Consider the following 51,411-nt stretch of genomic DNA (forward strand, 5'->3'; position numbering starts at 1 on the left):
GGATGGGATAATCTTGTGCTCTTTGATCCAGTCTTGCCGTCCTTGTCTTCATTCCAGAGACGAGGAGATGGGTGCGACACCCAGAACATGTTCCCCAAATTGTCTGTCTCCTATCACTCGGTCGATTTTCCTGGAGGATGACCATGGTCTTCTGAAGTGCCTCACTATCTGCAGAGAGATGGAAAATCAATTGAACCCGCATGGTAATATTAAGGCCTTGTTTAGTTCTCAAAAATTTTTAAGATTCTCTGTCACATCGAATCTTAGAGCACTTGCATGAAGCATTAAATATAAATAAAAAAGATAATTAATTACACAGTTTACCTATAATTTGCGAGACGAAACTTTTGAATCTAATTAGTCTATGATTGAATAATAATTGTCAAATAAAAACGAATGTGCTACAGTAGCGAAACCCAAAATTTTTCGCGAACTGAACAAGGCCTAACTTTGAATGATCCACTCTGAATGTTTGCAACTACATAGCGATATAATCAGTTAAAACATGCCTCTGTATCCATAGGTATCTGGTGATCCTTCCCATGGTTTTAGTCAATGGAATCGAAGGAAGTGGCAACAGATGGAGCACCTATGTCTCTGAGTATAATCCTAGGGACATCGTCGCTAACCTGAGAGGGTTGCTGAATGGTGAATTGATGAGTGTACTGAACCCTTGCACCCTTGGTACAGGGGTTTCAAGGTCAGTAAAATGAGTTCGCCTGCATAATTCTTTTTCATTATGGCGTGGGCCTTTTGGATAGGACAATTTATAGTTGTATTATGCAATGAAAATTTTCTTCCCCAAACAAATAGGTATCTATACCTGCAGAAAAAAGGCAGCTGGTGCCTTTAATTTCATGGCCTATACCAGCAGACCATTCTAGTAGTAACGATTACAATCTGTCAGTATAATGTCTTCCAAAAGAAAAAATTCCAGTCGTTCTCTTTCAAAAGTCACTGATGGTCTAACAACTTGCAGCCATGGAATCTGAAATTATAGAAGAACCGCCAGTGCTACGTGCACATGTTCGGTGCAGAATACCTGGCGTCGCGAAAGGCGTTCGTCAATTGAAGCCTTTGCAATGGCAAGCGCGTCTCAAATCTTTGAAATCTCTTTGCCACGGAGCATGAGGATCGTTGAAAGCAGAATGCGCCGTGGCCTAACAATTCACGTGTTCATTCCGATTTCACGGTAAACAGAATTAGTGTTTAGTCTGATTTCATTGGAACAGATGTTTCTGCTGCAATTGCAAGTTCGCATCGCACTAACACGATATTCACTCCTATGAACACGAATCCTGAGTTTGGACCAGAGACTAAACACCAAATCTAATTCATCACATGCTACTATTTTTTTTTGGTAAAACTAGACAAATTTTTTTAAGTGAGTGGAGACAGACAAACTTTGGAGAGAAAACAACCAAAGTTTCAGAAATAAACTTTGATATGAAAAGTATAGATATAGATAGTATTTTGCAGTAAGACGACAAATGGACGGAGTACATTTTAAGCTCAGATCGAGATTGTTGACCACATTTGTGCATAAAATTAACGATGAGGGTGGCTCTGAATGACTGCATGAGGTTTGGGTTGCAGGACACTACTCTGTTGCATGAACTGATTTGGAAATGATAGGTACTCAGCACTGTAGAAGAAATATTAAGTGAATCCAGTTGACAACAAACACACTTCTCTGCTGTTGCACGAATTGATATGATACTGCAGGATGACACTCAGGAATGCATCAACTGATGGAAATGAGGGATACTGGGGGGAAAGGATTAGAACCAACGGACACTGATGCAAACCAACAGGTAAGCCACTGCATGCAGAAACAAGCGATCACTACAGACGCTTTGACAAATCCAACTCGAAGATGCAAGATTTCTAAGGCATCTTTTCAAAATGTGAGCTAAAAGCTTGCCCACAGGCTTGAAGTTGTTCAGCGCATTGTTTAGCTGCATACGGTGTTTGTTTGGAGCAGGGAAAAAATCTCACCCCACATCCAGCATGGGCCTTGTGCAGTGCAGCTAATGAAAAACATTGTTTCTTTTTATATATGAAAAAGCATGCGTCCACCAGAAATTATATAACCAGCAAATCAACGATGTACTAATCACTAAACAAGCAAATCACCAACTGGCCATGCAATATATAACCAAAATTTAAACAATGCATGAAAATTTCCAACAAAACTGCATTGGTAACTTTGATTGTACCTAGGAATGTTCATAAAATTTGCCAGAAATAGTTTCAAAGACTTAAGCATGACAATGTTTCAAAGCAGAACTCTGTTGTGATAACGTCCACACCCAACCTCCACCCCACCACCTCAACTAAATAAGGGAAAAATCTAGGTAGTGAGAATTACTTCCTCGCCTCCAATCCTGCAAGGTTACAAAAGGAACTGTGTCAAGCTACTGAATATGAACATGGCATCTATAACTGAAACAGCACTCAGCGAGAGATAAAGCATAATTCATTCAGTACACTAGTAAACACAAAATCCTTCAACTTTGAAGATTGAACAGCAACTAACACCCTGGAACCACACTTATTAGGTATGTTGATCACATTTTAGCAATTCATGAAAAAGAGGATCAATGGAGCATCGCTTAAATGAAGGCAAATCCCATTAACAGAGTTCATAATATCATAAGCAGACGTTAACAAAGCACGGCACCAACTGTATTTGCTACAGCAATTACAAACGACAAAACAAAATGGTTCGTCAATATTACAATCAAACAACAGTAATTTGCTCATCATACCTTCTTAAGCGGACGGTATCTCCACCTCGCCGTCGTCAATCTCCTGCTGCAGGTCCTTGGGGTCCTTGCCGTCGACGGTGCATCCGACACTGACGCAGGTGCCGAGAATCTCCTTGACGGTGCCGGCCATTTCCTTGGCCATGGACCTGGGCCTCATGGTCTTGGCGATCTCGACGACGTCGTCGAGGCTGATGTTGCCGCTGTGCTTGATGTTCTTGACCTTCTTGCGGTCCCTCTCGGGCTCCTTGAGCGCCTTGATGACGAGCGCCGCGGCGGAGGGAACGACGGAGACCTTGGCCTGTCGGTTCTGGACGGTGAGCTTGACGGTGACGCGGAGGCCCTTCCAGTCCTTGGCCGTCTCCTTGGCGATGTCCTCTCCGATCTTCTTGGGGGAGAGACCGAGCGGGCCGATCTTGGGGGCCAGCGACGACGCCGCGCCGACCTCGCCGCCGGTCACGCGGACGAACACCTCCACCACCTGCGACGGGTCGAGCTTGGGCGGCATGGCTGCTGGCGTGGAGGTGGCGGCGGCGGCGGCAGCAGCAGTTAGTTGCGAGTGCTAGGGTTCGAGGGGCGTTGGCTTCGATCGAGTGGGGTGTTATATTACGGCCGTCCCGACAAGGCTGCAGTTGGGCTGACCTGAACTGGGCCGAGTCGCATCTGAACTCTCATTGCCCAAAGGCTTGTAATGGACTTTTTGCCAGTTGCCACCCAATTTAGGTCCCGTTTGGTGCTCGAAACAATTTTGGTGACACATTTTTTTCACCTGTACACTCCGTTCAAGTTCATAGATGACATACAAAACAGGTTCCTCGAAACAAAAAACGAACAGGCTATAAAATTCAGTCAATGCCAACTCATGACCATTTCCAGTTTGCATTGCCAATTTCGCCATAGCTCACACGGGAACGAGTACTGAAATAGCAGCACATGGAGCATGCTGAATGTCATCTGAACTCTGAAGCATTTCTATAACTTCCAAGGAACTTGTCATTCGTACTTCACTGCTGTGCGGGACTGGCACCATCAACAAGACATTAGTTTCGCTTGACATCGGGAGTGTACCAAGAATATCGGGCTGTGACAGTGCAACATCCGGCTGCAGGAACGAGAGTCATCCAGAAATTCGTTCGTTTTCTTCAGTAGATGTGCAGGATTAACCCATCTGTGGCAGCAGACATTCGTTTTTTTTTTCTTCACTAGATGTGCAGGATTAACCCATCTGTGGCAGCGCTGTGATGCTGCGACATGGGTTGCAGAAGTGTCAACCCAACATTTATTTTCTTCAGTATGTGTTGTTATTGCCATTTGAGTTTATACTGTAATGCCCTGTTTTTCTTTTGATTAAATTAAACACGTACCATTGATCTATGGTTCCTTGTGTCAAAGAACTATTCTATGGCACCCTTTCTTTTGGAAGATTTTGTACCTCATTTCTTATTTCGATGATAATTTATGAAGCAAGCCGTCAGTAGGAGCATTGGTTGGTTACATCACAGCTATTTTCTTCGGATATCCTCTCAGGTTCTACAGTCTTGTATAATTTGATCTGACAAAGATGAGCTGAGGACTGACATGCAACTCTTGAAATTACAGAAAATAAAGAAGGAATTAGCAGACAAGACAAAAAAGTGGGAGTGTGACAAGAAAAGTCGATGAAACTCTGCGATCATACAAAGTGAGAACAGTTCAGGGGCTACTCATGTTATACTAGCGTATATAGTAGAACCTAGTGTCTAATGTAGTTAATATTGGGGATCACCGGATAGAAAATAAATAAATAAGCATTTACATTTAATACATCATCAGTGAGCTTCATAAATTGATAGATAATCCTTTCTTGCTCTGAACCCTGAATTCAAATTTAAAGTGTGATAGTTAAACATGGACAAAAATTGGGGCACTCTCCTTCATATACATATTATTATTATAAGCGAAACATAGCATCATTCATCACCATACCACTGGATAATCCATGTTCTGTAACTGATATATAATAAAGAAAAAAAAAGGCAAAGCAACAGGAACTGCAAGTTTGTTGGCTGAAACCACGGTTTCAGCCCTGATCCCAATCTCTCCACACACACACGAAAACTTTTGGAAATGAACAATAAGGTAGCCTAGTTATCATTTCACAACCACAGCATTCCTCGATTCAATCCCGTTGTAGCAGATGCCATCACACGAAAATGTTGTGACCTGTCGCCTGCTTGTTCTGTTCAGTGGTTGATGCAGGCGTTCTCATCCACCTCCTCGAGAGGAAGCCTCTTCCCTTCGGTGACCTCCTCCTGCTTTCCTTCCTGCTACAGATTAAAAAAAAACAATGAGTAAAGAAAAGAGCCACTAACGACAATGCTAAATGAGTGCACATAGTATGAGCCGATTAGTTTTATACCTTTTGAGCAATAAGACATTTCTTGTACGTGCTTTTAAGCTTCCTTAGGCTCATGCTGTTATAATCCTGCGGCTGCTCCTTCTGCATCTCCTCTGATTCTCCCTCCTTGAAGGTGAACTCATCCAGGGACTTCACAATGTTGTCAACCTCAGGACCCTCCTGCTCTGAACTCATGGCAGAATCATCCAGAGACTTTGCAGTTTTGGTTGCAGATGCAACAGCAGCCTGGTTTTCCTCGAGCACTGGAGGAGCAATGTCACTCTCAGTTTCAGCATCACTGAATATCATGATATTGTCAAATTCTGGTGGTAGGTCACCACTGAAATCATCATCTTCAGTAGAGGCATCTTCGTTGGCCTCTTCAGTTATCCCAGTTCCCTGCAACATTTGGACTTCACTGCTCTCATCAGTATCTTCATCGCTCTCGTCAGTAGAGCCAATTTCCTCAGTGTTCTCATCATCATCTGAAGACCATTCCTCATCCTCATCGAGACCATCTTCTTCACTGATCTCATCTTCTGTCATTTCACCCTGCAGCATCTTAGCAGCAGCTCCTTCTCTCTCTTCACTCAGGTCATCTTCATCTTCTTCACTTGTTTCACTGTCTGCCAGCTCAGCCTGCAGCACCTCATCAGCAGCCCCTTGTTTCAATTCAGTGAGGTATTCTTCCTCATCTTCTTCACTGGTCTCACCAGCCTGTAACATCTCTTCAGCAGCACTTTCTTTGCCTTCAGTAAGTATGACTTCACCTTCCTCAATGGTCTTATCTTCTTCACCTTCCTCAATGGTCTCATCTTCTCCCGCAGCAGTCAGAATCTCCTCTGGGGTAGAATCAGTCTCAACAGTGTTAGCAAAACCATCTTCCTTGACGGCCTCCTCATTGATTGCCACTTCCTCTATGATGGCCACTTCCTTATATTCAGTAGCCTCCACACTGATGGCCACTCCATTATCTTCAGTAACAACCTCCTCACTGATGGCCACTTCCTTATCTTCAGTAACAGGAATGATCTCATCAGTCATCTCCCTTGCAGGTGATTCAGCCAAGTCCTTATCTTCAGTAACAGGAATGATCTCCCTTGCAGGTGATTCAGCCAAGTCCTCACAATCTTCAACCGAGGCACCCTGTTCCTTCTCAACAACACCTAAGATTGGTGAATCATCCATGACTGTCAAAAGAGCAGATGTCTCAACACTGATAGGTTCCAGCTCTTTCACAATTCCTGACAGTGACGCTCCAGAATCAGAATACACAAATAGTAAAAAAAGGTTCAACGAGCACACAGTTCAGAAACTCAGCAAAATAACGACTGAAAAAAAACAACAATTAAGGCCCTGTTTGGTTCCCCTTGCTAAATTTTAGCTAGCTATAGATCAAGGAACTTATGGCCAGATTAAGCATGCAGACAAAGAACAAATGGGTTGATTTTAAAATGTCCTGGTTCAGAGCCTCAACAAGACAACAACTACAGATAGATCAAGAAACTAATGGTTGGTCTCGAGTATGCAAACAAATATCATATGGATAAATTTCAAGACGACATTGTCAGAATCTCAATAACTGCAGACAACAATTCAAGGTACAAACAACAGTACTTCGGAATGCCTCTCACCTTCGTGGGGCTTTGCGGACTGTTCCTCCATGACAACCACCACTTCCTCCACCTTAGGATCATTGCAGCTCTTAACCAAAACAGCTGCAGACACTGTAGTTTCATCACAGGAATCAGCTGCACATTCAATTCAAGAAATAAGATCAATGACTGCTTAGGAACAATACTTAACCGTAAATTTCGAATTACAGAGCAAACAAGGAACTCTGAAACTTTCAGGAAGACAGAGTGCAAGTCGATCTGGGAAATGAAATCGTCTCACCTTTCGGTTCGTCGTTATGCACCTTCTCCTCCTTTGATGCGGCCGCCACGACCTCTGCTTCCTGATCCAAAGCTATCGTCATCTTCGATATCTTTTCCTCGGGTACATCATCGGCGGGTCGGTCCGCCTCCACTGCCTCCGCGGCCTTGCGAGACGCCGTCCTCTGGCTCCTCCGGGTGGCTGGGGTCGGCACCACCTCGCCCGTCTTACGAGCGGCGGTCCTCCTCGCTGTTGCGCGCGTACTGCACGCCGCCACCGGAGTAGGAAGCGGTGCGGGCGTTGCCCGAGTGCCGCGGCGTGTGCTGCGCAGAGCGACGCCGGGAGTTTTCACGATCTCCTTCACCTCGTCCTCTCCTCCTTCAACCTCCATCCGGATGGCCTCGGGTGATTTCACTGACACGCGGCGGCCGCGGGGGAGCGGGCTACCGTGCTGCTGCTCCTCGACGGCCACCATCTTCGCCGCCGACTTCATCGCCGACCTTCCTGGAGTCGGGAGACAGAGAGTCGTGCCGATCTCATCGATCCCGTCGACCTGATCGACAATCAAAACCCCCAACATCAACTACCATTTCCAAACCTAATAGGCCTCACGAACGCAGACGAGCGGAATCGAGAACGCTTCACGAACGAACACGAATGGAATCGAGAACGCTTCACGAACGCACACGAGTGGGATCGAGAACTCACCGAATCTAGGCCCTGGAGCGCATCGGCCATGGCGGAGTTGGTCATGTTGGCGCGGACGCCGTTGCGCTTGCACAGCGCCTGGAGCTCACGGCGCGAGAGCGAGTGGAAATCCATGGCCGTCGCCGCCTCCATCTCCCCCCTCGTCTGCTTACCTTCTCCTGATGCGATGGCGTGGGCGCGGTGGATCTGTGGACGGCGAATAAAGAGCAGAGATGGGATGCGGAGGAGGGAGGCGGCGGAGGGATTATTATATAGGAAATGGATCCGACCGTTGCAAGGGGGGCTCGTCTAGGGTTTTCCCCTCTCGTTTGGAAGTTTGAAAGTTTGAACGCTGCTCAGCTGTCAGCTCGGTTCATGGAGGCGGCTTCGCGAAGCTGTTCGATGGCGCTTAGTCACTGCAGGTGGGTCCGGGGGTGACTCACGAGTATACACGCCGTCCACGGCTCCTCCTCCGTTGATTAGCTTCGGTGTGCGAGTGTCGCTGCATGTGGGGCCCGGGAGTGATTAACGAGTACGAATAGTCGAAATCCGGAAGGAGTTTAATTGAGGGTGCGTGACAGGGTGTTTTCAAGCTTTCCTCTTTTAATTGCGTTCCGTATCGTTTCGATATTTTGTTGCTTGGTTTGGAAAATGGTTACCACGTTTAGGTGTGAACAGGTAATCACCTTCCATACCGTCGATCCGTTTAACTTGACGAAGATAGGTGTGAACAAGAAATCAGTCAAAATATTGATCGTTTCGATATTTGTGTTGCCCCGCTTAGCCTTAACTTTTTTTTTTTACGAAGATAGTGTAAACAAGAAATCAGTCAAAATATTGATCGTTTCTTTGTGTTTTCCTTCTTCTTTTTTTGCCGTGTAAAATCAGCGCACCGATACCATTAACCAGCATCGTAGAGTTATTTAACTTGCTGATTGATAGTCATCTCCCCAATTCACCAGAAAAAAGGACAGTCATCTCTCCAAAACTAGTTGCAAATGTTTTGGCATATCCTCCATGAATTTTCTAGCGACGGCTTGCCAAATTTTTGGGGGCATCGACACCTTTTTTTTTAGGGAATATGAGATATCTACTTTGGACATATATCAAAAAAAAGAAGAGAGAGAAAAAGAAGAAGCCCGCATCTCGCCCTTACGTTGCTTGTCTTATAAGTCGTATTTTTCTGTCAGCTAGCATTATTTTTTCTCACAATAAATCAGCGAACAGTACTTTCAACCATGACCGAACAGGCTCAAACACGTTGCAGTCCTACTGAAATGTGGATCCCTAACTAAAGACAACTACAGATTTACTTACAGAAATTTACATTACCACTGTAACTATGGATAAAGAGAAGCACAGCTGGACAGACAGCTTATACTTGCAGTTGCTTATGTACACAGTAAACTCTTGTATGATGACACAACACTTACTGCACCTAATCCTTCTTTCTTCGATTCATTTCGACAAATGGACTGTACAGTTGAGATTTGGGTTCCTATGTCTACAATCCTTCAGTCTGTTGCATTGCCAAGATCTGGCAAGAACTGAGGAACCAATATGATCAATAACCCCTGAGAAAGGTGTACTGGAAACTGGTACTTGCATCTATACCCTCACTTCAACTATATCCCCATCCTTGAGCTCTGTTTGGGGCAGAACTACTTGGCCATTAACCCAAAGCAGCTTCCCTTCAACGCCCATTCTTCTAGCAGCGTCAGCAGCTGTGCTACCAGTGCTCATTCTCATAATCTTGCCATTAGGCCAGAATATTATGGCCACCTCTCGCAGGATTGGTTTTGTGCAGGTGTTTACACCAAGACTTTTCTCTGCCAAAGATGCACCACGGCGAACTTGCTCCTCCCACTGAAGCATGGTTCTGAGCAAATGCACCTACAGGAGCACATTGCGGAAACAATGAGGATTCATGTTATTTTCTCCCTTCGGAATACGTCACAATTCCACGAGAAAAAAGAGAGGTAACAGAGAAGTGGATGTAGACACTGAATTGTGCAAGAACAACAGCTACAAAATGATTGTAAACAATCTTTCCTTTCTCATAGATGGCCGTACTATGCTAACCTTATTGTTGATGGGATCACTTAATGGAGTAGAACTTGGAGGTTCAGATGATGATTTATCAGCATAACTCGATTCAGATGGTAGACTGCAAGTTTCTTTGCCCTCGAATATGGCAGATACAACCATCCAATACTCTTCCTCTTCTTCTTCCGTCAAATCAATTATTTGAAGAAATGTAGGTAAAAGTCTCCCAAATTGGTCTTGCTGAAACAAGACATCATAGACAAACAAAATATAATCAAACCCATGACATAAATCACATAATAGGAGTTTGGGACACCAGCAGTAACTTGTATCTCTAAATTTTTCAGTTTGTGCAATGATTCCAAATGTGCATGCAAGATCAGTCTTGCATTCTCAGATAATCTAAAACAGAACAAAAGGCTAAGGAGAAGAAACACAAAGTGATGAAGAGCTAATAATGTTTCAGCTGTACAGACCTTATGAAATATTCCATCCTGGCATAGTGTGTACCTCTCCAGATTTGTTGACCAGTCACCATGTCCAGGTGCACACCACCACTTTTCAGAAACCTGAAATAAGAATCAGTATTACCGTTTCGACCGAAAGTAAATGATTTATCACAATAACCCCATTAAGAGTAAAACTGCTATCACATTGACCTTTTTATGAAGCCTAGCATAGGCTTCCCAACGCTTCAACTGAAAAGATGACCTTAGCTCAGCTACAGCTTCAGAAGCTTCAAGACTAAAACTTACAGCAACAATCAATTCCTTTCCTCCTTTATCTATACTGCAAATTGATTAAAACATATATCAGCTGAAATATTGGTCTTCCAGAACAAATAACAGTTTCTTTCTGAATGAAGCTATACCTGACTATGACAGCTGCTAGTAAGTCACAACCTTCAATTCTTAGCACTGGATGCCCCACTTTTATAGAACTGTACTTTGATGGGATATCATCCTGTATAGAACTTTCATCTTCTGAAGAACTAGATGAATATGATGTACTTTGTCTTATTCTCTTACTCATGCTACTTCTGTACTCAACTTTGCTCTCTTTATACAGCCAATGAGCAGCAAGTCCATGTTCTGCGTACTCATGCATTCGCTGTGAAGAGACCTTCATCAGCATCAACATGAACTATCAGAATTTATTCAAATAAGGGCAGAAAATTGTTTACCTGGGTTCTAATCTGGACCTCCAGTGGTGAGCTATCAGATGCCTGAACTGCTGTGTGGAGTGACTATAAAGGGAAAAACGACAGCAAATTAATAAGCAAATAAGGGAAAGCAGACTATGAACTCAGCAATCTACTATTTCCTCTCACAAATAATAAGTCCATCTAAATCAAACGTTAGTAACTTTGACTACTAATATCTATAAAAATATATTATCCTAAATTAAAGTAATTATATTTGAAAGTATTTTTCGTGTTTAATGCTAACCTTGTGTTGCCAATTCTATATATAATTTTAGGTATTGATCATCCAAATTCAAGATTGACTTAGGAGTTAGGACAAACATAGATGGACTTATATTTAAAATTGGAGGAAGTAATTTATAAGAAAATCAATTCAACTCTAGCCAGTTCATGATAGAACTGGTATATAAAACTAAGCCCCGGTCACTATTCCAAAACTCAGAAGTTTTTGAAAAATTCATCCTGACTAGAATATAATACTGTGCTAGTGGCTACTGGCTGCAGAGGGTACTGCCTAACAATGGATATTATGTTTAGATGATTCTTACTCGGTAACCGCTACCCTTAGGATTGATAATGTAATCATCAAACTCCCCATCAATTGGAGTCCATAGCCTGCAGGTGGAGCAGACAATTTACAAAGTTTGGAAGTGAATAAGTAAAAAAAAAAGTTTTAAACTGAAATGAGAAAAAAATTTAAACTGAAATAAGTGTTGTGTAGTGAATTGTGGACTAAACAAATCAAACATAAACAAAGATCTCAAATTAGCCACAACGAACATTCACAATACACACATGGTAAGACCTACTTCATATGTACTATAACGAAGTTCACCCAGCTACAATGTCTCAAAATAACGGTTCTTTCTTTTTTATCGAGAAGCACATTAGTATCTGTAGTCTTATTGATATGAGTAATTCCAGCAATAGATCCTTATGTCACCTGTGTACTATATCAAGGATGCTGTAACAACTCCGCACAGCAGGTCCATGCATGGCACCATTTTTGTCTCCGACAATCACCCTCAATGCACGAGCATCATACACTTGCCTAAGTCCTTTATCTTTTCTTTTCATCTGTGGAGACAGAATGTGTTAAGACTAAAAATGAAAGCAGCACAAAAGGGGGGAAAATAATAATTTGGTTAGTCTAAAAAAATCCAGCATAATGTCATATCCAGCCCATTAGGGTCCAAGGAGCAGCATCAAACCTCCCTAGGGCCAGTGCATAAATGTTCATGTGCAGTCCTGTTCCAGTACTTTTCATCCCAGGCCCAAAGTGGCCTAGTTCTGTTAGAAATAGATTTAGATTGGTTTGAGTTGTTATCTATTTCCAGAGATCAGGAGTCCCTACCCCATTTCTTAGCCCTGCCCTTGTTGTGCGGTCGTCAGGCATGCTGCTTGGGTTTAGGGCCATTTAAAGTATGTCCATGGCACACTTCTTCTTAAATTTAAGTTATGATGGTACAAACAACACATATTTTGCAGTATATAAGTAGTAGTACCTTGCAGTAGATACTGTACAAGCTCTTGAGTCTACTTGACAAAGTCACTTCCATCCCAGGTATGTATCTGAACAAGAAATTACATAATACAAGTATTAAAACCACCACAATGTTAGTAGTCTTCACAACTAACATGACGAGTAAGCTAGGGGTTCCCTTCTTCATGGAAATTATCATTTTAATGAGTTTGTCAATTTGGACAGAAAAAAATGGTTTCATCTTCAATGGTGTTGCTCCCTCAATAATAACCTGCAAGCTGCTCTTTAGGAACATTTTTGCGATGCTTATGCATAGAGCAAAGAAGTACTTCTCTCTAATTGAACAATGGCTACAAACCCTTTTGTGACTTTTATTTTATTTTATATCTCTTTTTACATTTCTTAAACTCTGCTTTTGTACTTTACTATCTTTTTTTATCTATTTCAAATATATATAAGCAGTAGGGGCAACTCCTGTTGATCCCTAAAAAAACAATTGACATGATGAGGGACAGATTTAAGCATTCTGGAAATTAGAAAGAAAAGCTTACGATGTTGATATGAGCAATTCTCGCTCAAGTTCTTCCTCACAAGATGCTAAAGATGCTAATGCAACAGCAGCATCGTCAACTATCTTAGGATTTGGTATAGATTCTCCAGAATTATTATTGAGATTCCTAAGGAAGTATGAACGCCTCTTCCGATCCAAAAAGATGTCAAATGGCAAAACTGCCTGCAGTAGGTCCTGCACGTAGAAAACCAATTTATACATTAAGATATTGGATGTCACATAAGGTCAACCTACCTGGCAACAAATGTAAAAAATGATGAATTGATTTCTATTCAAATCTATGTTCATATGAGGTAATGGCTGTCATATGGAAGAAAAAAAGAAAAGAACAGATATGCCATAAGGAAGTACAAATGAGAATGCTGAAAAATGTCAATGTTGATCAAGTGAGAGGAAAAGAGTGTGAAAGAATCACATTTGCAATTTTACAATGTGCTCACCTTCATATTTGGTTTTTCTTGGTTGCACGAACTAAACAAATCATTGATGGACGTCATATGCCCATCTTTCATTGAAGCAAGCAATTCGTTTCGAATTGATGATCTTCTCATATTTTTAGATTTTCCAGTACGACTCCACATTAAAGTAAGTTCAGATCGTATTTTCTTGAAGACTTGAGGCTGCAGAGATACAGAGGTATTTAATAATAAAAATATACAGATAGATACAGAAAAAATACTTTCCAAAAGCAAGTTGATTTAAAATAAAGGGTAAATGCCAAATCGTTGCAGCTACAAAACTGAGAGTATAGCTGTATAAGATCCAAGCAAAGAAGTGAAAATGTAGAAGATCATAAGGGTCATATATTAGGGTGTGTAACATGTGCGATTGTTCAGGGCATCCAAAAAATTAGGCCCCCCCAGATGTACATCAACTACTAAATAACAAGGTCTTTGCTTTTCGCTTCTGCTTGTCCAACCATGGACCGCGCTAGGGGTGCCAGTGCCGTCACCAAGATGCTGATTACCTGCCCTGTGCCACCAGCCGCCAATGCCAACACCAATGGTTCCATCAATGGCAACTAGGCAAGGTACATATCCTCATCCAGCCATCCCCAATTGGCCAGTTGTCGCAAATAAATTGTGTATTATTGTATAGCAAACTAGTGACTAGCAAATTTTGTATGCTTGTATTCTGCTATATTTTCAAAATTTAGGGCCCTTATTGCTTTGCATCGGGGCCTCTAATTTGTAGGTACGGACCTAAAGATCATCATACATTTGTGTGCTTTACATGAATTTACCCATTTTTTAGTAAAAAGGATTTCGGACAAGGAAATTATTTCTTTTGAAAAAATTTCAAAGCATCTAGATGCCAGTTAAACCGTGGAAGTTCTATGGTATAAAGTAAATTCACAGTTAACTAATATGTTGAATAAAATTAATACCTGAAGGACAGCAAAACATAAATCTTCCAGCTCAGCTTTCAAAGCCCAGACTCCCAATCGAGAAGCAAGTGAACACCAGACAGCCAATGTCTCTTGAGCAACAGCTTCAGCTTTAGGTACAGGAAGAGCATAGCTGCAATAAAGTTTACCACAAGGATCAAAATTTATGGAATCCAACAGCTATTTGAAAGCATAGTGAAGTCAAGAGTAGGAGAATTGAAATCATTTGAACTGTATTATGACGCTGATATGCTGAAATGACTCAAAATGCATTGCTGTGGTTTTGATAAGGGGAACACGGTAAAACTTTTGCAATGGGTATGAAGCACAATAAGGTAATCTGTAAACCTGATGCCTAGTCTGGAGCTGATGGAAATGTTCATGGAGTATAGATTAATGAATAATGAATTTTCTGCATCGATTCCTTTGCATAAATTGCAGCAGATAAAATGAAAAAGTTGAGGAGAGGCAGATAATACAAAAACAGGAATCCAATTATCAAAATTCACCCTTCCTTCTTTTCTACTTGAAACCTAATGTGTTTATCTAATATAGATCCCTACTGCATTTTAGTGTTAATTCTCCATGACCATCCCAGTGCTTTGAGTATGTCTTGCCATTTTCTGAAGAAAATATTAGAAACTGACGACAGAACATAACATGGAAAGGGAACATCATGAACAAAGAGAATATCAATAAGAACCGAATCCCTAAAATACTTCAGATCACAAAGGTGATTTTACATTTAGGAAACAAGTAATAAGCAGGACATGCTAAATAGTGATGAAAGGCCTAGGTGGCATACATTGTCCGCATATTGTGCAAGCGATCTGCCAGCTTGATGAGCACCACACGAGGATCATCAACCATCCCCAATAACATAACACGTAGATTATTTGCCTGACTGACAACAAGAGGATAATCAAACCAGGGCTTTCAAAAAGCAGTTTTATATACTTTTCTGGCATCTCACAGCAGTTTCAGAAGCATGCTGATATATTGTTTGAACTTATGCATTAACAAGCAAAATCATGCAAAAAGACTGATGATTGACAGTCTACATAAGAAGAGCACTGAAATTGTTCAATATAGTCTGATCACCATGCAATAAAGACTAGTGGAAGGGAACATACTTCTTCTGAAGTAAGAGTGCTCCCACCGGTATTTTTTTGTCGATGCCTGCGAAGTAGCTGCAGCACACAGAAAATAGTAATGAACAATAGCAATAGTTCCTGAGGGAAGTAAACTGCTTCCTCCAATGTCAAACAAAGAAACTTGGATTTAGTCTGAAATAGGTCGTTTTTATTGTAGGCGGTGTTTTCCTAAAAACACATATTAAAAGCTACTGAAAACTGTAGTTTGGATCTAATGAGTGTGGTGGGTCAGTAGAATAGTAGATTGGGTTACATTGTTTAGATGTCTGAGCAACCCAGGTGGGGTAAACAAGAAATAGGTACAGGAACTGATTGATTCTTTGGTTCAATATGTTGATTGCTAAAATGACATTTACAAAAATTTCTGCGATGCAGTGCACTAATGATGTTTTTGGACAGCTCAACATTAGAAGAGCTAAGTTAAACAACAAGGAGTAAATGAATTGTCATGTATGAGGTGCATAATGGATAGTTTAGCATGCTTCAACTATAACGGATAAAAGAGATGGAAATTTGCATCAAGTCTCAATCCATATCAACAGGGTATACATCACCTGGTTTATGTAGCTTAATTTTGATACACCAGATACCAAGCTAGCAACATCATCCCCAAACTGTTCTTCTATGCTCTTCAAGCTCTCTGATGTATCACAAACAACATCGTGAAGAATGCCAGCCACAACTGTGTTAACAGCCTATAAGGGAAGAAAGAAGAAAAAACACTCATCAATTAAGCTTGTGAAGAAAAAAATTGAAGGATGTATTCTCGGAAGACAGGAGAGGGAAATACTCTTTCTCCAGTTGATGGAACCAAGGCAGCTAAAATTTTCCCAGTATGTATGCAGTGTGTAACATATGGATCTCCTGTTCTCCTAAATTGCCCAAGGTGGGCTGTACTAGCAAATTCTATTGCTTTCTGCACCTTTGGATCCTCAAATATCTGGTATCCTGTCACCTCCACTCCTTCAAATATAAGAGTATCTGCTAAGGCACATAATACAAATATGAGATAGTATCAGAATGAATACAAGCATTGGTGATCAGAATGAATACAAACATTGGCGAGGTGAAGATCCTGTAGTCATAAATCGCTATCGACTAAATGCATCAATAATTCTAACTAAGAACGCTTCACCCAAGAAACAAACTCTACAAAGTAGGAATTCCAACTCGACAGCCGGGGCAACCTGGCTCCTTTCTTCGGTCCCCCGGCTCCACCTCCGGCAGGGCCATCGATCGGCCCAATGGGGCCTCAGAGCAGCCATCAGCAGCTTCGTCAGCAACCGCACTACTTCAACCTGGCGTTCCCGCCTCGCAGCAACCCGATGCGGCAGCAGCCGTTCGACCCCCTGGGCCTCAGCTCTCGGGTGCGGCCTCGTGGGGTCAATCGTGCCTTACGTCATAAGTCGGGATTGGTGCTCGCACTAGTCCTCGCCCAGGTGCTGAGCGTGCGCTCGGCCGCCTGCCATGCTGCACCTACGTCCACCGGCGGGGCGCGGGGGGGAGGGCCTGCCACTGGCAGCAACAAACCCCTCATCACCTACCAGCGCCGACGCCTGCGGATCAAGTCCTCGCGCCCGCCTGCAAAAGGCGCTCAGATTCGTCGCACCAGCTCGCGCCTCGCAGCAAAGGCGCCGGCCGTCTTCGTCGACATGACCTCGCAGGCCATGCATCGTAAGGCACTGCTTAACTCTCTCTCGGGATGCTCGCTCTCTCTAAAGAAGGCGGTCTCCAAGCGGAACATCCTCTCGCACAACCGGCTGCCGATTGGGGCCAAGGATCTGCGGATGCTTACGTCGGCCGCTGGGATTGATGCCCCGAGCCCGGTGCATGCTGCGTCTGAATGATCAATGCTGCTCTTTACCGATCTAACGGCGGTTTACACCACAGCCCCAACGGCCGCTGGGACCTAGACTGCGGTGGTGTTTGTATCTCTTGTTCTTTTTGCTTTCTCTTTCCGGGTTCTGTTGTCTTCGTTGCTAGTCCTGGACCGTTCGGCTACTGGTGTCGTCGCTGTTGTAATCCATGAGCTCCCTGTCGAACTCGAACTCGCTCAATCGCTGCTTTAACGTTGTGTCATGGAATGTAAGAGGTTTAGGCGACTCGGACAAATGCAAGGTCGTGCGAAACGTGTTCTCTGATGCTAAACCTTCCATCATTTGCATCCAAGAATCAAAACTGGCGCTTCTAAATAACTTCAAATCTACAACCTTTTTCCTCCTCCTATGTCTACTCCCCGGCTGACGGCTCGAGAGGTGGCCTCATCACCGCTTGGGATCCGACGTTGTTCTCCTTAACCTCCCAGCAATCGAACCCCTACAGTCTAACCACAAATTTTGCTTGCAATGCCTCCGACCTCGACCTGCAAGTTACTAACGTCTACGGCCCGGCTGACCACAGCTTCTCTAACCTTTTCCTCGATTCCCTCACTGTTGTCCATCAACATATTTCCGGGCCATGGATCCTAATAGGGGACTTCAACCTAGTGCGTTGTGCCGAGGATAAAAGCAACGGTCAGTTCAACGCTGCACTGGCAAACGCTTTCAACAACACAATTATGCAAATTATGGTAACTGAAACCCCCCTCTCTGACAAGCGCTTCACCTGGTCGAATATGCAAGCTTTCCCAATCCTTGCTAGACTGGATCGTGCTTTCACCAACGTGGCACTAGATCAAACTTTCCCAATGATCTCCCTTTCCTCCCTTCCAAGACCTACATCCGATCACACCCCTATTCTTCTGTGTCTTTCTACGACCATTCCCAAACCGACTTCCTTCAGACTGGACAACTACCTACTCAAAAACAACAGCTTCCTTGCCTCGATCATTCGTGGTTGGCAGCAGGCGCCTGCTTGCAACGACGCTGTGGGGAAACTGGTGGCGTGCATCAAAGCTGCAAGAGCCGCAGCGAAGGTTTGGAAGCGGCGTTTCAGGGCGCCCCCACAAATCATTCACAACTGCCTTTTCATTATTAAGCTTTTTGACTACTTCGAGGACTTTCGCTCCCTTTCTACATCCGAGTTTCAGGTCAGAAATAAAGCTAAGGAGAAATTGCATGACGAAATCAAGATCAAGGCTGCATACTAGAGGCAGAGAAGCAAAGAAAGAAGGATAAAGGAAATGGACTGTAACACCGCCTACCACCATGCCCAGGCAACTCACAGGATGAGGAAAAAATACATCAGGATGGTGAAAGTAGGCGACAGGGAGATAGTTTCGCACTCAGGGAAAACAGAGGCACTAACCGCCTTTTTCAGCTCCATCATCGGCATCCCTGGGCAGTCGACAGCTTTTGACCTCGAGCAGTACTATGAAGACCCTCAAAGCCCTGCCAACGACCTCACCAGGGCGTTTTCCGAATCAGAACTGAAACAAGCAGTGTGGGACATGAACCCAATCAGCGCGCCGGGGCCGGATGGTTTCGGCCCATCTTTCTTCAAGATTGCTTGGCCTTCAGTGAAACAGACTGTATTGCACTTTGCTAATGCTTTCCACGCAGAGACTGCCGAACTGGAAAGGTTAAACAGATCACACATGGTGTTGCTGCCCAAAAAGCCTGATGCTGTAGATGTGCAAGCCTTTAGGCCAATCTGTCTCCAAAACTGCGCACTGAAAATCATCACCAAAGCTCTGACTACTCGCCTTCAGTTGGAGATACCAAAGCTCATTGACCTTCACCAAACTGGATTTGTCAAGGGCAGATCAATCTCTGAAACCTTTGTTTATGCTCTCGAGCTCGTGCAGACCTGCCACAAAAGAAAGTTGCCAGCTATTGTTTTGAAGCTGGACTTTGCCAAGGCCTTTGATACGGTGAACTGGGATGGTCTTCGGAGAGTTCTCCACGCAAGACGTTTCGAACCCAAATGGATCAGATGGATGATGAGCCTTCTGTGCACTTCAAAGTCATCTGTTCTGGTAAATGGTACCCCCGGCCCATGGATAACTTGTAAGCGAGGGCTGAGACAAGGTGATCCGCTTTCCCCCTACCTGTTCATCCTCGTGGCGGAGACCCTTGAACGAATGATCAGAGCAGCCACACAACTTAAACACCCAACAAATGCTGATCTTCCCTGCGCTGTGCTACAATATGCCGATGACACTCTAGTGGTCTTCAAAGCTGAAGCTGAAGCGGCACTAAAGCTAAAGGAAATTCTAGATGAGTTCGTAGCATTGTCCGGGCTGCAAATAAACTTTGACAAAAGTACTTTAGTGCCTATTCATGTTCCTGAACACATTGCCAACCTGTGTGTTCAAGCAATCGGGTGCAGCAAACAATCCTTTCCTCAGCAGTACCTGGGCCTACCTCTATCTGCAACCAAACTTCCAGTTTCCACTTTCAACACCTACATCCAGAAATTTCTCAGCTCTTGGCAGGCTGACCTACTGAATCCAATGGGCAGATGTATAATGGTGAATGCAGTTCTGGACTCAATTCTGGTTTACCTGATGGGATCGCGACAAATTCCGCAGACCACGATTCAGGCAATGGATGCCAAGAGAAGGGCGTTCTTCTGGTCTGCAGACAAAAATGGGCATTGCTCACCCGGAGCCTGCCTAATTGCCAGGGACAATATTTCATGTCCTCGGGAGTTTGGAGGACTCGGTGTACGGGACCTGGGAATTCAGAACATTTGCCTCCTGCTCAAACTGATCCACCGGCTTCACTGCCCGCAATCTTCAGCGTGGGCGCAGTGGGTTCAGGGACGTGCCTCGATTTCTTCACTTCAAGGTGATCTACATGGGGAACATTGGCAAACTCTAAGATCCATCCTTCCACTTTACCAAGCAATCACGACTGTCTCGGTCGGGGATGGCAGGACCTGCTTGCTCGTTTTGGCATGATGTCTGGGTAGATGATGAGCCTTTGGCCGATCGTTTCCCCGCGCTGTTTTCTCACTGCACGGACAAGTCCTCCACCCTGTGCTCAGTGAAAGTCTCTGGCATTCACTCCTACTTGGTGCCGAGGCTATCCACTTTAGCAGCTCAGGAACAAAACCTGGTTCAGGGCTTACTGGACTCTACTCTTTTAAGCAACGATCCGGACAAGCGGTGCTCCGCTTTCTTCCGAGCGGACGGCACACTTGACACCGGGCAGCTTTACAGGCTCATCAAAGCCAAGGGACAAGGAGAAGACCCAAAAGCAGTTTTCATATGGAAGTCCTTCGCTCCGCCAAGGGTTCAGCTCTTTATGTGGCTACTAACTCAGAGAAGAATCAAGTGCAGAACGGTGCTGCTAAGGAAACACATTGTAGATTCCGCAACTTGTGAAATCTGTAACAACTCCGATGAGTCCCCGGAGCACATCATCCATGGCTGCAATACCGGCAGGGCGACATGGCAGTGTCTAGGCCTTCAGTCCATAATCTCCATGGACATGTCTCAACTGCACACTGCCTCCAACTCAGCTGCTGCACCTGTCCAGGAGTTCTCCTCCTTCATTGCGCTAATCTGCTGGCACATTTGGAAAGCTAGAAACGCAAAGATCTTCAACAACGAAACTCATTCAGTGGACAGAATCCTCTTTGACTGCAAGTCCGCAGCCGAGCTTTGGCAACTAAGACTACCAAGGCGGAAAAGGCCTATAGTCTCCCATTGGTGTTCAGTCCTTGATATGGCTAGAAGCTCTCTACTCTAGTGCACTCTGTCTTTTGCTCTCAAACCTTTTGAACGCAACTTTTAGTTGCAGCTATGTAATTTGCTTCCTATACTGTGTGCCTTTTTGGGACAAAATAATAAAGTTTTTATCAGGTGGGGAACGTTCCCCCCCGTTGACCATCAAAAAAAAAAAAGTAGATTATTCTTTACTACGTCAAACTACAAAGCACAAAATACATCCAGTGAGATAGCATAAGCATCTGACATTCTCATATTGAACAAAATACCTTTCATTGAACAATTGAAATCAGCTAAGAGGCAATGGCATCATATGAATCACTACTGGTCCACAATAAAGCATAGTTGTATGTGAATTCACTTCATTCCAAAAGAACTGTGCGCACATGTCACTGAATCATTTATGTCAGAACATAACTGCTCTGCTTAGAGTGGCAACTGCTTCAACAAATGAACGCTTAATGAAACGTTCTTACATAGCTTAATTATGCAGCCGATACGGCCAAGTCAGTATAAATCTACACAATTGCACGTCTATTACCTGGCAACTGCTCGATGCGAGGCCAGAGGAAGTCGACTTTGGTTGAGAGGCACGCCCCCGATGCAATCGCCACGGCCGTGACGGCGACCTGCGCGAGCGTCGACGCCACGGCGCCGTGCGCCGCGCCGCTTCCCCCCGCGCCCGCGGCGGCAGCCGCCGCGATCACCTCCCGGGCACCCACGAGCGCGGCCGAGGCCACCGCGAGCCGCGGCGCCACGTGGTCGACCAGCACGCACCCCACCGTCATCCGCGCCCGCGTCGCCGTGCCCCCGCGCGCGACGGTCGCCGCCGGGAGCAGCGCGAGGCGGCGGCCCAGCATCCCAGAGTCGGAGACTGCAGCAGTGGACGCCGGCGATTGCGTCATGCGAGCGAGCCCGGGGTCGGGGGCCGGTCCCGCTTCTATCTCATCCTCGCGACTCGCGAGTCGCGACGAGGGTCACTCACACGGCACGGCGCGCGAGTGGCGACGAGGAATGGAGGGTGAGAGCACGGGAGTCTTTGTGTGGCTGCAGCTGGGAACTGGGTCACGGGGCACACGGCGAGTGGCGTTTGCTTCCTGCTTTGCTCCTGCTGGTGCTTGCTGTTGCGACGTTCGTCAGTGTCACCTGTCACGATTCTTTCCTCTTCCTCTACCTGTCCTCCTAGCCGCACGGCTTGGTTTTCCAAGATATTTTTATCGCCATATATATTTTTACATTGGCTACAAAACATATGATTGAAGATTCTTTTTAATAAATATATAAAAGGGAATGGTACAGATAGAGCCTACGTTGGCTGTTCTCGGCCTGGATTATTCATAGAAATATATTAGGCACTGCACCAAATAAAATCCCCAATAGGCAATACACATCACATGTGTTCTGGAAGAGAAGTAATGGCCTACGTTGGCCGTTGTCGATCTGATTATTCATACAAATATTAGGCACCGCATCGAATAAAATTATCAATGCACACCACATGTTTTTAGAAGAGAACATTGGGTGAAGCAGCCCATCAAAACACATTCAGCCATCATTTTAGGATGACCAGGTCTCTTCTTTCGTTTAATAAACTCAATCCTGATGAATGACCATCAGAGTGATATAATGACACCAATTTGTTGAGAAAAATTTTTGTTTGCCAACTTCAATTTACAGAAATTCTTACAATAATAGTATGTGGAAGTTGACTTCTCAATTCTCACATGTGACAAATGCATCCACCGGTTAGCTTTGTATGAACTCTCAACGAAATTTACAAGGTCCCTATATCACAGGTTAGATCACTGACAAGTCCCTAGGTATTTGTACAAAGCCAGGAGACCATGACACAAAAAAAAATCTCTTGATCCATTATTACTAGTATATCAGCCGAAGGATCTTACAGGCAGACTTGCTTCTTAGAACAACGATGTCCCTCCAGAGGGTAGGCGGCCTGAAGCTTGCAATTCCTTCAGTGTGCTTGCCAGCCAGTCCAAGCCCTCATAAAGGCCATCACCTTTGAGCGCACAAGAGCCTTGGATGTGCCAGATGCGATTCTTCAAATCGTAGAGGCCAAGGCCCTCACACACCTCCATTGGTGTCATTGCCCCTTTCTAAAAAACAAGGAAAATTACATCAGGCAGCAGCAGCTAGCATAGGTGAACTCACTAAGTGCAGAGGGTGCAGATGCACAAGAACATATATGATCAAGACACAGACATATTGTTCACATATTGTCCTTAACAACAGAACAACAAATGAAGCGCAGCTTGCTGCCAGCAATGATATGTTTCATGGCAGAGTATACTTTTCTCATGCAGCACTCACCCTAAATTGGGGATGCCAGAGAAGCTCACATCTACACATAAATTAAACTAAATATTGGGAGTTAAATCAATGCAGTACAAGATATGTTAAGGTCTGAGCGAACCATTCTTTAAAAGAACAGAGCCTGATTGCAATGCAGTGAGATGCAGATTTATCTTCATAGTATTCTTCACTAAAAACTGAAATGAAGGTGTCTCTTGGTATATGAATTGATGTCCAAAAGGCTTGGCATCAATTTCAGCATAAAATAAATGTTCTGAAATTTACTATCATATCTGAAGATTAGTAAAGGAAATTTTTCACAAGCAGACAAATATAATATATCAAAGCAGCGTTTGCGCAGCTCAGTAACCATTCGTTTTTAGGAATATTCATGTTAAAAGGAGTCAAGTGTTGTTGCCTCACCATATCTTGCTTATTGGCAAATACCAATATGACACTGTTAAGCATCAGAGGATCATTGATTATAGCCTGCAACAGAATTGCTCAACATTAACTTGGTTGAAGAAACTGAATTCAGCAATTAGAAGCTCTGACTATGACAATTTACAGACCTGAAATTCAGCTTTGGCTTTACCAATTCTCTCCCGATCCAATGAATCAACTACGTAGATCTGCAACTCCGAATATGCATAAAGAGTCACCATGTATGGTCATAATCATAAACCCAACAAAGCTCTGCAATTTGAAGACAGTATCTCGAGGAAGAGAAACATCAATGGATGTAGAATATGTTTCACTGAAGGGAAACGGTAACTGCCCCGAAGATTACCAGTGATGTGATTGACATTACAAAATAATTTCAGGAGTATCCCCACAAACTCACCAAGTGAAGCATAAATAATCCAACCCATCAACCAGAACAATTACAAACAGAACAATATCATTTTATAAAGGTCTATAAAAGAAGAAAAGCACTAAAAAAAAGAATAAAAGCACTAAAACATACCAAGCCATCAGTATTGTTGAAGTAGTGCCTCCACAAGGGCCTCAACTTTTCTTGGCCACCAACATCCCAAACAGTAAACATCACATTCTTGTATTGAACTTTCTCGACATTGAAACCTAGTAGTAGCATCAGAGAGATATCATCACACACGAATTTGCAGGCAAAGCGAAACATCGTTCATTTTAATTATCATCGTTTTAAGAACATGCAACTAGTTGTCTATAGTTGATATGGTATACATGTTTAGTGGACGAATTGATTGGTTACTAATAGACTGCTATCTATAGAGCAGCAAAGTGTTTAACTGGAGGAAATATACTACTATTAGTCAGTAATCATTTGGGTAAATCTGTAGTAGCAAATTTGGCAAATCCCAACCCCCATATAGCACGAGCATCAATTTCTTTCACCCCACAGCAGAAACCTCCTCTGCCTCGGCAACACATCCGGAGCCCTGGTAATATTAATTAAACTACAAAAAAACTAAAGGAAATCATGAAACAGATAACCACCTACCAATCGTGGGAACAGTCGACAGAACCTCCCCGATATGCAGCTTGTACAGGATGGTGGTTTTACCGGCGGCATCCAGACCAAGCATCACAACCTAATAAGCAAGCACACCACCACAGTCAACAAAATGATACAGGCAGTTCGTTGAAAGTACAACCAGATAGCGGAAGAAAAATCGCGGGCGAAAAGATCAGCATACCCTCATCTCGCTGGTGCCGAAGAAGGCATCGAACAGCTTGCGGAAAGCCTGCCCCATCGCCGCACCGAAATCAACCTCTCAACGCGCGAGCACCAAACTTCCGATCGGATTCTGGAACTTCGCCTTCTCCAAGTCGCCGGAGTTGATGAAAGCAGCCAAGCAGGAGTAGTCTTTGGTTCTCGGATTAGCCTCGCAGAAGTCAGAACTAGTCGTGCAAAGCCTCGTGAGCAAGCATAGAAGTTTCGCGAGAATTTTTCGCCCGTGGGGTGAGAATACATCTGAGCCATTTGCGCGAACACGAACGGTTGGGATGCAGAGATGGCATCGCGTAGCGAGCACGCGCTTCTGCGATTCCGTCCCGTCAAACGATGCGTGCGGCGGCGCTTCCTTCTCATGACCGGGTAAAAATCAGCAATTCAATTAGGCCTTGTTTAGTTTCAAAATATTTTGTAAAATCGACATTGTAGCTCTTTCGTTTGTATTTGACAAATATTGTCCAATCATAGACTAACTAGGCTCAAAAGATTCGTCTCGTCAATTTCGACCAAACTGTGCAATTAGTTTTTATTTTTGTCTATATTTAATACTTCATGCATATGTCTAAAGATTCGATGTGACGGAGAATCTGAAAAATTTTGCAAAATTTTTTGGAACTAAACAAGGCCTTACTGCGTGCGTTAAGGCCTGTAAAAAAAATTATAAAATATTTATAGTATCACGTTTATATTTAATAATTATTATCGACTAACTAAATTTTAAAAAAATTATCTCACAAATTACAAACAAATTATATAATTAATTATTTTTTATATATATTTAATACTATATACATACATGTGTTGCAGGATTCAATCCGTCAAAAAATTTTAAATTTTTTTGCAAACTTTTTAGATAAACAGCCCCTAAATCTAAAACCTCTCCCCGGGCCGGTAGACTGGAAGTACGTCACTTTGTCACTTTGTACGTCATCATCGTATCCTCAAGCTATTTGAACTCACGTGTAGACAGCGGCGAATCCAGCCACAAAACTCGTCAGGGTCATTACATTATAGAGTAACATCATTGATGAACATCGATGTATAGTAGTAACTCTCTACTGATTTACTCCGCACTGAAGTTTGTCAGAGTCACGCGATACGTCTGATCAAATTCTCATCCACGTATCATCGATCAGGGGGAGCACACACACGGTGTTGTGAGCCTGTCGTCCACCCAATTAAATTTCCCGTGATGGGCTTCTCATTACCAGCAACATAGGCCCACTCTGGCCCAGAGACTCTCACGTTGCCGACTCTATTCCGTGTTCCCTTCTTGGGCCTGGGCGCGTCACTCGGGTCTCCAGGATGAGGCCTGCCGACAGCGGTGAGCTGAGTAGCTTGTAGTCGCGTCATGAGATCACTTTCTTCAGCTTGTAGTTCTTAGCAAACGCGTTGTACATTCTGTGTTGAGGGAGATTGGTCTGTAGTCATTGACCGAAACAGGGTTATGTGATTTGGGGATTAGGGTGATGAAAGAAGTGTTGATGCTCCTCAGACAGACATTGTGGTTGTGGAAGGCATGGCAAAGGTTAAAAATGTCCACCTTTACAGTTTGCCAAGAGGCCTTCATGAATTCATTACTGAAACCATCTGGACCAGGTGATTTGTCATTTGGTAGAAGCTTGACTACTGATTCAATTTCTGTTTCAGTAAAGGGCTCCTCCAAAGTCTCAAGGTCATTGCTTGCCTGAAGTATTGTGTCTGGGTTGATGCCAAACCTTGTTTCTTCTTTTGTCCCCAATCTTTCTTTGAATTCTTCCCAGATATGTTGTTCTTTGTCCTTGTGTGCAGTTAAGATAGAACCATCCTGCTTCTGTAGCTGATTCACCAGATTACCTCTCATTTTTATTGTTGCATTTGCATGAAATAATTTGGTTGTTGCGTCTCCGAGTTTTATCCATTTTATTGCCCCTCTTTGTCTCCAGTAGATCTTCTGTTGTTCTAGGAGTTCGGTCAGTTTCTTTTTTAGGATAGCTCTAAAGTTCCATTCGAGCAGACTAAAGTCTCTATATTCTTCTAGCAATTCAAGGAACTGGATGACCAGTTTTACTTTTGAGATGATTGTTTTCAGGTTGGCCATTGAAGCTTGCTTTTCTTTTAGGGCTTTCCTCAATTTTTTGAACTTCGTCGTAATGCTTTTTGCCTGATCAAGGTGAGGCGTTGGCACATTCCAAACATCAGAAATAATTTGTTGGAAGCCTGGCAATCTAAGCCAACAATTTTCAAATCTGAAGACTTTGGTCTTTGGAATGTTGGTTGAAACTTTTACCAGGCAGGGAGCATGATCAGAGGGTGTCACATCGTAGCCTTTGACCGAGGTATCTGGGAACTTGATGTTCCAGGAGTTAGAGGTAAAGGTCCAATCAATCTTTTGAAGAAGAGGGTTTGATTGCATGTTCGACCAAGTGTATTTTCTTCCTTGTAAAATAATTTCATTGAGACCAAGGGAGCTGATGGCACTGTTAAACAGAAACATTTCAGAACTATCACCCCCTTCCTTATTCCTATCTTCGTGCTTTCTCATGAGATTGAAATCACCAACCACCAACCAGTCCACTTCATGGGGAATTTGAATGTTTTTTAACCAGTTCACAAACTGTCTCTTTCCTTCATCAGTACATGGAGCATAAACATTTGTTAGAAGCCAGGAATCATTGTTGTGCATTGAGCTCATTTGGATTGAGATCGCGTATTCATTGGAAAAAATAAGTTCTCCACTGAAAAGATTGCTTTTCCAAGCAGTGAGTATCCCACCCGAGGCTCCTACTGATGGCAAGTATTCAAATCTATCAAAATCTGGAGGGCAGATATTCCTTAGGAAGGCTATATCAAAACTGTCTTTTTTGTTTCTTGGAGGCAGATGATATCAACGGCGAGGTCTACTATCTTATTTCTGATTGGATTCCACTTTTCCTTTGAGTTTAAGCCCCTCACGTTCCAGTGCAGGATGTTCCAACTTCTATTAATCGTTGTATTCATTGATTAAACTGCGTGGTTGGACTTTCTTTTCTGCCCTCTATCCTGGGCTATCGGTAAACATTTTAAGAACATCAGCCTTGATAAGCAGATCACCTTGAAATGATAAAAAGCATAGATATCTGTGGTTAACCCAATATTTGTTGTCGCGCTGCATGATTGTTCACCTGAAACCCGACCATACTTCACTAGGCTAACAGCAGACTTAAGTTCTGAACGGTAGCTCATAGGCACAAATGTAGGCAACAAGTAGCCCATACTTAATACAACACATTGCCCTCTGGGCATTACTGTCTGAATTAAGAATTTCAGGCAGATTACAGAGTCTAACCACATCTCTGCAAGCAAAAGAGCCCTACAAAAGCCACTATCAAGTGGTGGTTGGAGACAACCCCTCCAGACTTGCTTTCTCTGAGCTTCTTCATTCCTTGGCTTCATTGGTCTGGTGTGTTGATTGAACCTCCTTTCCTGCATTATCAGCAGCCTCCTCCTCTACCTCTTCCGTAGACTTTCTCACCTCAACTTCTGCGAGGGTGATGCGTGCCCTGGCCACTGGATAGGCCTTCTTTCTTTTCCCCTGCAACGAATCATCACATATCTCAGAATCATCAAGGTTGCAGAATTGTATTGCAATTTTCCTGATATTCTCTTTTTTTAGGGTTGGTGGTTTGACTCTGCAGGCAAAGCAATTTTTTTCTTTGCAACCCTCAGACCTAAAACCTTTGTTGGAGCTCTTGATTCTAGGACTCCTTCTTACCTCTGTCTCCACAACTGCTGCAGTCCTTTTGTTGTATCTTTTCTTTGGGGGGGCTTCCTTTGCGTATTCCTGACTTGTCTCCTGTCCTTTCCCCAGGGAATCTGTGAGGCAGGATAAGTTAAATTCTAGGCGTGAAGTAGGGACAGAGAAATCAACTATTCCAGAATCAGCGCTGTCTAGGTGACCAATCAAGCCCGAAGCTAAGATGTTCTTAATCCAATCAAAATTATTGGGGTCCAACAGTTGGGCAGTAAAGAAATTAACCCAGGTAGCAGGGATAGACACTTGTAGGTTTGCAGGGTTACCTGAGGAAAAGAACCTAGTGCTTAGCCTGGTTGCTTCTGCATTGGTGGCCTGAGACCATGCCATCTGATTGTCTTCCATTCTGGTTAAGGTCAACCCAATCTGAATTGATTGTTCCTGATGAAAATTATCAGCTACCATTGCTTCCAAGACTTGATTCTCATCAGGTATATGTGATGCGAACCCGCTAGAGTTTTTGCCCGATCTTTTGATGAGAGACGGGGATAACTCGATTGGTGGATGGAGATGACGTTCACGGCCCGACTACAGCTCTCAAGACTGCGCCTTAGCAACCGATACACCACATCCAATAGCCGTCATGATCTTGTGGAGCGCGACAACCAGCCCCTAGGGCTCCCGTCCTGCAAGCAATCGAAGAACTAGCAAGAACGAGGAAACAAGCACTGAATTTGCAAGATGAATTGAAGGTTTCAAACTAAATCTGAATCAACAATGGGGTTTCGAAGACAAGGAGACGGGCGGCTGATCCTGCACGCGCGCCTACAAGCAAGTAGCGAAGGCTAAACTTTATCTAAACAAAACCCAACGACCATGGCGACTCTAGAGGAATATAAGTAGATGGATTGACGACCAAAGAGGTGTGGGGTCATCCTCCAACCCTAGGACGCGTCCCTAATGGACCCAACTTGATACATGGGCCATCAGCCCAAAATGAGGTGACGCAGCACCCTAGACAGCAAGACCTATCGACGGTAATTGGATCATTGCCGCTGCTGCCGAACAGGTATTGACGTGGGACTTGATTCATACGAAAGTAGACTTGATAAGCTTTCCAACAAGTCCTGAAGCGCCTGAATCTGAATCCGTATGCAACTGTGGTAACGGTCACAAGTTGGCGCTTTGCTGCTGTCTGAATCCAGCGAGCGTGAGTCCTTCTCCCTTTCGGTCTTCTCCTTGGTTCCTAATCAAAACAAGAGTGCACGCGTTTCCATTGTCTAAACAAGATGGACACGAGCTTATCAAGGAACTCACTTGATTATTAAGTTGACGAACACGAGCACGAGTAAGAGGACCAGCTATAGGTTGTGTCGGAGAGGATGTATCGCTGGTGTTGATGTCCTCATCATCCTCCATTTCTTGCATTTGAGTCATCCTCGACTCAAGCTCATCTTCCTCACCCAAATAAGGCTTCAAATCTGCAATGTTAAATGTGGGACTAACCCCAAAATATGCAGGAAGATCAAGCTTATATGCATTCTCATTAATTCGTTGCAGCACTTTAAAAGGACCATCAGCTCTAGGCATCAATTTGGATTTTCTCAGTTCTGGAAATCTATCTTTTCGCAAATGCAACCAAACCAAATCCCCAGGTTCCAGAATCAATTGCTTTCTAACTTTATCTCCAGCGTATTTGTACTTAGCATTCATGCGCTCTATGTTTTGTTTAGTGGCTTCATGCAATTTTAACATCAATTCAGCACGTTGCTTAGCATTAAAATTTATTTTTTTCAGAACTTGGCAAAGGCATTAAATCAATAGGAGCACGTGGCAAGAAGCCATAGACAATCTCAAAAGGGCACATTTTTGTAGTAGAATGCAATGAACGATTATAGGCGAACTCAATATGAGGCAAACATTCTTCCCACATCTTAATATTCTTCTTTAAAACAGCCCTTAACATAGTGGATAAAGTTCTATTAACAACTTCAGTTTGACCATCAGTTTGGGGATGACAAGTGGTGGAAAATAAAAGCTTAGTACCCAATTTGAACCACAAAGTCTTCCAAAAATGACTAAGAAATTTAGCATCACGATCAGAAACAATTGTGTTGGGCACACCATGTAAGCGAACAATTTCTCGAAAGAACAAATCAGCAATATTTGTAGCATCATCAGTTTTATGACATGGTATGAAATGTGCCATCTTAGAAAATCTATCAACAACCACAAACACACTATCACGTCCCCTCCTAGTCCTTGGTAGTCCCAACACAAAATCTATAGATATATCCTCCCAAGGAGCATTAGGAACAGGAAGAGGTAAATACAAACCGTGGGGATTTAACCGTGACTTTGCCTTTTGACATGTTGTGCAACGAGCAACAAACCTCTCCACATCTCTCTTCATCCTTGGCCAAAAGAAATGACCAGCAAGTATGTCCTCGGTCTTCTTTGCTCCAAAATGTCCCATCAAGCCACCTCCATGCGCTTCCTGCAACAACAACAAACGAACAGAGCTAGCTGGAATGCATAGCTTGTTAGCTCTAAACACAAACCCATCACTAACGATGAATTTACTCCACCCTTTTCCATCTTTACAATGCAGCAACACGTCTCTAAAATCAGCATCATGAACATATTGGTCTTTAATTGTTTCTAACCCAAATATCTTGTAATCAAGTTGATTCAGCAAAGTATATCTCCGTGATAAAGCATCAGCAATAATATTTTCCTTCCCTTTCTTGTGATTAATAATATAAGGAAAAGATTCAATAAATTCAACCCATTTTGCATGCCTACGATTCAGTTTTCCTTGACTACGAATATGTTTCAAAGATTCATGATCAGAATGGATAATAAACTCTTTGGGCCACAAATAATGCTGCCATGTCTCTAATGTTCTAACAAGAGCATAGAGTTCTTTATCATAAGTTGAATAATTGAGAACAGGCCCACTCAATTTCTCACTAAAATATGCAATAGGTTTTCCCTCTTGTAATAAAACACCTCCCAAACCAATTCCACTAGCATCACATTCAAGCTCAAAAGTCTTATTAAAATCAGGAAGTTGTAGGAGAGGTGCATGAGTTAACTTATCTTTCAACATGTTGAATGAATTCTCTTGTGCTTTGCCCCAATCAAAAGGCGCCCCCTTCTTTGTAAGCTCATTCAATGGTGCAGCAATGGTGCTGAAATCCTTCACAAAACGACGCTAGAATCCAGCAAGTCCTAGGAAACTCCGCACCTGGGTGATAGTATTTGGGACAGGTCATCCCTGTATAGCTTCCACCTTGGCTTGATCAACCTCAATTCCCTATGGAGTCACAACATAACCAAGAAAAGACACTCGATCGGTGCGAAAGGTGCACTTCTCAAGGTTACCAAATAAACGTGCCTCGCGTAGTGCATTAAAAACAGCACGTAAATGATCAAGATGTTCATCCAATGATTTGCTGTAAATCAATATGTCATCAAAATATACGACAACAAATTTCCCAATGAAAGCACGCAAAACCTCGTTCATTAATCTCATAAAAGTACTAGGTGCATTAGTTAACCCAAAAGGCATGACTAACCACTCATACAAACCGAACTTAGTTTTGAAAGCAGTTTTCCATTCATCTTCCAATTTCATACGAATCTGGTGGTACCCACTACGTAAATCAACTTTTGAAAACACAACAGCACCACTCAGCTCATCTAGCATATCATCTAATCGTGGAATAGGGTGTCGATATCGAATGGAGATATTATTAATAGCTCTACAATCAACACACATACGCCATGTTCCATCTTTCTTAGGCACTAAAATTACTGGAACAGCACAAGGACTAAGAGATTCTCGGACATAACCTTTGTCTAGTAGTTCTTGCACTTGTCGCTGAATTTCCTTTGTTTCCTCCGGGTTTGTCCTGTATGGTGCACGATTTGGCAAAACTGCTCCAGGAATCAGATCAATTTGGTGCTCAATCCCGTGTAGTGGAGGCAGCCCCGCTGGTACCTGTGGGGGTATAAACCCCTATACCCTCATGGGCCGATATGGGCCGCACCATCAGAGGTGGCTCGGCCCACAAGATAAAAACGTGCAGCGCATGACGCTGGTCGACGTGCACCGCAAGGCTACAAGATATTGTACCAAATAGGATAGTTTGCTTGTAACTCTGTCCCTTCAGGATATATAAGGAGGGGCAGGGGTCCCCTAGAGGACAAGTCATACACATGATTCTCTCGACACAATCCAATACAATCAGACGCAGGACGTAGGTATTACGCCCACATGGCGGCCGAATCTGGATAAAAACCTTGTCTGTGTCTTGCGTCACCATCGAGTTCGTAGCTTGCGCACCGTCTACCGATAAACTACTACCGTGGGCATACCCCAAGGTAGACTGCCGACCAGTTTTCGTCGACAGTGGCGCGCCAGGTAGGGTTGTGCGTACAGCTCTCCTGACGAACAATATGGCCATCATCCCCGACTTCGCGGCCATGGCGAGCGGCTTCACGTTCACCGTCAGCTTCAACAGCTTCACCACCACGACCGCGAAGGAGGCGTAGATCCGATCTGTGTCGATCACTTCTTCACCGACGTCGGCTGCAGCTCCAACCACGCTGGCTACGGCTTCGACCACACCAGCAACGTCTCCGACCACGCCGACAACGCGTCGCCGCTTCTCTGCTACAAAGGGAGGCAGATCGACAACACCGACCTGCTCAGGCTATCAACCAAGTTGTTTGGCCTACTTGCTCTGACCACGAGTCGCAATAATAATCGCCGCGAAGAACGGCACTACGACAACCGCGACCACCGTCACGACAACAAGTCCAAAAGCTCGAGGGCCAGACAATTTTGTCGTCACCGACCAGACTTTCGTCCAAAGATAAGTACACTTCTAATATTTTATTTATTTTTGGCATAATATTTTTTATTATCCTTCAAAACAACTTTTTGGTTAGCCGACTAGTTTTTTCTCCTACACGAGCTTTCCAGAGTCGGCACTGTCTCCGACTCCTCCCTACACGTGCATGAGATCCGCCCTCTGCGTTCAGGGTGGTCGGCAGTAGCTCTCTGGCGAGGCTGGCAATCCCACGCGTGTCTACGTTCCGCACCTCATGCTGATTGTTGGCTAGACCAGAGCTGGTACAAGCTCTAGAATGAACTAACTACTCGTGCTAATTTTATAACAAAAAATCTAAAACTTATCTTAGTACTGATTTTTTATCTAAAGGTTATTTATACATCATGTACTACCAATTTTTTATATTTATTTTTCAGGAGTTTGGCCCAGTCGACAAGCTACGCTCGGAGACTCGTCGACTATTCCCTACGCTGTGCCCGGGGACTGCTCCGACCACCGAGCACGTTTACGTTCCCAACCACGCTCGGGGACTTGTCGACTACTCTCTATGCTGTGCTCGAAGACTGTGCCGACCACCGAGCACGTTTACGTTCCCAACCACGCTCGGAGACTTGTCCACTGGTCCCTACGCCGTGCTCGGGGACTGTGCCGACCACCGAGCACTATACGCTCGGGGACTGTTCGACCAGCTCACCAATTTGAGAGTTTTGGGACTGTACCGACCACCGAGCACTATACGCTCGGGGACTGGTCGACCAGCCCACCAATTTGAGAATTCGGGGACTGTACCGACCACCGAGCACTATACGCTCGGGGACTGGTCGACCAACCCACCAATTTGAGAATTCGGGGACTGTACCGACCACCGAGCGTTATATGCTCGGGGACTGGTCGATTAGTCTATTCAATTGCAGACGGACTGGTAAATTCAATTTTTTAGACCTTGCTACAAGGCTCATACTTCACCTTCCAGCAAGCTCGGGGACTACATCGGTACGATGCATCTGGCGATGCATCTCAGTTTCAGAATTTCTTTGAGGACTTTTCTTTTGACCCTGGCACCACGTGCCTACGTCACCTACTACCAGGCTCGGGGACTAAGTGGGCACACTTCACCTTGCGGTGAATATGCTTGCTTTTTTGAGGTTTATACTTTTCAGAAAAGTAAAGTGGGCACACTTCACTAGGAAAGAAATCTTTTTTAATTTAGAGCACCATGCATTCTTCGAACAACCTGCTTCTTCGATGTCAATGTTGATCAACTGTTTTTTGAGTTGGTCAAAATACCGTTGCAACTGTTTGGACGACTTTCCTGCTTATTGAAGACGTCAAGCCTCACTGATCGAAGAAGCTCAAGACGGCGTGTTACATCACAATACATGGTGCTCGGGGACTAGCTGTGGGGGTATAAACCCCTATACCCTCATAGGCCGATATGGGCCGCACCATCAGAGGTGGCTCGGCCCACAAGATGAAAACGTGCAGCGCATGACGCTGGTCGACGTGCACCGCAAGGCTACAAGATATTGTACCAAATATGATAGTTTGCTTGTAACTCTGTCCCTTCAGGATATATAAGGAGGGGCAGAGGTCCCCTAGAGGAGAAGTCATACACATGATTTTCTCGACACAATCCAATACAATCAGACGCAGGACGTAGGTATTACGCCCACACGGCGGCCGAACCTAGATAAAAACCTTGTCTGTGTCTTGCGTCACCATCGAGTTCGTAGCTTGCGCACCGTCTACCGATAAACTACTACCGTGGGCATACCCCAAGATAGACTGCCGACCTCACTTGGAAACACATCAGAATACTCCTGCAAAACGTTAGCAACAGCAGGGGGCAAAGAACATTGCATATCCTCAATTGAAATCAAAGCATCCTTGCATATCAAAGCATAAGCAACAGAAGTGGATGCATTGAACTCATTAATATCTGATTTGGTAGCTATCATACAACGTCCTTTCAGTTTTATCTCATCTTTATTACCAATTACAGATTTATCATTTTTATTGCTCTGGCTCTTTGCTTTAGTAGCCCTAGCAACATCAGTTTGCATAATAGTTTCAGGGGACATAGGATGCAACACAATTTTTGCGATCATAGTATAGAAAAGAATACTGATTTAATCTACCATGATGCATAGAATCTCTATCAAATTGCCAAGGTCTACCTAGCAGAATGTTACAAGCTTGCATAGGCACAACATCACATTCAACAATATCTTTGTAGGATCCGATGGAAAAATTAATTCTCACAAGTCTAGTTACCTTTGCCTTACCACTGTTGTTCAGCCATTGGATGTAGTAGGGATGCGGGTGTGGTTTGGTGTTGAGGGCAAGCTTCTGCACCATATCGCTGTTTGCCAAGTTGTTGCAGCTACCTCCATCAATGATCATGCGACAAGAACGCTCTTTGATGACACACTTTGTTTGGAATAAAATGTGTCGCTGATTTTGCTCCGCCATCTCCATTTGTGCACTAAGCACTCGCTGCACGATCAAGCTCTCATAGTGGTCCGCTTCACCTGCATTAATATGTTCTTCTATTTGATCTTCATTACCTGCATGGTCAGTCGCAAGCAGTGCAAGCGTATCCTCATCAAAATCACTAGCAGATGAGTACTCACCATCATCCCTGACAATCATAACTCGCTTGTTTGGACAGTCACGCATCATGTGCCCATATCCCTTGCACCGGTGACATTGTATGTTGCTTGTTCTACCCGTCGATGCCACAGATGAAGTACTCGCAGCAGGCTTTTGCATCGTCTTCGCAACTGAATTGGTGGGGGCAGCTCGAGTCTTGTCACTAGATGATGGAGTAGAAATACGTGTAGATGGAGTTGAAGCCATGCGTTGCTGCCATGAATTAGCCTTCCCTATAGAAATATTACTCCTTGCGCTAGCACGTCGTCCCTACACTTCCCTTTCAGCTTTACAAGCAAGATGAAACAAACGGGTTACATTATTGTATTCTTTGTAAGCGAGGATGTCCTGAATTTCCCGATTTAACCCACCCAAAAATCTAGCCATAGCCGGTTTCTCATCCTCCTCTAGGTTACAACGCAACAAACCCGTTTGCAATTCCTGATAATATTCTTCTACACTTTTAGCACCTTGTCTTAATTGCTGCAACTTATTTATCATATCACGCGCATAGTAAGATGGAACAAATCTAGCTCTCGTGGCCCTTTTCAGCGCATCCCAAGTTCTAGGTAAGTTATTAGGATTTTTCTTTCCATATTCTATCCACCAAACAGAAGCAAAATCTGTAAACTCACTAGTAGCAGCCCTAACACGTGTAGTCTCAGAAAATTCATGACATGCAAACTTTTGATCAACAGCAATCTCCCAAGTGATGTAAGCATCAGGGTCATATTTACCATCAAAAGGAGGTATCTTAAATTTAATCTTACTGAAAGCATCATCATTATTGTGTACCTCGCGTCGGCGGTTGCCACCCATACCGCTACGGTTGTGACGAAGGCGACGTCGATCACGAGTGTCTTGATCATCATGTTCAGTATCACCAGTGTAGTCATCTTCATGACTACCGTGCTCTCGATCTCCCTCTTTTTCTTCTTTATGCTTCTCTTTATCTTCGGTGTGGAAATCATCAAATCGCCTTAGGAGAGTAGCAAGACTTTTGTCCACACTAGCAACGGAGTCCTCCAAACTTGTGAGCTTGTTGTTTGTGGCAGTCTGCGTAGCCTCCAACTGCCCCAGCTTTTCATTTGTCACCTGCAAGTCGTTATCAACTCCCTCTGTGTGCAGCTTCACTTTCCTTTCAAAATGTTGTATGATGCCCTTAGTGCGAGGTGTATGTGGTGTTTCGTTACCATCATCTGCCCCTGGCATGGTTCAAAGACAAAGACAACAAAAAGGCAAGTGAAGAAATAAAAGCCCTACAACTACTAGGATGTAGCTACAGCAAGTCGCTCACACTCAACCTGTAACACAAGTTCTTACCAATTCTTACCTTGCTTGACAGGAGGGGTCGTCTGCCAACAAATGTACAGCAATGGACGAAGTATATCGGTGCTGCAGCACAAGACCTGTCAAGCTGTAGAGTATGTGGAGCTATAGGTGGGCTGAAACAAGGAACGAACTAGCACCACGTTAGTTATAAAAGCGAGCTGAATAAGCGTTCGACGATGGTACTGTGCTGGTCCTAGGCTAGACCGTGCTAGAGACGCGAGCCTGGACACAAAGGAAAACCACAGCACACCTCCGAAAACAAGGTGGAACAAACCTAAAATCAATATGAAAAACAACCCCCTTTTTTTAATCTTTTCTTTTTTTCTTATTTTTTTTTCTTTTTTTGGGCAACCTCAAAAACTGATTATATGAACAAAAGGACTAGACACTAAGACCAGCAACTCGACACAAACCGAAGCAACGCAAATTTAACAAGCCCTAACTAAAACGGTACTAGCCAAGGCACAAAGGTTTAATAGGATTATGGAAAAACTAATCTACTATATTTTTTTTAGCTTTTCTGGACTATAGGAAATTAATTAAAAACAGCAAAGGATTAGAAGTCTCTCACCGAAGAACCTTGCTCTGATTACCAACTGATGCGAACCCGCTAGGGTTTTTGCCCGATCTTTTGATGAGAGACGGGGATAACTCGATTGGTGGATGGAGATGATGTTCACGGCCCGACTACAGCCCTCAAGACCGCGCCTTAGCAACCGATAGACCACGTCCAATAGCCGTCACGATCTTGTGGAGCGCGACAACCAGCCCCTAGGGCTCCCGTCCTGCAAGCAATCGAAGAACTAGCAAGAACGATGAAACAAGCACTGAATTTGCAAGATGAATTGAAGGTTTCAAACTGAATCTGAATCAACAATGGGGTTTCGAAGACAAGAAGACGGGCGGCTGATCCTGCACGCGCGCCTACAAGCAAGTAGCGAAGGCTAAACTTGATCTAAACAAAACCCAACGACCATGGCGACTCTAGAGGAATATAAGTAGATGGATTGACGACCAAAGAGGTGTTGGGGTCGTCCTCCAACCCTAGGACGCATCCCTAATGGACCCAACTTGATACATGGACCATCAGCCCAAAAATGAGGTGACGCAGCACCCTGGACAGCAAGACCTATCGACGGTAATTGGATCATTGCCGCTGCTGCCGAACAGGTATTGACGTGGGACTTGATTCATACGAAAGTAGACTTGATAAGCTTTCCAACAAGTCCTAAAGCGCCTGAATCCGAATCCGTATGCAACCGTGGTAACGGTCACAAGTTGGCGCTTTGCTGCTGTCCGAATCCAGCGAGCGTGAGTCCTTCTCCCTTTCGGTCTTCTCCTTGGTTCCTAATCAAAACAAGAGTACACGCGTTTCCATTGTCTAAACAAGATGGACACGAGCTTATAAAGGAACTCACTTGATTATTAAGTTGACGAACACGAGCACGAGTAAGAGGACCAGCTATAGTTTGTGTCGGAGAGGATGTATCGCTGGTGTTGATGTCCTCATCATGGCCTGATTGATCTAATTACAGTTGTTCAAGAGGTCTATCTCAGTATTTGTAATTTGCAAATGGTTATTGATATCATGAGATTTCTGACTCCCATCCTACCCTGACATTCTTTGGTGGTTTTCAATTTCCAGTGGGCCCACAGCTTGCTCCAGAGCTTGAAAAGTTTCCTGGGTTTCTGACTGATTCAGATGATCGGCCCAGCCGTCCTGCTGAACATTCTGGGCTAGAGGCCCATTAATTTGAATCTGGTTCTGTCTAGTGTCCCCCCTACTGCTGTTCTAAGTCTGGTTCTGTCTAGAGTTCCCCCTGCTGCTGTTCTGTTGTGATCCCAAGTTATTTTCTTCCTCTTCCTGGCTTTGGTTCTCAAGCAGGTCTTCTGAGTTCATTAACTACTCAGGGGAGAATTCTTCCACTAGAAAGTTAAGGGGTGAGCCCTGCTGATTCTGCTGTGGAATTTCAGCAGGAGCTTACACAGTCTCTGGAGGTGCTTCCACTACTTCTTGGGCCATTGCTCCATTTCTTGCCCCTAGTTCATGTACCTCGACCTCAACCACTGGATTGTTTTTGTAAACCTCACCCTGTTCCTGTAAGAGGTACTGAATCTGCTCTCCGTGTCCAAAAGGATCATTCTCCACAGGGTTTATGATAACTGGGTCAAGGTCCTGATCCATGGGTGGTTGGTTAAGGTCAAGACCCTCAGCCATGCCAGCGTTGCCACCAATCCCATGCTGCTCAATGATTTCAATATTCTGCTGTGCGGCACCCACCAGACCGGCAGTGACGCCGTGGAGCTTGCTGTTGCAAGACAGTTTATTACAAGACAGCGTCACTTGTAGCTTGTTCAGTAGCTACAGCCTTTGCAGAAGCAGAAAACAAAAGTTGCATCATATAGGCCTAAACGCAATTATGCTCACTCATGGCCTACCATCCTGAATATAAAAGCATCATCGGTATGCATCATACTGCTCAACTGAGTTTGCTCAACGTCGTGCTGTAGTTGGAAATCAAAGAAGAACGATTAATTCCTAAGTAAAATCTATTTTTTACATAAAAAAGTAAAATCTATTAACTTTATGCTTTTGAAAAAAAGTTAAATTACATAATTCTAGTAATTGGAACAATGTAAAACTAAAAGGGTCATGGTTCCTTTTTTAAGGGGTCAACTAGGAGAGAGTTCACCAAAAAAATTGCCCCCTCAAAACACTATGTTGGGGGTCAACAAAATATTTCTTTTCCCAAAATCATCTCCTCGCACAACAGTTCTCTAATATTTTCCACAACAGATATAGTTCTGCCACATCGCAATTAGTAGGATGGAGATAGGAATAGTTGGAACGGTGGCAGCTGTATTTCTTTGGTTGACAAAATGACTATATCATCAAATTAGCTAGGTTTGGCCTTTGTTTTTTTTTCATGCAAATATTTTAGCCACACATTGTAATTAGGTATTGGCAGTTGGTGATATATATTTCCTTGTTCTTTTTATTTGCATCGTGGCCGACACCAATCACTGACCAAGGAGCGCCCCGTATTGCTGCCCTCATGAGAGACCCACACAAAGCAGCAAGCCAGCGAGTTTGCATGCGTGGGAGAGGGTTGGGGGAGCTTCAGCATGTGCCAGATATATGAGGGGTGCGCGAGAGAAATTTGAGGGAGCGGTAATTTTAGGAGAAACAAGAGGAGCTATTGGAGACAGAATTTACACCAAAGCTTCTAAGATTTCATTTTGGGGCTGTGGTTGGGCATCTCTTGGAGTTGCTTAGAGCATCTCCAGCAGTTAGAGAAAACTCTAACCCTCAAAAATTAGTTATTGGCTTTCCCGCGGGCATAGCAACCACCTTCGTCGAAAAGTATGCGTTAATGAAGACCCACAGAAGTGGGTGCTTTGCCCGCATTCAAATAAAAAATAGTCGAGCCCAAACGCCATGCATGTGCCGCTGCAGTGGTGCGGCCCCTGCTGCCGTTGAGCTCGATCGGTGGAGCTAGATCCGCCACCATGGAGCTCGGTGGTCATTGGATCCGCCTGCCCCACTCCTTTGGTTGGCCACCACTGCTGCTCGGGAGAGGCGTTGCTGCTGTCGGGGAGAGGGAGAGGCGCCGCCGCCACTATAGGGGAGGGCACCACGCCCTGCATGCCGGTTGTGGGAGCGCTACTGTGGGAGAGAGAGAGAGAGAGAGAGAGAGAGAGAGAGAGAGAGAGAGAGAGATGGTGTCGTCGCTGTGGGGGAGAAGGAGCCGGTCACAAGAAGTGGGAGAAGGGGTGTCGCGGCTATCAAGACAGTGAGAGGAGAGGAAACCCTAAGTTACGTATTTATACTCGAATACGACTATCAGCCCTCTTGGGCCTTGGGCCTTTTCCCCAAGTGGGCCTTTTAGGAGGTCCACCTCCAAAAATAGCCTCCATTTTCTAACTACCTCCATAAATAAAACGAATTAATCAATTTTGACGGTTATTTTTTATCTCAGTAAATAAAACGAACACCTTCGTTAATTGTTGTGTATTTTTTTAGGCCATTAGATTTGTGACTGCTTCGGTTAATGTTTGGATAGAGTCTCATAAAAATACTTTTAGTAGTGTATAGTCACAAGGTAGAAATTATTATTTCACTGACATGAAACTTAATTAGTAAGTAATACTTGATCTTTGACCTGCAAGGCTGCAACGAGTCATAGAAATATGCGTTATTCAAAGTTTCAAGGAAAACGTGGAGCTTTTTTCTTTTTTGTGCGGGAGAGCTTATTATGTTGATGTAACTTAGGAATGGGGCTAGCTCCTGATAATTTGGATTTTTGCAGGTTGCTGAGCTGTTTATTACACGGCGTCTGTTCTTCAGATAAGAAACTACAAAACCATACACACGTGGTCAAGTTAGTGACATAACCATTAGTACACGCGAAATCATTGACAAATATATGATCTCTGATCAGAGATGAATGCTCCTTATGAGCTAGTGCTGGAAGATAGTCCTCAGAGCCCTAATAGTTATGTCTAAATAGTAATTATCTTATGCCTTTTGATCCCCTGTAGCAGTCTGCTACAGGTGGCTGCGCTCCTCGCATATGAAGTTGTGAACTTTATTTTACTTTCTTCTTATTAATTTAATTAATATAAAGCTGGACAGTCGATTTTTTTTTCAAAAAAATTGACAAATCATCTCTATCTGGTCGTCATGCTTGAGCCTATGTAGCTATGTCTGTTTGGTTTCTCTTACTAAATTTTAGCTGGCTAAACTTTAGTCACTTTAGTAGCTAAAGTTCCAAACACAATGACTAAAAGAAGCTAAAATAGTTTAGTTCCATTAGTCACCAAGAGTAGCTAAAATAAATTTAACTAGTTAAAATTTAGCAAGAGAAACTAAATAGACGCTATGTATATGAGTATATCCATAGCAAAAAAAAAGTCTCACGTGCATCGGCAATGAATAATAATAACACGTGCTACGGAAGAGTTAGTACAGGTAGTGACTAATAAGCATCAACGTAAGTTAAATTTCAGCGAACAAACTAGATGTTGGTTATTGGTTCGGTACATTTTGCCCCACAACGTTTCACACCGTACCGTTATCAGATCACGTAACTTATGTTTGGTTAGACTGCGGTGGAACGAATAATGGATGGATCAGATACGGGCAAGTGCAATGCGGTTACCGCTCAGCTCTCGACGTTATCTGCTGATTACACGCCCGTAGAAACGAGCGACTCCCGCGAGTTATTATCCTGCATGCCGGCATGGTACGCTGCTTAGGCGGTTACGGATGCCAATCAAACAAATGGCGGTTTCACCGGTTTCCAATGACATTATATTGCCGTTGCCGGTCCCAGGACTGAACAAAATAGCACCTTAGTTGTTTGGTTTACCAACACACATGATTACTAGTCTTCCTATAATTAAGCTGGTATATACGTATGCAGCTCTTGCTCTTGTGAAGTTGTTAAGACGATTGACGCAGTGATCTATCGTCAAACTCAAACGGAGACAGCAGCACCTTGGATCGATCGGCATCACGTGCGTTTCCATTACCATTTCTCTGCTGCTGTCAGTGCAGTGCGTATACTATAGCATGTCTTGTCCACCTCGTCATCTGGAGCCGAATTGAGATTGTTGGAAGACTGACGCAGCAGTGGCCGGTCTATCTGCATCTCTATCGTGCTGTCAAGTGTCAAGTGTGAAGTGTCCATGCAGACGAGCCGGAAGATCCGATCCCGAAGCGAGAACCTTTGTGGATCTCTTGTGCATGCATGCGCCAGGTTGATACATCGGACACCTGGACCAGTTTTTTATTAGGCCTTGTTTAGTTTCCAAAATTTTCACATTTCTCGTCACATCAAATCTTGCGGCATATACATAAATTATTAAATATAAATAAAAAATAACTAATTGTACAGTTTATCCGTAATTTGTGATACGAAACTTTTGAGTCTAGTTAGTTCATAATTAAATAATAATTGTCAAATAAAACCAAAAATATTACAGTAGTAAAAACCTAAAAAATTTTGCGAACTAAACAAAGCCTTACGGGAATGGTTGGACAGCCAATAAGAGGATCTTGGATTTCTGGAAACAACCTGCTCCGTGTTTGTCATTCGTGCTCGAAAATGTAGCAAAACCAACGACCAACAGAAGTACTCAGAACAGCACCACATTTCTTGAGCAACGTACAAGTAAAGGTCTGTTTAGATGCAGCCAAACAGTCAAAATTTTTAGAGAAATGAGCATTTTTTGGAAGAATGGATCTAAGAAGGGGTTTGTAAAACTTGGCTGTAAAGATTTAGAATTTGGGACCTTGGAACCCAAAATTGTATAAACTTGCTTAGTGACCCGTGTCATGTGTCTTGTTGACCAAAAAATTTGGGAAGCATCTAAACACTGTAAAGTTTACAGGCTAAAAATTTTGGAATGTAAAGATTTAGAAACATACTCTGAACCAACAACCGCACTGCCTCTGTTGGGCTTTCGAACAGGCCTGCCTTGCAATTGCATCCCATCGTGCCGGGCCCAATCCTGCGCGCGTTGGCCTACAAAAACAGGCTCTCTCGATCAAGCGTCCATTGGGGGCACGGAAACGAACAAAACTTCCTCGCCGCACCCGCTCCAGCAGTGGCGCGCACTGTCGGCCGTCCTCTTTTCAGCAATAGGCCTATTAGGGTGGATTTGCCAATTCGGCACTGCGCAATCATTCTACAGTGCCGGGTGGGCTATAGGAGTACTAGCGCCCTGGCTCGCTCTCGTCGACGGCTCCAGACATCATTCAGGCCTTGTTTAGTTCGCAAAAAAAATTGGTTCAGATACTGTAGCACTTTCGTTTTTATTTGACAAACATTATCTAATCATAGAGTAACTAGACTCAAAAGATTCATCTCGCGGTTTACAGGCAAACTGTGTAATTAGTTTTTATTTATCTATATTTAATGCTCCATACATGTACCGTAAGATTCGATGTGACGGGGAATCTTGAAAAATTTTGGGGTTTTGGTTAAACTGAACAAGGCCTCAATTGTTGGCACGCACCAATGAGGCCTTTGTTCCAACTCGCAACAGTGCCCGGCCGGACACGCTCCCGGATACGCTCGGTCGCTGCGGACGTGTAGTACGTACTTGCGTGGTGGTGGCCTGGTCTGCTAGCTCGATGATTCTGCCTTCGGCCTCGACGGCGGATCGGCATCCACCAGCCGTGCTCGTTAGCACTCGGCTAGGATGGCAAATGGCGCAAGGGCCCGATCTCCTCAGGAAATTCCTCTATCATCAGGGTCAGAGATGTGACTAATCTAAGAGAGCCTATGGATTTCATTCCGCGTGAGAGCCAATATTTTAGGATATATTAGTATTGTGCAATGAGTGGTAGGCAATGTTCCCGTCGACAGTGAGACACAGACGTCTGTGGTGATTTCGTCAATCTCAAGTATTTGTCGATCAGCTCAGCCATTTGAAGATGCTCAAATGGTTAGGGGTTTGTGTGCATGCGTTCATAAGGGTTAATGTGTTGTACTTCTAAAAAAACTACAGAAATTAAAATGAGAAAACTTGTGCCCCGTCCTTGTTCCTAGTTCCCACGTACTCGTTCTATGAACTCGCTCTTACTCAAATGTTGTGTTTGGTTTTGGAATGAGAGAGATGGGATGGATTCATTCTAGTTAGTTCTCTTACTCAAATGTTGTGTTTGGTTTTGGAATGAGAGAGATGGGATGGATTCATTCTAGTTCGTTCTATGAACTCGCTCTTACTCAAATGTTGTGTTTGGTTTTGGAATGAGAGAGATGGGATGGATTCATTCTAGTTTTTTGGAATGGATGGTCCCTTCTAGGTGTTTGGTTGATGATAGGGACATCTTCGTTCCGCGTTCTGTTGGAAGGAAAAAGATGAAATAGATACATTACCATGTCCAGTCCATTAGATATATGTTCAAATGAGACACACATATCATTCTCTCAGCTTCTTCACCTTCCTTCAACCGTCGAAGCGACACAACTGCCCATGACTAGGGATGTACTCATGCCGGGTCAGGGCCGAGCTTGCCTACACCAGAGCCACGTTCACCTAGCATCAAGGCTGTCGGTCTGCTCTGGAGCACGCTCACCTAGCGCCAAGGTTGCGCCCGCTCGTGTAGGGGCTGAGGCTCGCCGCTCATCCGTGCCGGGGCATACAACACTAGGGCAGGCAGTGGCACGTGGGTGGAGGCGGCTGGCGCGCGATGGGTGACGAGGTGAGGTACAAGTGGCAGTATGTGTGCCCGTGCATGTCATTATAGTAGGGCAACACATGGCGGGCGTAGAACCGAGCAGCAACAACGACGCTGGGGCCCGCACAGGCTACCCATGAAAGTGGCGGCGATGGCGGCGATCATGTTGTGCCATGGAGGCGCGGTTGCCTGCTCGCCCGACGGTAGGGTAGCGTCATCGATCACGTGCGCTTGTTGGCTGTGGCGACCGGTCCCTGCACAGGCTCAACACATGAGTATGTCCAGAGATGGAGAAGAAGACTGTGTGGAAGGGTGACGAGTGGGCCCCATGTGTCACTAAGTTTGTGAGTGTGAAGATGAAGGAGGTAGTCTTGTCCATTCGGAAATACGATACCTCTCCATGTGCTTAACAATGGACTCTAAGTCATCTCTAGACATATATAATGGTGTATCTCAAATGACGTAGAGTTCTAATAATAGTAGCATAGTTTTTTAAATAGTAACAATGTACTAATTAACTCTAATTTAAATTTATGTGGGGGCGCCTCTCCTCCTGACTTCTTCAAAAGAAGCATAAAGCTGCTAGTTTGGGAAAAATAAATCGAAAACTGAAATGGCCATCAAGGGACCAACAAAGAATTGAACCTTATATTCAGTGTGCTGACGAGCGAGCTAAGACACCTTTACTGCTGTCTTCTTGCAGTACCGTACTGTTACCTAACACATCCCATCAATTCGTTATTGCAGGAGCCAGGAGCTAGAGAACATCGCACGAATTAAATATTACGACCCCTGGTTCTAAAAAAAATCATTTCTAGATTTAAGATTTAAGATTGGTCAAACTTTCTTAAGTTGACCTATTTTATATTTATAGGAAAAATTATCAATATTTATGTCTCTAATAAATTTATATATAAAAATATATATATTTATAACAATCTAATAATACTTGTTTGATATACAAAATATTAAAATATTAATATTCCACATAGAGGTGGTTAAAGTGGACATTGTTTGACAATTTAGCAAAGTGAGAATTATATTCTTTTTAGGATGGAGCCATGGAGGGCGTACTACTGTATAATACTAGTTAACCATGTAAGAAATATGCGAGATTCCATGTGAGCTGCCCATCAGCTGCTGAATTATGAGTATGCATATCTTTGAGCAGTTCAAAGTGCTGATACATTTGCATACGAATATAGTATATAAGTACTATCTTAAATAAAGTATTCTACTCATCAACTTTTCCAATCATCAGTGCTGGTGTTCAGTTTGCCACCAATTAATGTTGCATATATAGGCATAATGCTCGACCACGACACACCGTCTACCATATGCAAATAACATGCATGCTTAGAGGCTATACTACGAGCATCACTGAATCCCAAAAGGAGGCGATCAACAAAGAAGACGAAAGTTTGATAGAGAGGGCAGAACAAGTGCCGCAGAGGCAGAAGGATAGGGCATGCAGCAGGCCGAAAGGAAAAGATTCTAGAAAAGCATCACTATGCATGCATGCCTGTCTTTCTTGTACGCCGGCTTTTCTTTGACCTGACCGGCCGCATGCAGGGCGTAAAGGAGAAAGCGACCTATCAGTGCTGTTACGAACGGCCACGATTTGTTGCCTCGACAGGCGGCTGCTCTGGCTGCTGCTGCAGGCCAGATGGACAAGCACGTGCAATACAGTTGAGCTGATGGTTTTTATTCCCTCCTCGCGTTCATCAGTATATAATTTGAGCCACGTATAAAAATCTGTCAGACACAGAACGAGAGACATTGAGAAATCATAAAACCCCTTCCAATCCATTCACTGCTCTTTCTCCTGGTGTGCTCTACAACACATCGCCATCTGAACGTGTCTTCACACTTTAGCCTTAAGCTTAACGACGAGTCTTATAGTAATCACTATTGACATCGACCTAGGGAAAATGGACAAATACGTGTGGACGACCGAGATTATAAAAAATCACAAAAATCATACAAGATTTTGATGTATTATATGCAATTGGACCATTTATTTTCTCCAATGTTTATGCGTGTGAGATACTGGCAAGGTTTCTCTTTGAGAAGTTGGTGAGATATAGAAAACCACCGCATGACCGATATCAAGGTAGAGTGGCATGGGGTATTAGCTTGCTTGATATTAGCAACTCTGACATTATAGTGGTGGTTACATAGTATATGATTCAAAATGTTTGAGGTGCCGATGGATGTTGGTATATGATGATGAGGTCGGCTAATGGCTGCTTGAGGTAGAAGTGGTGCCAATTGACATGAGCAGGATTATGATATATAACCCGATGACGATTTAAGGTAAAAAAATGTAACTATGAATCACTACCAAAATGGTGGAGTTCTCCTAGTGTTTTTAGTTAGTAATAAAATACTATCACTAGTCAAAACACTAGGGAATCCTCACTAGGAGGCATTTACTAGGGAATGTTTATACTAAATTTTGAATGCTAAAACACTAGGAGAACCCCACATTGCTAGAAGAAATTATAAAATCTGATTGTGAATGTACAAGAGAAGATAAAAGATAATAAAATATTTAAATTCTTAAGAGGGCCAAGGAACTGAACAATTTGTAAAAGACTTAAATAGTAGTTTTATCAAGAAATGGATTAAGAGACAACTATGCCATGTTGATAACCTCAATAGAAAATTGCACGACCACGGGATAGAAGTGCAGAAAAAAGAAGAGAAGAGGAAGATGCCGACAGCCAAAGAATCTATTTGATGATAGCTACATAGAGTTGGTGCACATAAATGTGAGAGAGGAAAAGGTAGAGAGGGGAAATGATAATCAAAGAAACAAACAAAACTATTTACAAAAAAAATATTTCAAGTAAAAAACAGGTTAAGGAAAAGCTAGGTTGCATTTTTTTTTACCCACGACTGGTATTTCATGTATCACGTCAATAAAGTAGGGAGTAGCACATGTGACAAAGATTTTATATTGCTTAAGATAAGATACGGGGACCCTACGTCAAGTGTATATGATGATTTTTATTGCTTATGCTCTATGCGCTCAGGGCCGGTTTTGCGTCTTGCGAATAGGGATCGCAACAATGCATCTCTAGGTGGAGCTATCTAGAGGATGAGCTTGAGGTGCCATTTCCTTACAATTTAGAAATTAAAATCACTATACTAGTTGAAAGCCACTGGCTCAACAGTGAGTATCATATTATCATTGCCGGATAGAAGCTTGACTTGGCAATGACCTTCATCCTATCATTGCACGGTCAAAGACTATCATAACAAGCTCATTACTACCGATTATCTGATGCCGTGTTCAACTACGGCGGTGATGTCGGCTAGGTTTAGATCCGGCAGTGACAGGGGACCTAGAGTGGTGAAATGTCAAAGTCTACACATATTATGATCAACAATTAATTAAACTATATGCAAATTTTTGGCATAAACTTTGCATCGATAAACTTAAGTTCAAATTAAAGTGTCTCTAAGATGATATTGCTTTTTTAGCTATTCACCCCATAGTACGAGAGAAATTAGAAATCAAAATCTATTTTGCATCACGAAGAGAGTAATGACAAGCCTGGAGTGCTTTGAAAGGCATGATGGGGGTACACCCACCTTTGTTAATACAGTTTACCACGTATTAACACAAAGGACACCCACAACAGTAAAAGTTAGTTACTACCTCTAAGTCAACCTCCCCAATATAGGATTAACTTTTAGCAATGGCTCATAGCTAGTATGATTAGTCCCATATAACACTCTCACATAATCTTAGAATATATGTGTAAGAGTAACTCTTGTTCAAGAGATAGATTTTCTCTCTTTTTTTATTAAAATATGGAAAATATATATTTAGAATTAGCTCAAAAGTCGATTGTTGGAGCTGCTCTTAGGCAAGTCGATATATGCCGATAATGGATCATCACGTTTAACTCAAAAGAGTAGGCAATCGATCGAACTATCTAAAATGAGGAGAAGGTGGAGCAGACATGTCGCATCGTCCTACATATATACAAGCACGCGCATTCCAACAAGAACGGGACGAGATCGAAGCTGCCAAGGTTGGACAACGCGGCTGTTCTTGCCGAGAGCTTCTTGGACATGCATGCGTGCTCTACCACACCACATGCATGCAATGCTAGATAGGAGTATATAGCTAGTAGATCGAATAGAATCAGGCCGGCAGGCCAGAGACACGCGCTTGGGGTTGGGGGTGGATCGATCGAAATAAAAAGGTTGGTGCACGATCAGTCTAGTCAACTATTTCGAGCGACATGCGAGCTGAGGGTCCAAGCAATGCAAGGGGCCGGCCGGCCGGTGTGCATCTGCATGGCATTGTTGTACGTACGCATGCACGCCGGCCGGAACAACACACGACGACGACATCAATGGCGATCAACATTGGCGGGGCTCGTATTCAAAACGGGGTGTCCCCACGCATGCATATGTGTATACACACTCGTGCAGCAGCACTGTTATGGGCGGATAGGAAAAGGATTCTTTTTTTACTCTCGTGTCGGCCAGGAATAAAGACACACATTATGCTATGCTACACGTATATATATGTTCATGTCACAGCTACGTACTAGTAGGTAGTACAGTACGTATCGTGCATGCACACTACATATGGTCCAGATTGATTGGCCAACAACGCACCTGTCCCTCGTGCCGCGCCCTGCATTATATTGTATACATGCGCTTGTTGGATATTGGTGCAAAAATATGTTCTCTGTGTATATATACTTGCAATAATACGGCAGTAGTAATGTTTTTTTGGATGGGTGTGTGGCCACGGGAGGAAACAAAAAGATGCTCTGAGGAACAGGTGCAGTAAATTTATTTTCCTTTGCAGCAGTGCGTCGTGCAGCAGGAGACAAAAGTATGTACCAATGCAGATCCAACATATCCCCTTCTCGTGCAAGCAAGCTAGGGAGCTGGGAGCCAGCACTTGTTCTCCCACTTTTTATCTTCAGATTCTCTCTACACAGCCAGACGTACACTGTCTGCCCAGAGAGAGCGCCCGCTATCACTATCAGCAGCACTTTCTGGTCACATCAGTGCACCCCACCCAAATTAAGCATCGCTATGGTACTCATCAATATTTATACATCTAAATAAGTTTACTATAAAAATAAATTTAACTATTTTATCTAATAATACTACTTATGTATTGTATATATATTAATATTTTAAGTATTTGGTCAAAATTTAAAGCACCCGGATCGCTCTTTTGGAAGCGAGAACGGGACTTAATTATTTGGGACCTAGAGAGTGAAACTTAACACATTCAAGCTAAAGCCTTCATCACTTCCCCAGCTCTGTACGACGTCTAGCTTGAAGGACTTGTTTTTATATGCACTTTTGATTTCTATCTATGTGTTCGCTTGAGCTTTGTCAAATCTGATAGTCATTCAATAATATTTTTCTCTCATAATAAATCAGCAAACAATACTTTTAGTCATTTTTTTTGCCAAACGAGATATC

At 43.6% G+C, this 51,411-nt stretch overlaps 4 protein-coding genes across 5 annotated transcripts; all 4 read right to left on the reverse strand.

The window, feature by feature from the left end:
* LOC8073879 (60S ribosomal protein L12-1) lies at positions 2,156-3,421 on the reverse strand. The gene is made up of 2 exons (XM_002454388.2): positions 2,772-3,421; positions 2,156-2,387 (listed from the first exon to the last, which is right to left on the reverse strand). The coding sequence occupies exon 1, from the start codon at positions 3,274-3,276 to the stop codon at positions 2,776-2,778; it is 501 nt and encodes a 166-aa protein (XP_002454433.1). The 5' UTR covers positions 3,277-3,421; the 3' UTR covers positions 2,156-2,387; positions 2,772-2,775.
* Positions 4,657-7,973, reverse strand: LOC110434311 (glutamic acid-rich protein-like). 2 transcript variants are annotated; one of them, XM_021458154.1, is made up of 5 exons: positions 7,729-7,973; positions 7,042-7,573; positions 6,780-6,872; positions 5,167-6,389; positions 4,657-5,074 (listed from the first exon to the last, which is right to left on the reverse strand). In XM_021458154.1, the coding sequence occupies exons 1-5, from the start codon at positions 7,858-7,860 to the stop codon at positions 4,991-4,993; spliced, it is 2,064 nt and encodes a 687-aa protein (XP_021313829.1). In that variant the 5' UTR covers positions 7,861-7,973; the 3' UTR covers positions 4,657-4,990. The 2 variants fall into 2 exon arrangements, with proteins under 2 accessions (XP_021313829.1, XP_021313828.1); XM_021458153.1 differs by having other exon boundaries at positions 4,657-5,071; positions 6,780-6,896; positions 7,729-7,970.
* On the reverse strand, positions 8,872-22,254 carry LOC8073172. Its single transcript, XM_002454389.2, has 17 exons — positions 21,708-22,254; positions 16,343-16,533; positions 16,107-16,247; positions 15,532-15,588; positions 15,204-15,298; positions 14,399-14,531; positions 13,452-13,631; positions 12,992-13,185; positions 12,463-12,529; positions 11,901-12,034; positions 11,506-11,572; positions 10,937-10,999; positions 10,625-10,863; positions 10,413-10,542; positions 10,230-10,322; positions 9,790-9,993; positions 8,872-9,600 (listed from the first exon to the last, which is right to left on the reverse strand). The coding sequence occupies exons 1-17, from the start codon at positions 22,069-22,071 to the stop codon at positions 9,316-9,318; spliced, it is 2,637 nt and encodes an 878-aa protein (XP_002454434.1). The 5' UTR covers positions 22,072-22,254; the 3' UTR covers positions 8,872-9,315.
* Positions 22,791-25,414, reverse strand: LOC8073173 (ADP-ribosylation factor). The gene is made up of 6 exons (XM_002454390.2): positions 25,156-25,414; positions 24,960-25,050; positions 24,444-24,559; positions 24,049-24,108; positions 23,900-23,965; positions 22,791-23,280 (listed from the first exon to the last, which is right to left on the reverse strand). Exons 1-6 carry the CDS (start codon positions 25,210-25,212, stop codon positions 23,086-23,088), a joined length of 585 nt encoding a protein of 194 aa, XP_002454435.1. The 5' UTR covers positions 25,213-25,414; the 3' UTR covers positions 22,791-23,085.

The sequence above is a fragment of the Sorghum bicolor genome, chromosome 4 (assembly GCF_000003195.3).
Source record: "Sorghum bicolor cultivar BTx623 chromosome 4, Sorghum_bicolor_NCBIv3, whole genome shotgun sequence".
In the NCBI taxonomy this organism is placed as follows: Eukaryota; Viridiplantae; Streptophyta; class Magnoliopsida; order Poales; family Poaceae; genus Sorghum; species Sorghum bicolor.

What these genes read in the sequence shown, in the direction of transcription:
- LOC8073173 (XM_002454390.2), bottom strand. Translation starts at nt 25,212, where the DNA reads ATGGGGCAGGCTTTCCGCAAGCTGTTCGATGCCTTCTTCGGCACCAGC. An exon ending in TCGGCACCAGCGAGATGAGG is followed by an intron (nt 25,051 to 25,155) that starts GTATGCTGATCT and finishes CTTGCTTATTAG; the next exon opens with GTTGTGATGCTTGGTCTGGA. An exon ending in GTCGACTGTTCCCACGATTG is followed by an intron (nt 24,560 to 24,959) that starts GTAGGTGGTTAT and finishes TGCTACTACTAG; the next exon opens with GTTTCAATGTCGAGAAAGTT.
- LOC110434311 (XM_021458153.1), bottom strand. Translation starts at nt 7,860, where the DNA reads ATGGAGGCGGCGACGGCCATGGATTTCCACTCGCTCTCGCGCCGTGAG. An exon ending in GTCCGCAAAGCCCCACGAAG is followed by an intron (nt 6,390 to 6,779) that starts GTGAGAGGCATT and finishes CGTCACTGTCAG; the next exon opens with GAATTGTGAAAGAGCTGGAA. An exon ending in AATGTCTTATTGCTCAAAAG is followed by an intron (nt 5,072 to 5,166) that starts GTATAAAACTAA and finishes AATCTGTAGCAG; the next exon opens with GAAGGAAAGCAGGAGGAGGT.
- LOC8073172 (XM_002454389.2), bottom strand. Translation starts at nt 22,071, where the DNA reads ATGACGCAATCGCCGGCGTCCACTGCTGCAGTCTCCGACTCTGGGATG. An exon ending in GCACTCTTACTTCAGAAGAA is followed by an intron (nt 15,299 to 15,531) that starts GTATGTTCCCTT and finishes GTTGTCAGTCAG; the next exon opens with GCAAATAATCTACGTGTTAT. An exon ending in AGGTCCAGATTAGAACCCAG is followed by an intron (nt 10,864 to 10,936) that starts GTAAACAATTTT and finishes GTCTCTTCACAG; the next exon opens with CGAATGCATGAGTACGCAGA.
- LOC8073879 (XM_002454388.2), bottom strand. Translation starts at nt 3,276, where the DNA reads ATGCCGCCCAAGCTCGACCCGTCGCAGGTGGTGGAGGTGTTCGTCCGC.